The sequence below is a fragment of the Castanea sativa genome, chromosome 4 (assembly GCF_040712315.1).
Source record: "Castanea sativa cultivar Marrone di Chiusa Pesio chromosome 4, ASM4071231v1".
NCBI lineage: Eukaryota > Viridiplantae > Streptophyta > Magnoliopsida > Fagales > Fagaceae > Castanea > Castanea sativa.
The window spans coordinates 23,310,230-23,381,905 of NC_134016.1; the positions used below are offsets into that span (position 1 = coordinate 23,310,230).

At 35.5% G+C, this 71,676-nt stretch overlaps 6 protein-coding genes across 13 annotated transcripts; 3 read left to right on the forward strand and 3 right to left on the reverse strand.

Moving 5' to 3' along the window:
- The first annotated feature begins 6,025 nt into the window (after positions 1 to 6,025).
- Positions 6,026 to 11,503, forward strand: LOC142630316 (uncharacterized). Of its 5 annotated transcripts, none has more exons than XM_075804295.1 (4): positions 6,026 to 6,312; positions 6,622 to 7,219; positions 8,435 to 8,548; positions 8,613 to 9,223. In XM_075804295.1, exons 2-4 carry the CDS (start codon positions 6,628 to 6,630, stop codon positions 8,738 to 8,740), a joined length of 834 nt encoding a protein of 277 aa, XP_075660410.1. In that variant the 5' UTR covers positions 6,026 to 6,312; positions 6,622 to 6,627; the 3' UTR covers positions 8,741 to 9,223. The 5 variants fall into 5 exon arrangements, with proteins under 5 accessions (XP_075660410.1, XP_075660409.1, XP_075660412.1 ...); XM_075804294.1 differs by having other exon boundaries at positions 6,026 to 6,281; XM_075804296.1 differs by lacking the exon at positions 6,026 to 6,312 and adding an exon at positions 10,461 to 11,503 and having other exon boundaries at positions 6,532 to 7,219; positions 8,613 to 8,777.
- Positions 11,504 to 14,316: 2,813 nt separating this feature from the next.
- LOC142633119 (NDR1/HIN1-like protein 6) lies at positions 14,317 to 15,190 on the forward strand. The gene has a single exon (XM_075807388.1). It carries the CDS (start codon positions 14,321 to 14,323, stop codon positions 15,086 to 15,088), a length of 768 nt encoding a protein of 255 aa, XP_075663503.1. The 5' UTR covers positions 14,317 to 14,320; the 3' UTR covers positions 15,089 to 15,190.
- A 2,050-nt stretch (positions 15,191 to 17,240) lies between these two features.
- Positions 17,241 to 19,735, forward strand: LOC142632606 (CRM-domain containing factor CFM3, chloroplastic/mitochondrial-like). Its single transcript, XM_075806981.1, has 3 exons — positions 17,241 to 17,279; positions 19,016 to 19,508; positions 19,587 to 19,735. The coding sequence occupies exons 1-3, from the start codon at positions 17,241 to 17,243 to the stop codon at positions 19,733 to 19,735; spliced, it is 681 nt and encodes a 226-aa protein (XP_075663096.1).
- Positions 19,736 to 20,372: 637 nt separating this feature from the next.
- On the reverse strand, positions 20,373 to 23,562 carry LOC142632607 (uncharacterized). The gene is made up of 3 exons (XM_075806982.1): positions 23,383 to 23,562; positions 20,785 to 23,139; positions 20,373 to 20,675 (listed from the first exon to the last, which is right to left on the reverse strand). The coding sequence occupies exons 1-2, from the start codon at positions 23,560 to 23,562 to the stop codon at positions 22,321 to 22,323; spliced, it is 999 nt and encodes a 332-aa protein (XP_075663097.1). The 3' UTR covers positions 20,373 to 20,675; positions 20,785 to 22,320.
- Positions 23,563 to 24,989: 1,427 nt separating this feature from the next.
- Positions 24,990 to 33,120, reverse strand: LOC142631313 (uncharacterized). The gene is made up of 3 exons (XM_075805460.1): positions 32,055 to 33,120; positions 30,199 to 30,365; positions 24,990 to 25,426 (listed from the first exon to the last, which is right to left on the reverse strand). Exons 1-3 carry the CDS (start codon positions 33,066 to 33,068, stop codon positions 25,219 to 25,221), a joined length of 1,389 nt encoding a protein of 462 aa, XP_075661575.1. The 5' UTR covers positions 33,069 to 33,120; the 3' UTR covers positions 24,990 to 25,218.
- A 6,277-nt stretch (positions 33,121 to 39,397) lies between these two features.
- On the reverse strand, positions 39,398 to 46,983 carry LOC142631312 (plastid division protein CDP1, chloroplastic). 4 transcript variants are annotated; one of them, XR_012843578.1, is made up of 13 exons: positions 46,530 to 46,983; positions 46,336 to 46,449; positions 46,098 to 46,259; positions 45,460 to 45,564; positions 45,242 to 45,364; positions 44,398 to 44,766; positions 44,078 to 44,173; positions 43,795 to 43,914; positions 42,834 to 42,899; positions 42,003 to 42,764; positions 41,133 to 41,323; positions 40,467 to 40,709; positions 39,398 to 39,846 (listed from the first exon to the last, which is right to left on the reverse strand). XR_012843578.1 is itself a non-coding variant. In XM_075805457.1 (12 exons), the coding sequence occupies exons 1-12, from the start codon at positions 46,860 to 46,862 to the stop codon at positions 40,625 to 40,627; spliced, it is 2,526 nt and encodes an 841-aa protein (XP_075661572.1). In that variant the 5' UTR covers positions 46,863 to 46,983; the 3' UTR covers positions 40,157 to 40,624. The 4 variants fall into 4 exon arrangements, 3 of the variants coding, with proteins under 3 accessions (XP_075661572.1, XP_075661573.1, XP_075661574.1); XM_075805457.1 differs by lacking the exon at positions 39,398 to 39,846 and having other exon boundaries at positions 40,157 to 40,709; XM_075805458.1 differs by lacking the exon at positions 39,398 to 39,846 and having other exon boundaries at positions 40,157 to 40,709; positions 46,098 to 46,235; positions 46,530 to 46,982.
- Positions 46,984 to 71,676: the final 24,693 nt, after the last annotated feature.

The window sequence follows — 71,676 nt, forward strand, 5'->3', positions numbered from 1 at the left end:
TATGATATGCAATGAATGAATTAATGCATGTAATGCAACTATGATTTTTTTTAGGTATATGAATGGTCATTTTATCCATCTTCCAAGATTAAATTATGGGTGCAAAATCTAGTGTCTACATTAACGTTTCAAAAATGTGAAAAAAATTGAAGTTCAAAGTCAAATTTTGCAAACTCACAGCACTCAAAATCAAAGAAGACTGCACCAATTTTGAAATGAAAAAGGACATTTAGCAAATAAAAGAGACAGAAAACTGTAGCTCACCACCTACCTCCTAACCCTCAAGTCTAAGCACAGGTGCTGCCTTGTTAGAGTCATCACTACAAAAAGAACTAAAAAGCCATCATACACAAATTGCCACCCATGGCCTTCTCTTTCAGATTTGTGAAAATCCAAACATCATTTCACAAAACTGACCCTATAGGGATCTTAAACGGACTTCGATCTCCAGAACCCTAAAATATCAATCTCAACAGAGCTATGATGCGCCTCCATGCGTAGCCACAAATTCATAATGACCAGTGGCTTAGCCCTTCAAATATGTTAAGATCTGCTCACAATTTTAGAAAAAAAAAAGGCCGTACCAAGAGATTCTATGGCATTTTCTCTAAAAAACCTGAAATTTTCAAGTCCAAAACATCAGTCATGCATTGCCACGCGCCTCCAAAAGTTCCGAGAAACGCTGCCTTAATGAACACACACTCCCACGCGCCACCTCATTTCTCACACGCATTGGCAGTACTCTTACGCGTTGGCACGTGCCCTTTAGGGCTATGACGTCATGGATGACATCATCCTTTACTATCTGGTTTAACCCGTTTGTTCAGCCCGACCTGAATCTAAACCGCCTGGAAAAAAAAAAAGTTTTAACCAAATTGGACCTTTGACTTTGATCAAAAAGTCAAAATTTTCAAAACAGACCTCTCCCACTCAATTTCTTGAGTACATTTTGATTTTGGGATCTATTTCTTTATGCGAAACTTGAAAATCGCATAAATGTCCGATTTCTAGAAAGTTAACTTTTGCATAGATCTTGACCAAAAGTCAAAATTTTCAAGAAGGTCCTATCTTACTTAATTTTTTACGTACATTTTGATTTTGGAGTCCATTCCTTCATTTGAGACACTAAAATTGTGCAAATGGCTTGATTCCAAGATTGTTGACTTTTGTGTTGAAGTTGACCAAAAGTCAAAATTTTCAAGCCTGACTTGTCTTGCTCAGTTTTTCGCGTATATTTTGATTTCGAAGTCCATTCCTTCATTTGAGAATCCAAAATTTCTCAAATAGTGTGATTCTGCAACTGTTGGCTTTGATGTGAACATTGATGAAGAATCAAGATGTCCGAGTAGAGCTTGTCCCACTCGGTTTTTAGTGAAGATTTTGACTTTGATATCCGTCTATTTGTTTAGGACTTGGAAACCACCCATCTGACCCACTTCTCCGAAGTACTAGCAGTGTCTAAAACTCAAGCTCTCGAAATCAAAATTTGGGATTCATCCATTTAGTCTGGATTCCCTCAGTGTTATCCTCCAGTTTTCATCAAGGCTTCCTTTTAAAAGGATAGATGAACTCTCATAGGAGTATCCAAAACTTAAAGTTACATTGGGTCACCAATTCAACCTACCATTCCCATTCGGTGCCTATCAGTCTCCCACCTACCATTCTCATTCGGTGCCTACCATTCTCATCTATCATTCCCACCTTAAATTCCCATCCATCATTCTCATCTAACATACCCATCTACCATTCTTCGTCTCTCCGCTATATATTGAAGGTTTGGGTTCATTGAAGCTCATCAAGAAAAACACACTGAATCATGAAATGAAGATTTGCTTCTTTCAAATTTTCAGATCCTCCTTCTCACAACCATTTCTCGCTATAGCTTCACCATTCTCAACACTTAGCTACTACTATTGCTTCATAATCATCTTGAACCCAATCTTCTCATTGTTTAGTAGAAACCCTTCTCACAACATCATTGCAGTTTTGAGATCTTAACAAATTTCGTTTCTTCACTTAATAACCCCATTTGACCATAAAATTTCACATAACATAGGCCATATCATAATCTCGCATAACCTCAGATCTACCTAGCTAGAAGATCTAAGTCCAGTAGACACACCTATTTCTAAGCTTAGGAGACTTCCTAACTGCTTTGAGAACTCCATAATCCTTCTCAAGTTGTTTGGTCTTCCAGCAGAAGTAGAGGTTCAGAACAAACAGCAACTTGGCTAGTTTCTAAAACCAGGATCATAAGTTAGCTCTATCTTTCATTTTCTGGGCTTTTCCAACATACTGCAAAATTATTATCTCATCTATCTTAACCAATCTGCCTACTGTGTTCACATCTTTCAACAAGTGTCATTCTATAGGGGTTGTAAAAGTGTTGTGGTATCCTACAAATTTTCTCCCATCCAATACTCAGAGCAATTTCCAAGGCCCCAGCTCGTCAGAAATAAACCTCCAGCATCGGTCGATCAAGGATGTGTTTCCACCAAAGCCTTATTCCGTGTCGCCATCAGCTCAGGACACAAAGATCATCGCTACTAGTACTTCAAAACACATTTTTTCTAGAATTACTCCAACTTAAATTTTGCTTGAAGTATTTTAGAAAGTACACTTCTGAAATTACTGCAACTTAACATTCGTCAGCATGGTCCCATCACACAGGCACATTCTACGACTTGCCACTGGACCCCTCTCAGCATGCAATCAGTCTTGTATTCCAAAATATGCTCCCTAGAAACATCTACACCAAAAATTCCCTAGCGTAGAAGGCCATCTCCATGGTGTTCTATGTTTCACACATTCACCATCTCTGCTTCATCTCTGTCTTCTTCACAACCACCATCAACAGACCCAAAATTCATATGCTTCTAAAATGACCTCAACTTAACTTAAGCGATACAATAACATATGCACACTCAACCACTTTCTCGCATGTCCTCTCCATAATCTGAAGTATATTCTTTTGAATTACTTCACCTGGACTTCTTAAAAACGAGAGGCTGGCCCTATAACTCTGCATGCTGTACCCAGCCAACATCCTTGCCTCATCACCATCTTCTACACCCTAGGATCGCCACTAATGATCCAAAATATTCTTTAGAAATTACCTTAGCTTAACCCCTGCTGATATGATTTGATCACGCATGTACATCTAGCTACTTACAAATGAATTTTTGCCTCACTAACCCATTCTAAATACCATGGGTCTACTCTTCTAAAATTACCTCATCCTGTTGAAAGCTTCACCACCTTCAACTACTTCACTTGAAGAGCCAAGTGTAAAAATCCGTTTTCGAAACTCATTCCCTCACCACACTCCAAAATTGTGTGCATGAACGAGTCTCGAGGGGGCATTTGTAGAGAGTGAAAATTCCCGACCTATCACAAGCTAACACATATTTCTAATTACAAAGTGCCACGTATTGCTACTAGGTTTTTCTATCACTATTCAGAAACCAATAGAAATTTTCCAAGTGTTTTTAAAATAGAGACACAAAAAGCATGCAAAAACCAATCACACTTCAGCTAGTGTAAGCAATGACACAAGCAGTCCAATCAGGGTGTTAACATGTGTCACCTTGAAAATCAAAGCATTTTTGGCCAATCAAAATATGCCAAGTGTCTTGGAGAAAAAAATTCTTAGAGCTTCTCCAATTAGACTATGACACATGTCACCAATTAGACTTGGCCATGTGTTGCTCACCCACCCCCAAACTCTTATAAATAGAAGTCTTCTTAAGGCATTTGGACACATCAAGAGACCAAGACATCTTGGAAGGGACCAAGACATCTAGAGCATAAGCAGCATCAAAGAAGATTTAGAAGTACAGAAGCTCTGCAGGAATCAAGCCCTAAAGCCTCCAAGAACTTCGACCTCAAATACAAGGAACATTCAAAGTGAAACCATCCAAACTATCTGGGTAGATCTTAAAGTTTGCTGGAATCAAGCTCAAAAACCTTTAGAAACCTCAATAAATGACAAAATCAATGAAGCTCTACAGATTCAGGCCTCCAAAGCTCCGAAGAACTTCCACCACAAACCTTCAAAGACGGAGAACGCATGAAGAACACGAAGAACAAAAAAATCTAACAAGCGTTAGAGATTCAATGTAAATCTGTTTCAAGGATATTCAATCCATCCTTCAGCCAAATTGAAGGATATTTGGTGTTTAAGTTAAAATCACATTATTACAATTCCAATCAATAAGTCTTTCAAGGTGATCAAATCAGAGGATCACTCTTTTGTAATCACAGATAATTGTACCACATATTCATCAATACAAATTCACACTTGTGAAACCACTATTTCAAACTCAAAATTTAGTCGTCCACAACATCTATAGAAATTTTTATCGACTCTAGTAAATGACCAAAAGAAGTTAAAGATTCGTCTTTCGTTAATTAGCAATGTTTCCAAATTATTTAGCAAACTAACACCTCGAGTCTCTTAAACTCGAGTTCATTGTAGCAACTCGAGTCCTAGAGACTCAAGTTTCATGTGCTAGTAGGTAGAAAATTATCCACTTGGAACTCAATCCTTAAAGACACTCACTGAAGCACAACATTTATCAACAAACCCAAAGAGAAACAATGAAATCAACAAACCCTAGCAAACCCAGAGATCCACAACGAACAACAAACTCATTTCAACTTCAACTTCAACAACAGAATAAATGCACAAGCAGAGTGATAGAGAGCCACAATGTACTTGATCAATGTCGTGATTATGACTCGAATGCTGATTGGAACCAATGGTGTGGTGGCTCATCTACGCCAGGATCTTTTGCTTCCTTGTCCTCTTCACGGGAGGGTTTTTTTTTTTTTTTTGGTTTAGGTTTTCGATTTGATCAATTTTTGTTTTGGGTTTTGTTCTTGGGTTTTTGGAGCTTGGAAGTTTGGGAAATGAGAGTGGGAGAAGAATAGTGGGACAACAAGAAGGTAGGGAAAGAAAAAAAAAACAGAAGGAAGATGGGGAAAGAAAAAGAACGAAGGAAGAAGGAAAGCACATGGAACTCGAGTCTCTAAGACTTGAGTTGCTACAGCGAACTTGAGTCTAAAAGACTTGAGATGTTAGTTCGCAAAATAGTTTAGAAATGTTGCTAGGCCAAAATGTCACAATAGCACTATTTACTGAAATATATATCAATCTACCACTATTTCGAAAATATGTAGGGATCTACCACTTTTTTGAGTACTCGAATTTGGGGAACTTGAGTTTTTCATGGTACTCGAGTTTCATGAACTCAAGTTCTATGGAAAAATTTTCCGGCAATTTTGAAAGCAAAGAATTCGAGTTTACGGAACTCGAGGTACACAGTAAACTCGAGTTTCACAAACTCGAGTTTCAAAAAGATGGTAGATCCCTACGTATTTCCAAAACAGTGGTAAATTGATATATATATATATATATATATATATATATATATATATATATATATTGGTAACATTGGCCATTTTTGGCCAACGTTGCTAACTAACGAAATTGTTAGTAAAATGGGGGTCAAAATGGCCAAATACCACTATTTACCGAAATATATATATTAATTTACCATTGTTTTGGAAATATGTAGGGATCCACCACCTTTTTGAAACTCTTCTTTGAAAAAATTGTCTTCAAAATTGCTAGAAAATTTTTAATGGAACCCAAGTTCATAGAACTCAAGTACCATAAAAAAATTTCAAAACTTTTCCATGGAATTTGAGTTCATTGAACTCGAGTTCCCCTACATATTTCCGAAATAGTAGTAGATTAATATGTATTTCGGTTAACAGTGCTATTGTGACATTTGACCGTAAAATGGTGTTATTTAGCAAAAAAATCCCGACAACAAGTAGTTAGTTTGTGTGATTGGATTTTTTTTCAAAATAACACTAAAACTCAAACAATTTTGTTAATTAGTACGTTTTCAAAACTATTTAGCAATATAACGTCTCGAGTGTAAGGAACTCAATTTTGTTGCGCTAAATTAAGCATAATAAACTTGAGTTCCATGGAACTCGAGCTTCAAAGACTCAACTTCCAGGAAACTCAAATAGCAACACCAAGAAGATGAACAAACCCGAAGACGAAGAAGAAACCAAACCAAAAAATACGAAGAAGAAACCCAAACAAAAACACATAGAAACAACAAATAGGAAAGATCAAACCCAGACATAAACCACAAAGAAGGCGCCCACGAACCCAGATGTCCTTAACCCAAATCATTCGGCTTAGACTTCAGGCAGCGACAACGAAGGTTCCAAAGGTGATGGCAGCGAAGCTCAAAGTGAAGGTTTGTCAAATTCCTTCATTTTCTTACCTAGGTAAAAGGGTTTGACGATGATTTGTTGTTTTTCTTATTTGAATCTTTAGATTGATGATGTTTTTCTTTTTGGGTTTATTGGACATCGAGTTTTATTAGACTCAATTTAGAACCACAAAATTGATTGTCCCGCATTCGAGATGTTAGTTTGCAAAATAGTTTTGAAATAGTGCTAATTAACGAAATTTTTTGAGTTTTAATGTTATACTGGGAAAAAAAAAAAAAAAAATCCCTCTGCAATCTCAATCTTAATAAATTTCTAAAAATAATCCCTAATCCTAATTCCATTTTGAACAAGAAAAAACCCCAGTGAGTGATGGCGGCCACCGAAGATAAATCATCATCATCAGAAGAAGAGGTAATGGTGAGGAAAATAGGATGTTACGGAGAGAAGGTGAGAGTGTTAATGGTTGGGGAAGACTCAGCTGCGGAGGAAACGATGTTGCTTTGGGGAATCCAACAGCCCACACTCTCAAAACAAAACGCATTCGTCTCCCAAACCTCTCTCCAACTTCGCCTCGACGCTTGTGGCCACACTCTCTCCATTCTCCAGTCTCCATCTTCTCTAACCAAGCCTGGTGTCACTGGAGCCGTCATGTGGGACAGTGGCGTCGTACTTGCTAAGTTTCTTGAGCATGCTGTGGACTCCGGATTGCTTATTTTTCAAGCCAAGAAGGTTGTTGAATTGGGTTCTGGTTGTGGCTTAGTTGGCTGTGTTGCTGCTCTTTTAGGTGCTCATCAAGTTTTTCTTACTGATTTGTTTGATAGACTTAAGTTATTGAGGAAGAATGTTGAGGTCAATTTGGGACAGGGACAAGCCCATCTCAGGGGTTCTGCCACTGTTATGGAACTTGAATGGGGTGATCATCATCCTCACAAGGATCTACTTCACCCTCTACCTGATTATGGTAGGTAGTTATTCTTTGATTTTTCATTTCTTTTTCTTCCATAGTTGTAAATTAACATGAAATTTTCCTATAATATAAGTAGATGAAATCTAGCTAACCAAATATATTTATTTATTTATTCATTCATTTTTTGTTATATCTCAATTGGGTTGTGTCCTATTTTTCCAAAAATTACTGTTTCATCTCTTCTTAGGTTATAAACAAAAGATATTTTCATTACTTTAGTTGGCTGGTTTTTGGGCATATGTAGGAGTAGGAGACTCAAATAGTACTTATGATTTTAGAGATAAGATATTGCCTAGATTTAGTGTTATGAAATAAATAGTTAGGCGTCTTCAGCCAAGGTTTTATTTTGAGATTACACAGTTACTGTAAGCATCAGTATGAAAAATCATATATCTGTCTGAAGCATCTGTTTTAGGTGCTGCACTGAAAATTTCATTAGTGGGATGGGCAGCTTTAAGAATATATAAGCTATAATGACTTTTTTTGGTTGTCTTACTCTTCATTGTAGTGAAATCTTTTCTGTGGACCAACCTAATTGTTTCTTGATGTTGATCATTACATGATTCTACCCGCTTTCTTATAATTTGATACTCATACATATTTTGTTTTAGGGGTAATTACACTCCCTGACACTTCACCCCCAACTTAAAGGGAAAAAACACTTTCCCCCTTGACATTAAATTGACCAAATTTTGTTAAATTAATATTAAAAATATTGTGTACTAACTTGTCATTTGCTTAGGGGCAGGTTTTCAAAATTATCTTATTTCATAATTCAAATTCAATGTTTAAAATTTTTAAATTAAAGTGTATTTTAAAATATTAAGTGTGAATTTTGCTTTCCCCCCTTTTTTCAACGGGTTATAGAGAGATTTTTCATTGCAAGTGTTTTGGTGTTTGATAAATTTAGCATTTTTATTCTAAACTTATCAATTTTTTTTTTACTCACAATGGTTAAATTTTTGTAAAGAGATTTTTATAAAAATTTAGAATATGTTATTACTAATATAAACAAAAGGGGGGGGGGGGTGTTAATTTTTTCAAATCTTAACGAAGGGGAGTGTTTTTTCCCTTCAGATTTGGGGTGGAGTGTCATTTTTCCAAACCTCAAGGGAGGGGAGGGTAATTACCCCTTTGTTTTATTTGACCTTTTCAATTCTTATATTTTTAAAACTGTCCTTTTTTGTGACAAGATTCTATTTTTTTCAGTGCTTGGTTCTGATGTAATTTATAATGAAGAAGCAGTGATGGATTTGGTGGCTACTTTACTGCAACTCTCTGGATCTGAAACAACGATCTTTTTGGCTGGTGAACTTCGAAATGGTAAGAATTTTTTTGTTTCTTCTTTCTGTTATGATTATTGTCTCAATACTTCTTCCTGTTGCAGATACTATCCTCGAATACTTCCTAGAAGTTGCAATGAAGTATTTCATAGTTGGGCGTGTGGATCAGCCACAGTGGCATCCAGATTACTGCAGCAGCCGTGTTGTTTTATACATTCTAGTGAAGAAGTGATAGAGAGAATTAAGATCAGTTCTTTGCCTATTCTTTTGTAAGTTGGCAATAATATCTGCATTTTGCTTGGGCTTTGTCTCAAATGAATGAAATGATAAAGGGTAGGGTTAGGTTGGGGTAACTTGGTTCAAATATAAGTTACTAATCACCAAGAGATATGAAAAAAGGATTGTTAAGCAACCTTTGGGCCAAATTATCGGTTGAAGCAGCAAAGTGCCTCGCTTTGACCCCTGGTCATTAGAGTGTGAAGGGCATTTATCTTATGGTATAAACATAAGTGTGTAGGCTTATTGAAAAGAAGAATATATGTATTCTTGGTCATTAGAGTGTGAAGGGGGTTTATCTTATGGTATAAAAAAAAAGGTGAGTAGGCTTATCAGAAAGAAAAATATGTGTTCTTTTAAAATAGTTGCTTTAGGTACTCGATGGAAATTCTTAACTATGTGATTTAATAATAGCCAAACTGTTAACATTTATTTCACATATTATTCGTGGCAAAAGAATTTCTTAATTGCAGTTATCAACCTTGAAAGAAATTAGCACATCTTTCCTTAATCTTCTAGTGCTTTTCATGTACATGTTTTTATTCCAAAACATGTATAAACTGAACCTTATTCTAGTCAATTTTTTAGCTCATATGAGACCTTAGTCATATAAATGAACCATCAAAGACATGATGTAGCAAGTTGTTGTGGCATTTTAATTGATAAATGCATTATCAAAGATTTCTAGATCTATGGTAAGATTATCCAAAGTCTTAGCTACCGAATTATTGTTCCAAATGTTAGTTAATCGAAGCTAATAGCTTAACAAATTTTGTCATCAAACCGAAATTCTATGTTTAATAGAGTGTAAAAAAATTGGGGAGATGTGGCAAAGGTCATTGTGCTTCACTGTCTTTTCTCTGCATATTTGTCAGGTCAGCCTTTAATAACTGTTAGAGAAACAAAATGTACCAAGCCTTCTATAGATTGGAGCTTTTGATTGTCAATGATCTTTGGTCTTTGGAGCTTTTGGTAGAAATATCATCCGCGTAGGATCCCTTGATGTGATTGTATGTAACAATGGCAGGGCCAGAATCAGCATCATTGTATACTTTTTACCGTTTTTGGCTCCAAATTAAGAAAAAAGAACTATTTATTCACAAGTAATAATGATCATTAGTTATTACGATCATTAGTTATTACTTATTAGAGAAGTGAAAATGATTACTAGTAAAATCAAGTACGCTATGTCTTTGAAGAGCAGGCTTGTTTGTCTTGATATTGGGAAATTGCAAACTTAGCATTTGTGATGCCCCTCTGGAACATCTTGCTGAAATTCTCACCATCCCTGTAATAGGGGTTGACTGTATACTTCCCCCCACTCCCCCCTCCCCACATCCCACCCCTGCCCCCCCCCCCCCACCCCAAAAAAAAAAAGGGATGAAACTCTGCCTATCATTTCTGTTTTGTTATATTTTAAAGAAGAAATAATTCAGTCTGCTTGTGATGGTGATTATTACACCTGAGATCAATGTCTCTAAATGATTAATTTCATGCGATTAATGCCTCTCAAACTACCAACAGTTAGGCTGCAGGTAATTTGTTACAAGTTACAACTATTAGAAAATTGTTTTACCTAATTCAGTTTTGCCTAACTGTTTTAGTTTAATTGCTTCTTCACTTGATGGTTTTGTAACTGCACCAGTATCTTGATTCTTGAGTTGCCATTGCACCAGTATCCTCAACATGCCTCCTCAAACTGATGGGCAGGGAGATGAGCATCAGTTTGTCTTGAAGAGAATTAGGGCTTGGAAAAAAAATCAGCTCACTACTCATTGCTCGATATGAACTTGACTTCTAAATCCTTTCGTACTGCATGTTTGTGGACAAAATGGAAATCTACTAATATATGTCTTGTTTGAGTGCGGAACATGGGGTTAGAAGCAAAGGCAAGGATTGATTTATTATCACACTTAATACGAGGTGAAGTAAGAGCAAAGACTCGTGAATAATGAAAAATCATACAAATGCCCGGCAGTTCTGCAGTACAAGAGGCTAAGGATCTATACTTACCCTCAGTGGAGGATTGAGATACAGTTGCCTGCTTCTTGGCGATCCAGGTGATTGGCTTAGACCAAGAAAAATACTGTAGCCAGCAGTAGACTGATAGTCTGATGGGTCCAACCCTTTCAGCATCACTGTATGCTGATTGATTCGAGTGATCCTGGTTGAAAGAAGATACAATGATTTAATGAATCCTTGAGATAGCATAAAATATGCTTTGCTGCTGTGTAATGAAGGTCGGTAGTGTTCTGCATAAATTGACAGACAATGTCAACAGTAAAACCAAAATCAAGGCTTGTAAAGTTGAGGTAATGGAGAGAGCCAACAAGACTTCACGGTAGGATCAGCAAGAGAGCTGCAAGCTATTTTACAAAGATGATGGGATGGAGAAGTAGGGGTAGAGCAAGGTTTACAATTGAACACGCACACACACGTGTGTATATTTATGGTGATCATGTAAAATGGTGATCTGGGATCCTTTTGCAGGCTACATTCAGGTCTCGCGTCCTTCATAAAGAATATTCTACCTTCCTTCTAGGTTTAACACAAATCCGAGTTTTCAAAAATGATTTGTTCTCTAATTTACTGTCTTGCACATCATTCAATATTTTTCAATTAGATGTGAATTTTGACAAATTAATTTTTGGATTATATTATCTTCGTATATTCTTTATACGTGAAAATTTTCAAGTTAATCCAAGACCAATAGTCATGTCAGTCATCAATCAATTGTTTAAATTTAAGTTTTGTAGTTTAAAATAATGAACAAAAGATGAGTTTATGGATTAAATGGTAAATTATTGGAAAAATCGGTTTTGCATTTCATACAAAACTCACAGCAAAAGCAACACAAGGATCTTCTTCATTATAGAACAAAGAACAAAATGCGTACCTTGATGCAGTAAATTAAAAACAAGACAACAAGACTTGAGAGTGCCTTCAATCTTCATCCCAATCCCACATGGTGCCCAAGATGAATAGTCTCTCAATCAGTTTTTAAGTATGTTGATTTTTCAAAAGAAAATGTTCTCAAAGATATTGCAGAGAAAAACCGTTTTCTCTTCTTTTAATCATACGCGCATTTTTAACTGCCTTGGTAGTTATTTTATTTAATAACTCTTATTAAATAAATAATTGATTATTTACTTGGGTCAGTCTTTTGGGTCAATCCAATTGGGCTTAAGTGTGTAGCTTGGGATGAGACCAAAAGGACTAATAAAGCTCTAGCTCCAATGAGCTTCATACTTATCTATCAACTCTTGACAAGCCTAAAGTTACCATTAATTATATAACAAGTATCACTATAGAAATATAATTGAACTCTAGGCCTTATTAATAAATTATATCTCAAGACTATAATATAATATCATTTGGCCCTCTAAGAAATATCCATAGTGAACAAAGTCATAATTAAATTGTCACTTTGTAAACAACTATTTTATTCCTTGAGTCTCCGGTTTAATCTTTTAGTAATTTTAATAAATATAAACTTTAGTAACTTCTTACTGAAGTGGCCAGCCTTGAATAACCAATTCCCATTAAACTTATCTCAATAGGATATTTTATATCTCTAAAGAAAGAGATTATGGATCTCATCTTGAGAATATGTATTTTCTCAACACCACGTGTGGTTACCCAATATACTGAGGTTTTGACCGTTAAATTAGATTTTACTCCTAATATATCAAAGTAACCTACATTTCATGATAAGGTTTACTATCCTCTCAAGATTGAGAGTTTATGAAATTAGGAGTAGTGAGATTAATTATCCAAGTGATAATTGTTAATTATATAATTAATTTCACGCAGTCCAGTTCAATATATCTTACATATTTAAGACACATCAACTAGAAGTCTCCACTAATATGATCAAGACAAACTATCTTAGTTGATGTGTTATAGTCTTCGCAGATAAAACGCACAATTTCATCATCGACTACAAACTACATTTTGAATTTACAAGAAATTTGTGATTTATATCTTCTATAATTAAATCACATACAATGCATCTGAAAGACTATGATAATGTTCAATTAGTTCATATACAAATAGTCTTATATAATTAAACAATTTAATCATTTATAACACGCCAATAAATTGAATTTTAGAGCATAAACCCTAACATAAATAACATATTATTTTCATAAAAATTGACATGCATGCTAAGAACGTATAGAATATGTAATCCAACTATGAGGTTTTTATAACATAAATTCAATAACAAGTTATTAAGTAATATAATATTGTTTAGAGAATCAACTTTATATATTATTTATTGTTTAAAAATCATTCTTGTTTTTTGAGACATAAAATTACTATTGGGCTACAGGTTAAATATTTTGGGGGTCTTCTTAGAGATAAATAATAATGCAAATCATTCTTCCATTTTTTTGAAAAATATCAATTATTTTCCTACAATTTTTGGATCCATTTGTAGAATCTTGGGACATATTGTGCAAGTTTTGGTCTTTTAGTCTATGTAATGGAGGGCCTTGAATCCTTATCAAGAATATTTGGGAAAAAGAGGGGTTCTTAGTCTGGGGTCTTAAGACTAAGAACCAGCCTTGTATATACATCCAGTATTTCACAAGTTATAAGGATTGTACATTCATCAAATTCATATGCTGTAAAAGACAAAACGTATAGATGTAATAGTTGTTTACCATGGTCTTAGTGGTATACGTGGTATTACCTTTATCTTTACGTAACAAAGTTAATGAATTCGCATTGAAGACCTCATTTTTTATTCAACAAAAAAAAAAAGATATAATGGTCTAATGAAATAATTTTCCAAGACATATTGACATATAAACAACCCGTAATCACAAACATGACATAAAATATAAAGGAAGAGGGAGAGGGAGAGAGAGAATTCAAATTGAGAAAGAACAGAGGTGAGAGAAAAAATATAAAATAATAATATGCATAACTACAATAACCGTGCATATATGCACGGTTGTAGTAATTATGCATAAATATATAATTTTACACTCACTAATGTAAGTATTTTTTTACACATTTAAAATAAACAGTTTTTTTTTTATAAGAAAATAAACAATTTTTTCTATTTTGTAAAACTTTACATTATCTGATACAATTGTTCTAATACATAAGTTTAAATTCCCCCCCAGTTTAAAGTGATTTGACGTTGTCCGTATGGCCTTCTGAATAATATTTTTACTTCACCCCTCCTCATGTAATTTTTAAGCTTTAAAATTGTGAGTAGTTAAAGACACGTGCCTTTTCCCATACCATTCCACGATATATATATATATATATATACATGTCATCAAAACTCGAAAGGTATCGAACGGTATCTCCTTGCTTAGTTGAACTACCGCTATATACTTTCCATTTTGTATATGTCGTTATTAGGTAAGGAAGGTGAGACTTCCATCCAAAAAAAGCAAACCCAAAACGTCAAGAGATAAAGTCAAATAAGGAACCTCAATTCCTTCTATTATACAGTATTATGCATATATTACAAGGCCTTTTAGTTGAAGAAAGCAAAGGGAAAAAGGTGCAAATTCTAATGTCTATACCAATGGCAAATCACCAAAGAATTCATCCAGCAGTGGATGTGGAAGCTCCACCAACAATTCCTTTGGTGTCTCGTGGTTCACCTCTATCAGAAAAAGGTAGTCCGGCTCGGCCTCGCGCTCCTATACAAATGCATACTATTCCCATTACGGTGAGCCATGCCAAGCCACCAAAAAATGGAACTGGTTGTTGCAAATGCATATGTTGGACAATTAGCCTCCTTGTTCTCCTACTAGTTATAGTTGGAGCCACTGCTGTCATTCTTTACTTCGTCTTCCAACCAAAACTCCCTACATACTCGATTGATAACTTGAACATAAGCCGATTAGGCCTCAACATTGACATGTCCCTATACGCTGAATTCGACGTGAAGATCACAGCCTACAATCCCAACAAGAAAATCGGAATTTACTACGAGAGAGGAAGCCAGTTGAGCGTGTGGTATACAAACAAAAAGCTTTGTGATGGATCACTACCAAAGTTCTACCAAGGTCACCAAAATAAGACTGTGCTTCATGTGCCCTTGACTGGACAAACACAATACGGTAGCACTTTGATGACAGCCCTGCAGCAACAACAACAAACGGGTCAAATTCCCTTGGATCTTAAGGTTGATGCACCTGTGTCAATCAAACTTGGAAAGTTGAAGCTGAAGAAAGTCAGGGTCTTAGCGGAATGCTTGTTGGTTGTAGATAGCTTATCTGCAAATAATGTCATCAGCATTAAAGCTAGTAATTGTAGGTACGGTATGAAGCTTTAGATTTATCTTTCTTGTCCATTATGTCAGGGCTGCTCTCCTCGTCTGGACTTTTTTTTTTTTTTTTTCCTTTCACTTCTGTATCCCATTCCCATGTTTTAGAAGGTTGATTCTTTTTTCCTGCATGTATTGTATCACTTTAGTTACAGTGGCGTTGACTATATATATATATATATATATATATATACTAGTCGCAAACTTGTGCGTTGCACGGAAAAATTTTGCATAGATGTATAATATAATTATGTTTGTCTTGAATTGAAACAAACATAATATTGGCTGTAAAAAATGAAAAAATGAAAAAAATAAAAAAGTCATATTAGGAATTCTCTAGATAACCGATGCAATTAAATTCTTATAGATCTTTATATGGCTACATATGCACTTCATAGATGAAAGTAATAAATAAAGGAGAGATTTTAAGAGGTTATACATAAAAGTTATTAAAAGGTAAAAGTTAATGCTAAAAGCTTGATGTCAAACTCACTCAACAAATGGACTTTATGGCCGATAACTTCTCTACACAAAATGGGGGTGTTTGGGTACTCAAAAGCCTGAGACATTTACGCTCTGTTTGTTTCAATAATGATGTTTTCTAGAAACTGAGTCATTTTTTAAAAAGTATTTTCTATAAAACTATCTCATTTTTCAATGTTTGATAGCAACTTTAAATAAATTGAAAAACAACCTCTTAACTTCCCTTATTTAGCTTGCTGTAAGATAGAGTTGTTTTCCAAAAAAATTTAATGGAAAACAATCTCTAAAAATAAGCCATACTTTTTATATTGACCAAAGATAGTTTTCCTTTGACTTATATTTTTTTATGCTACCAAACATTAGAAAATAAGGAAAATCATCTTTACACAAGGTTTTCTATTGAAACAAACTGAGCGTGCAAGAAAAACAAAATTGATGTGCAACCTCACTCGACACTCACACATCCCATGTGCTGGGGAGTTAAATGTTAGTCACGCTTTTTGAAAAAAATAATAATAATATAATGATAGGTCTATTAGATTATTTATTTCAAGAGTAGACAAAACATGAACACATAAGGGCATAAGACAAATCGACCAAAATTGTCATACACCATAGTTTGAGAAAATATTTTGTAATCTCATTGTTTACGAAATATTTATCAATCTATTACTTTTTTAAAATTCAATTTTGTGAAAATCGAGTTTTTCATGGTACTTGAGTTCATGGAACTCGACTACCATGAAAAAATTTTGAAAATTTTTTATGTAACTGGAATTCATGAAACTCGAGTTTCAAAAAAGTTGTAGATTATTAAATATTTCACAAACAATAATAAATCTATACATATTTTGTCTAACAGTGATTTTTAGTCATTTTGACGAAGCAAACCATTAGGTACTTTTCCTAAAGAAAAAATTGGGCTTTGTGAATTGGAGGGTGAAAAAGGGTCTTTTTTTAGTTTAATGGGAAACTTTGGAAATAGGCCTGGGGTGTTTGCAACAACTTCAAATCCTCCACAAATTCTAACCTCATTACCATTAATGTTGATTTTTACAATCCCATAAATTTAGCGGGTCTTGAGGATTGCATTTCCTTTTAGAGAAACAATCCCAGGTGGGATTAAGTCAACCTAATCAGCATAAACCAAACCAAACCAAACCAGCATGCTTTTTTATGAAATCTTATTGCTTTAGGCTGATGTTTTTGCTATACACCCTGACCAAAGCGGGTTCCCCCTTCAACTAGAGGATCTTCCTGATGCCTCTAAATTGATATGAAGTCCTAAAAAGCTCCAGCCTCTAGAGTTCATCTCACATCTCAAAGAAAAGTCAAAGTCCTCATTAGTTTATGTACGGAAGTACCAGTGTCACACATTCACTAAATTCTAGAATTAGTTTTCTTTGTCTCTGGAAGCACAAAGAAAGAGTTTTTCTTTTTTTCTCCCATATAATTGCTCCAAATATATATTCACTTTTGTGATTGGAAAACAAATTGGTTGGAAATTTCCTCTTTTGTGTGTGTGTGGGGGGGTGTGGGGTGTGTTTGTTGATTCAAGCACAATTACAAAGCGCACTGCTAACCATTTTCACTTTCCGTGTTGATGCGAGTGACTTCCTCAACTTGAACATGGGTCCGAAAGGCAAGCAATAAAAGTTTGATGATGCATGGCAAAGCAATGGAAAAACCCCAACATGATTCCTACAACTTACTAATTGTAAGTGTAATTTTGCCTTCTCCTACCCGATTGTGATTTGCTTACTAAAACCTAGGTGTGAGTGATGTCTACTGTATACTTTCTTTATTTCTGTTCTATTCACAATTTTTTTACCAAACAACCATCAAACACATTCAAGATCCAATCTTTTTTTTTATTATTACTTAAACCTACATTAAGCATCAAACCCTATTCAAGGACCCTTCAAGATCTCATTAAAAGAATATGTTTATATATATATATATATTAGAACTGAATTCTTAAAGATCCTACGTACATCCATTCATTTGATTTTGACCTAAAGTTTAGGTTTTTATAAAAACCCAGAATCTTCATAATTCACAAATCACTATTCCTACAGCTTTAAAAATAATAAAAACAAAAATTTAAAAACCAATACCCATCTCATTTACGTTTTAATATTCTGAAACCAGAACACCCTTTCCAAATAACAATAATATTCTAACAATTTCGTTAGTTGCCCGGGTATGAAAGAATGTGGGAAACTAGCATCTCGAGTTTTAAAAACTCGAGTTTCTAAAGCTCGAGTTCAGTGATTTTTGCTCCCTTAGCTGGACAAAATTGTCACATGGAGCCACGTAGAAATCGAGTTTATAAGACTCGAAATCTGCAACATAAAAAGAATTCCACAGCACTTTCAAACGGCTTATTACAAATTTGAGTTCAAAATCCTCAAACAAATCCACAACACTTTCGCTCTGCCCGCAAACTCACTCACTCACTCACTCACTCACTCACTCATTCGCTCTCAAGCAATCGTTGCCCAGTGCTGAAGCAAAATTGTAGCCCATTGTCATTCACTTATTCACTCTCGAGCAACCATATTCTCAACGCCGTTCGTAGCCCACCGTGCCGAAGGTACTCTCTCTTTCTTCTCAATACTTTGTCGTTTTTTCTTCTTAGATTCCTCTGTCTCTCTCTCTCTCTCTTTCTCCAATTTTAGATTTTGGAATTTCATTATGTGACCTAGGGTTTTTCGTTTTTCAATTTCGGATGTTTTCGGTTTTTTTGTTTGTGTTTTTTTTATTGGTGTTCTGAGAACATGGTTATGTTTTGGCAATGAGAATATGGTTATGTTTTGGCAATGACATTAGTTTTTATGTGATTGTTAGAATTGAAAAAAAACAAATTAAATGTGGGATTTCAAAAGTAGGAAATTGAAGTGCTTATGTTACATTCTGTTGAGAAGAAGATGTACCCTAATTCAAGCTCTATTATAGTTAAATAGTTACTCAACCCCCACCCCCCAAAAAAACATTTACTTAAAATAGACATGCAGTGAAAGAAGGCCATATTGGACAGGACATGACAATTTGATTTAAGAGATTTTTGAGAGGGTCTTGTGCTATGCCCGGCTTTGAAGTTAGTTAAATATTGATTGATGCTACGAAGTTGTTATGGTTTTGTAAATGATAAAGGTATAGGTCCTATACCGGATTTTTTACTTTTTTATTTTTAAGCACTGGTGTTAGAGTAGTTGCATATTCATATATAGTGTAATTCAAATATTTAAATCTTTCCTTTTGTGTGTTCTTTTATTTATGTTCACTCAGCTACCTTGCTAGTATTACAATTATTTTTTATGAATATATCGTACAAAATATTTTAGAAAAATTATTAAGACATACTAGAATTATTCATTGCAAGAATTATCATCATTTGCATATTTCATTAAAAAAAAAATTCCTGGAACAATTTTCTTTTTCGTGTTGCAGAGAAAGACTGGTGGACTGGTGATTTGGAGGTCTGGCACTTCTCTTTCTCTGTATAGAGGAGTGAGCTTTGAGGTTCCTGAGGTGAAATTGAACAAACGAATACTTAAGAAAAAAGAGTTTCCTTCTAATTCCTTACCAACAGCTACTGAAAAAACTACTAGGGGTCCTTCTGAATCTGTTACTGATGGTAACGTGCAAGCACCCCAAGCAAATTCAAATTCAACTGCTGTAGAGAAGAAAGTCAGGGAACCGTTGCCAGAAGTGAAGTATGAGGATGAAGTAGACAAACTTTTAGATGGTCTGGGTCCTAGGTACACAGATTGGCCTGGGTTTGATCCATTACCCGTAGATGCAGATATGCTCCCAGCAGTTGTTTCTGGTTACCAACCTCCATTCAGAGTACTTCCTTATGGAGTTAGATCAACGCTTGGAGCAAAGGATGCAACAAATTTACGAAGGCTTGCCAGGGTTCTTCCTCCACATTTTGCATTAGGTTTGCCTCTTTTCTTGCTTTCCTTAACATCAAATTGAAAATGTTCTTTTAATTGTGCATGAAATATTCTGTCTCCAGGTAGAAACAGGCAGCTCCAAGGTCTAGCTATGGCTATGATTAAATTGTGGGAAAGAAGTTCAATTGCAAAGATTGCACTTAAGCGTGGTGTACAACTGACTACTAGTGAGAGGATGGCTGAAGAGATCAAGGTAATAAAATATACCTAGTCAACCTTTCTGACTTTAGGAAGTACTTCTTCCCTAATATGCACCTGTTAGCTCACTTCTCTTTTTTTCCTCTGATCTTATTTACTAATTACTGAAATGGCATGCTTTCTTTTTGAGAATTTTGGACTCGTATTTTGTATACTAATATGAGAAATCTGACCAATCAGATGTAGATCCTTAACTTATTATTTCCATCTAAGATCAAATGCACACATGGCTTGATTATGTAGACAGTTACTGGTAACTTTCTCAGATTATATGCGTTTATTCCATGTTAGTTATGTAGTCAAGCCTTGTAGAGTGGTAACTTTCTCAGATTATATGCGTTTTTCCCCCCAACAGAAGCATGCTCTATTTTAGGCAGAGAGGCATGCTCTATTGCAGCGTTTATTTCCCAGTGGAACTCAAGTCTCTAAAACTCGAGTTTCACTGGGAATTTTTTTTTTCCCCCAACAGAAGCATGCTCTGTTCCCCCCCCCCCCCCCCAAAACATGCAACAAACCAAAAACTGAAATGTGTGCACACACCTGCTGAGAAACATAGATAGAGAAGCTAAGAATGTAATCCACAAATACTCATTGAGAGGTAGACAAGTTAAGAATGTAAATGCACTTAAATTACATCAAAAGGCGTTGTCATTAGGCACCAAACTATAGAAATTGTTATGCTCTTTGCATAACCATAGTTTTACAATGTAAATGCACTCAAATCACAACAAAAGTCATTCTCAATATATCAACATTCTAAACATGTCCAACCACGCTTAATTTGCAGTTCTAACCATACTACTCAAATCACAATCTTCATAGAGGTACATTGGATAGAGAATTACAAGTACATTCAACAAAAACCAAAAAGTTCACATAGAGCCAATACAACGTAGTCACTTTTCCTAAGATCGACGGTCCGCATGACAAAAACGTCATCCATGGAAGCATGCCTGAAAAACGTAGAGTAATTACGTTAGGAGACAAGATAGTAAACATTAGGTAAACATCGAATGAACAACAATTATTTAACCGATGCATAACTTTTTTCCATCTACCTACCTCGTGTGGAACATGGCCGCTTGTGGAAGCGCCACGGGACTGCGGACATTTTCTGCGGTTATGCCCGGAAGCATGACACAATCCACATGTCTACTTGGGTTGACTCTCTATCAAATTTGCGTCCTCCTTCCGCCATCCCGGTTCTCGATCCTTATTCCTCACTCCATCCATCTCATTCCTTATTCTTGACTTCATCGGTCGACCTTTGGCCCGCAACAATGCCGGATTAGGCAACCACTTTGGCCCCATGGGATCCCTCCACAATGACTGTGACTTAGGAACCACAAATGCATGCTCATAAGTGTTAAGGGCATGGTTCAAACCATAACATGGGTGAATATATGTGGTCGAATCAATATGTAAATAGTCACATACTCTAATTGCATGTGAACACGGAATCCCTATGTTTTGCCATTTCCCACAACTGCATGTTTTTTCCCGTAACCGAACTTCGTAACTGTGGTTTCCCCCTCCTGCGCTACACGTGTTGAGTTGGGTAACTACTTGAAATATCAGCTCTTCATTGCTAAATGGCTTGAGATAGTGTTTCTCAGATTTACGCTTATTTCCATCCCACGTGGATAAGGCATATTCACTCCATTTCTTACCCTCTGACAACTCATAATGGTATTCTTTGTGCCGGTCGTGGAAATATTGAACAAGTTTGTTCCAAGTGAACTTAACCAACGCGGCAATAGGAAGGCCCCGTGCACCTTTCAGTACACCATTGAAACACTCTGATATATTAGTTGTCATTGCCCCAAAACGTCTCCCACCATCGTGTGACTAGGTCCACATATCCACAGACTCGCTCATTAGGTATGTGTATGGTAGATAATCTTGATTCTTTTCCTTACCATCCCTCCCCGTCACCTTCTTCTTCTTCCTAATGGCCTCAATTTCCACCTACTTAATGGACTCCATTATGGTAGCAAATTTAACTACCTGACTAGCATATCCCGCTTTCAACACCGCTGACTTTAGAGTCGAGTTCTAAAAATGGGTGTTGAAGTTGCTAACAACATGTCGAAAGCAATATCTATGAAATACCCATGTTTTTCCATCATCCCTTCTAGGCCAGTTTGCAATGGCGTTTTTGATACCGAGATGTCGGTCAGAAATTATGCAAATGCCTTCGTCAGGTATCAGGTGGTCAATCGTTCCTCTGAGGCATCATAAAAACCACCTCCAACTGGACCCTGACTCACAATCCACAACAGCAAAGGCGAGAGGGAATACCTTGTTGTTAGTATCGGTTGCCATTGCGACCAACAACTTTCCCTGATATTTACCATACAGATAGGTCCCATCAATACTGATAACCGGCTTGCAATATTTGAATCCTGATATGCATGGACCGAAAGACCAAAACACATAATGCAACAACACGGTGTGATCTTCATCGGTGGGTGTGACACGATAGCAAAACTGGGTAGTCGAGTCCTGATCAATATATGCCATTAGCAACTTTTGCAGCCTTTGGTAAGACTCTTCCCAATCTCCAAACAAAAACGCAATCGCCTTTTGTTTCGCATCTCATACCTTGTAGTAAGAAGGCTTATGGCCATTATATTTCGACTCTATCAGAGATCTGAGATGCTTACTTTGAGTAGTGTGATCCTCACGTAACTTGTTATAGATTTCTACTGCAATAAAATTACAACTCATCATTCTACCATCATTTCGCACCCCAGTCGGTATACACGTGTGAGGACCCACATACACGATGACCATCCATAGTCCGTGGAGATCGGGCTTCATAACTGCGTAGACATACCACTTGCATGACTCATGCACACATTTCGCACAAAGATTTTTCGTCGTCGACCTAGTGATCTTAAAATGTTTGTTTTCCTTGAGGGCACAAATTGTTAATACGCGCTTCACCTCCACTTTATTGGCAAAAGTCAACCCTTTACACAAATTCATCTCCTTTCTCCAAGTAGACACAAATGACATCTCAATATGTGAAGAATCAACCATATTTTTCCAAGTATTTGCAGAGAATAACAACGCAGAAGGTGCGTAGGAAGGGATTGTGTTCGTAATGTTTTGGACACTAATAACATTGTCTGCATCAGGTTCACTACCGTCCAATGTCTCATCGTCATCAATGTCCCTCTCAAAGTCCTCAAAGTCCCGAAAGTCCCCTCTGTCAATCATGTCTTCATACTCATCTTTATCAGCAAAATCTTCACTGTTAATGGCAAGATTCTCATCAACATAGTCGTCATCATCATCGTCATCATCATTGTTAACGGCAGTAGTCTCATCAACATAGTCGTCGTCGTCATCATCATCATCATCATCATCACCATCGGCATGAACAGCATCATCCTCTACATGTGTAGAATACTCATATTAAGCATCCGGAATCGTAACCTGTAAGCTTGTGGTTGTTTGTTGAATATCCTCTTGCCATACTGCACGCGGCTCCAACTGTATGTACAACTCAATGTTAGTTACTTCAACTATACTCTCCAACTTGTCAAACATGATCTTTACATGTTTGTCTGTTTCTATCACCATATACTTGTAATTAATCTGTTGCTTCAAGATTTCATTTGGCATACGATAAGTAATTTGTATGTTGTGCACATCAAGATTCTCACACAACTCTTCCATGACAAACATCTTCAATTCGTCAAGGGTCTTCAACCTACGATCAATTTGGGTATAATAGGTCTTTATACCTGGCCCCTCAAATGGCAATCCATTGTTTGCATTGGCATTCTTAGGCGGACCACCGTTGTATATGATTATAACAATATCAGGCATTGTGAACCTGTTCAAGTCAAGTACTATGTTAGTTAAATCACATAGTCGTAAAGTGGAGAAAAAAAGTAATGCGATCTTAAGGCTGAACATATCCAAGCCAGATTATAGAGTGCCCCATTGCCCATTAATATCTAAAGGCCAAGACATAAACCTTCTAATCCTAGTGGATGGAGAGACGGAAATATCTATTACTCCATTGTGTGGTGACCTATAGTGCCTAAAAGGGTTCTGAAAGAACTAGGTGGGTAGAGGAGCATGATTACATACCCATTCATTACATTCATTCACTACCCATTTCATACCCAAACCAATAATAAATAAAGTCAAAAAAACTTGTAAGATCATGATAAAAATAAAAGCCTAGAAATGATAAATAAAATTTTGATAACAAAAACTATGCAAATAAATACTCAAAAAATTAACACTAACAAAACAAAGTTCTATAATTCACAATATTGATAAATTATCTAAGTTATGTTAACTATCTACAAAATAAATGGTCAAACTCTTTAACCCACACCCATAGACAACATACCCAACTACAATGACAATCAAATTATGCAAACCCTTACCTGAGATATGAATTTGCTGAGAGGAAAGAGCAGTGAGAGTGGACAATGTGGTTTTGTGAGAGTGAGAGGCAATGTGGTGTGAGAGTTAGTGAGGCTGAGAGGAGGATGCTCTGTTTTTTAGTTTTCTCTGTCAGAGTTAATATGAGTGTGAGAGTTAATATGGGCTGAGTGTTGTGTTTTTAATATATTGTCCAGTGGAACTCGAGTCTATAAGACTCGAGTTCTATGAGTTATTATTTTGTCCAGTGGAACTCGAGTCTATAAGACTCGAGTTCTATGCGTTTGATAAAATATTTTTGCCTATGAAAATCGAGTCTTAAAGACTCGATTTTTATTTCACTCAAAACGAGTTTATAAGACTCAAGATCCATGTGGCATTTTTGTCCACCTCAGCGAGCGCAAAGCGAGTACAAAGCAAGTCTTGGAGACTCGAGTTTTAATGTGAATCTCGAGTTTCAAAAACTCGAGATGTTAGTTTCCTTTATTCTTTCAAATGTTGTCTAACTTACTACATTGATGCCCTCCACACCGCTAATCTGCACATTCTCCCCTGAAACCAGTCTATTAGGGTATATTCGGATTGGGAACCCTCCCAAACCAAATCTATTACCATCCCTGTAGTAAGAGAATAAACAGGTCATGACAGTTTGAACCGCAACATACAAAATGTTGTGGATTTGGCTGTTGGATGTCTGCAATAAACACTCTTTATCACGTAATATAAAACTTTGAAAAAAGATCCCTGATGATGATATTTTTTATTAGACAGATTGACTTTGCAAGAAAAAAAGAGATGATTTCAATAAAATTAATGTAGCAAAACGGCCATTACTTGGTCCCCCAGACATGCAATTATTTTAGTAGCAATAACAAGTCGTTCTTCATTGACATGTGTGAAAATATTAATTGAAGCAGTTAACTGTTAGCGCGGATCAACTCTATACAAATGTTCAACTAGGTATTAGTTAATGTACATATATGATATATCAATTCTGTCCAACTAACCGTGAGATGCTGTTACCTACAAGCTGTTTATTTGGCAAGTCTCAAGACTCTCAACACTTAGTTACAAGACCATGGATGACTAATCACCAGTTAAAGCCCGTGGTCTATGCTCAATAGTAAACAGGGACATTCCAGTCTGTGAAATTGCTCTGACAAATGCCATATTCGCTGTTACAGTTGGAGCATGCCAGTAATCACCAGTGCCAAAAACAACCTTGTTCTTCAATGCCAACCTTCTGGTAGTTGGGAGGCCCATCACACGTTGGGAAGGACTATCAGCCACAACCCTGTTCAAATCCTCAAGCTTATCAGCACACAATGTCATGAAAATTATTTAATTGGTATGAACTGTAGAGTAAAAGAAGGAGGTGCAAAAAATTACAATATGTATTATTTAATTTCCATATAAATAAATAAATATTGGTAAGTTATGCATGCATCCAATAGGTTTTGAGTCAATAACCTCACCCTCCTCCTACACTTGTGAGTTGTGAAAGGAGGAATTTCCATTTGAGAGGGCTCATTGATTATATAACTACAATTTGCAGTGCAAATATCAGAAAGAAGACATACAAGTATGAGTGGAACTAAATTTGATTTGATAGGGTTTGTCCTAGTTATATCCAATCAACCTAGATTTGTTCTCATTTACATACGGGTATGACCCAGGTGTTGGATAAATTATTTGAATTTAGTTTAGTGATAGAATAAATCTTCCTAGATAGATTTGTATTGTTATTTATTTGTATTCAATTTAATTCCTATGTTTTAGGATTTTTTGATGAGGTTATCTCATCCTTGGCTATTTATGTACATTAAATGCATTAATGATAATTAAGTAGAAAATCAACCAAAAATGTCTATTTCCTCTCTCAAGTTCAGGAGATTGGTCATCACGAATTGACTACACTATCTTTTATTTCTCAGATCACAACATTTGGTATCAAAGCATTTCGATCCACATCTCCATTAGAGAAAGGCAAAATATATATATATATATATATATATATATATATATATAAATCTGTCAAGCCCCAAACAACCCATTCCATCAAGAGTCCAACTGGTCAACCACTAAGCATACCTCCGACTTGCTTTTTATTAGCCCCCGCCTTAAACCCCAAATAGTTCCAGACCCAGAAAAAAAAGAGAACCCCACACACTAGTCCCCACAACCCACACCCAAAAAAAAAAAAATGTATGTATATATTTTGAAAGTTCAGTTTTTACATCAGGCTCAAAGTAAATCATGTCTAGCTCATATCAAAGCTTCAATCCTGAAGAACAACGAACAATGTCAGAGCATGTTAACCAAATGTTAGAGATTGTCAAGGACATATCCAAAAGCATAGCAAGGATGCAAGATTCATGGGATCAAATGATAGAGGTTTTAGATAAACAATCCAATGTAATTTTGGAATTAAAAGAACAATCAATAGTTCAAGGATCCCATGAAATTTCAGAGAATCAAAGTGATGCACTCGAACATCACCAATAATTCTAGAGAGTACTATGTTGGAGGATGCACCTACTATACAAATCGCCTTTGAAGATCAAAGGATTAATGCAGTGGAAAAGATAGATCAAAGGGATCTTGTGAATTCAAATAAGCCTAATCTAATTTCACATGTTGAATTTGTCATCCTCGATCAATTCAAGGAAGTGAAAATCAAAGTTATTCTATTCACAAAAATGGTTAAAGAATTGGTGCAGGTATCCATGGTCCAAATTCTTATCCTTCAACTCTTTAGAATTTAAGGTCGAGTTCTTTCCAGTCGGAAAGAAGGATATGGTGTGAGCAAGTATCAATTTCCATGTTTCGGAATCTTGAGGACAAGATTCATCTTGGAGGGGAAGGGAATGTTATGACCTAGGTGTTAGATATATTATTTGAATTTAGTTTAGTGATAGAATAAATCTTCCTAGATAGGTTAGTATTGTTAAATGCATTAATGAGAATTAAGTAGAAAATTAACCAAAAAAATCTATTTCCTCTATAAAGTTTAAGTGAATGATCATCTCGAATTGACTACACTATTTTTTATTTCTCAAAAACAAACCCATGGACTATTAGACCAAAAGAAAACTCCCTTGAGTTTGATTTTGGAGTAAGTCATTGCTTTATGAGATTTTTTATCATTGACAACGTAGTATGAAAACAAGAAAGGCCCTTACCGAAATCTTGTTGCTTCATGAAAACAATAAATTGAATTCAGAAATCAACATTCCAACTGCAAAAAATGTTGGAAGATACCAAGTCCAAGCCTAATAAACATCCGACACTCGTATACTTGGAGACATGGTACCTTACTTTACTCAAGAAATATTTTAGTCTATCATTGGGTGCTATGTTATAGTAATATCAATTTGAGATGTAATTATTTAGAAGATGGAAGGAAAATTGGCTGGTTGGAAAAGGCTCTATATCCAAGGAAGAAGAATTACAGTGATAAAAAGTACCATTTCTAACTGGCCAACTTTCTTATCTTTTTCCTATCCCAGTTAGTGTAGCTAAATGCGTTGAGAAGTTGCAACAGTATTTCTCATGGGGTGGAATAATAGATGAGTTGAAATTGAATCTTGTTAATTGGTCTCATATTTGCGCAGCAATTCAGTTGGGTGGCTTGGGAATCAAAAACTTGTTAATATTTAATAAGGCACTATCGGGGAGGAGGGTGATTGCGGTGGCAGGGAGGGGATTTTGTTCCAAACAGTTAATGGTTCGTATGGGTAGGCTTACAGGAAAATATAAGGAATGGATGGAGAACTTAACTTTTTCTGGATCTTTTAGATTCATGATGGGAGATGGAACACATTTACTTTTGGCAGAATGTATGGTGCAGTGACGAGGAGGCCTTTCCAAAAATTATTTCATACAGCTTGACGCAAGTATGTTTTGGCAGTAGCTCAAATTTTTTTTCCAAATAGTAACTTTAATCCCTATCAATTTTATTAGATCTGTGTAAGATTGGAAGTTTTTTTTTTTTTTTTATTAAATAAGTAACGAAAATTTTATTAAAATAAAAATAAAACAGCCAACCCGAGTACATTAGGAATGTACTATAGGGGCACAAATGAAGAACCAAAATTACAATGATCAAGTAAAACAGTAAGGGAAGAACAAAAAAGATGACAAAAGGCCACACTCCAATTAAGGAGAGTGTATAAAAAAAAAAAAGATTTAATCTCTAGCATAGAGCGTTCACATCCCTCAAAACTTCTAGCATTTCTTTCATGCCAAATACACCATATCAAGCAATGAGGCAAAAGTCTCCACAAATCTATGTTTTGATGTCATCCAAACATACCCTGCCAAGACTCAAACAACTCAATAACCTTGTGAGGCATAACCCAGTGGATTCCAAACAAACAAAACACCAACAACCACAACACACAAGCTATGGAGCAGTTAAGAATAAGATGATCCACTAACTCCCCACAACTCTTACACATATAGCACCAATCAAGAACTAGCACACACATTTTGCGAAGGTTATCTGTTGTTAAGATCTTACCTAAGGAAGCAAACCTTGAAAAGAAAGGTACCCTTGGAGGAACCTTCGATTGCCATATCATTTTCCAAGAGAAGGATAAGAGAGTAAGAGGGTAGAAAGAAATATAGAATCCTCTAACCTCAAAACCTTTACTCCTTGCTGGCTTTCAACAAACCCTATCTAGACCCAACCCCGTACCGTCGAAGAGTAGACCATATCCATAAACAGATCAAAGGATTCTTTTTCCCAATCTTGTGGTGGACGACAAAATTTAGCATCTCAATGAAACCTCCCACCAAACCAACACATAACCTCCGCTACTGAAGAATCCTTAAGCCTGTTGGAGAGTACGATCTTCACACCACACATGCTTCCAAAACTTCACTCTAGTACCATCCCCCACATCATACAGAAGGAGTTTAGAAAAATTCAGCCAACCACTTCTAATAAATCTCCACAAGCTAACACCATAAGCATTGGTCACCTTTTTTGTGCACCAACCACCCCAATCATTCTCATATTTCACCTCAATAACTCTCCTCCACAGAGCATCGGTCTCCATGCCATACCTCCATAACCATTTTCTTAACAAGGCAGAATTAAAACTCCTCAATCGTCTAATACCTAACCCTCCAACCTACAGCGGCTCACAAACCTTAGCCCAATTAACCAAATGTAGTTTAGATTCACCACTGATACCACTCCACAAAAAGTCTCGCTGTAATTTCTCCATACAATTTGCCACCTTCCCAGGTAAAGACAAAAGGAAAAGAAAGTATGTAGGTAAAGAGGAAAAAGTACTTTTAATAAGAGTTACCTTACCCCCCTAGATAAATACAGCCTCTTCCAACTTGCTAATCTCCTCTCCATCTTCTCCAAATAAGATGTCAGATTGACAACTCCTTAAATTTAGAACCTAATAGTTGGCCCAAATATCCCAAGGGAAGAGAGGATTGCCTACAACCCAACATCCCCACCAGAACATCCATATTGTGCACCACACCAATAGGAACCAACTCAGATTTCCCCATGTTAATCCTTAAGCCTGAGACCTCCTCAAATCTAGGAATAACAAAGGGTCGGGTTCGGGCCTGATTTTTTTTATACCCGGACCTAACCTAACCTGCAAGCCAGGACCCGCGACCCAAACCCGGCCCGATTATTAAACTAGTCAAGAAACTCATGCAGGTGCTTCAGCAATGGTTTGCACTCTTTGGCTCTACCTATGCATTTCCTGATTGGTAAGTTACACATGCACCCAGTGGGTCATGACCCATGACCTCATCCTCTACCTAGCTTTGCACAGGGGAGGAGGTGCCTATTGAACTATAGCTCATTGGCCTTTTGCTCTACCTATGAATTATTTAGTAATCAGTCCTTTTAGCTCTCACATATAAAAATCTACTGAGTATAGAAACGAAAATCATTATCACAAAAAAAAAATCAATGATAATGATCTCAAAACTATTAGATGACAAAGTTGATTTTATAATGTGCCTATTTTCTTCCAAAATTGTTGCAGATCTATGACTTCAAGAAAGATATAAACTAGTCAAGAAACTCACGTCAGGTGCTTCAACAATTGATCAGCTCTGAATTTCTCATTAGGCCCTCCACACATTAGTACTAACTCCTTGAACTCTGAATGGACACTTTCACATATTATGCCTCGCTTTCCAGATATTATACTGCCCAATTCCACATGAATTGGATTTTGGATTTCAGACATCACCTAGCAAAAAGCAATGGCAAAATTATGTACTCTTGAATGTTGATGTTAAAACATGCCATGAGCATTGAATAATTGAAAATTCACACATGGATTAACAAACTTCAACCGTCGGCATCATAAAGGCAGACTAACATTCTGAAAATAACTAAATGCAAGAAAAAGAGGCAGGGGGGGGGGGTGTGGGGTGGGGGATTTGATGTAAATTTTAAGCAGGGAAAATCCTGTCCCACTGCTAAGGGAGAAAGAAACAAAATCAAATGATTGTTTCTTTTGGGTCAGTATTTCTCTCTTTTTATTTTATTCTTTTTGGTGCATGAATGGGATAAATACATTGTCTTGGGCTAATTATCCAAAAGGATGGGGACATTAAAGAGGATGTTACCCATAGGTTTTGAGTAGAGGGGGTGATATGAAGGAATAAAACTAGAGTATGATTTGAAAAACACATAGACAACTAAGGAAACAGGCTAGAGAAGTAAAATACATGTAGTTGTGATTGATTGGTGTTGCATGTGTAAGAGGGATAGGAAGACCATAGATCATTTACTCCTACAATGCACTGTAGCTAGAAAGATAAGGAATACTGTGTTTTCACTATTTAGGTTCATTGGGGTATGCTGAGTGTTCTGGAGCTTCTAGCTAGCTAATCTGGCAAGTTTAACAGGCACAGAACTTCGGTATATGGAGCATGATCCATCATTGCCTCAATTGAATGGAGGAATGCACATACGTTTGAAGGGAAAAGAATGCACAAACATTTGAAGGGAATGAGAGATAGATTCATGACTTGAAACTTTCTTTCTTCCAGACTTTGTTTGAATGGAGGAATGCTTCGGGGGGTTTTTTTTTTCCTTTAAATTCTTTGCCTAATTTGCTTGATTGTTGTACTTTCCATGCAATTTAGTTTTTGACACTTCGCTGATTCCATAGTCTACTTCTTGTGTGATTTGGTTCATTGTATTACATCATTTTTTTTTTCAATGAAGTTCTTAACTTATCCATAATAATAATAAGAAGAAGAAGAAGAAAATAATAAAAATAAATAAAATAAAACAGGCTACAGAAGCTGCAAAGGGATTTTTTTTTTTTTTTGAACATAGGAAGGACTGCCAAAAAATAAGTAGCTGACTGATGCCTGTTGATTTTCTCAGTAGCCAGTAGCCACATCATTGGGCGTGCTGAGTTGTGCATGGTGGGATGCTATATCAGACCATGTTTTAAGCAGTATAGCTATAATTCATACATGAACATATCAATCTTTATTTTACACACATAATTACCAAATATCGATACTGCTTAAACTTAAAAACAAATGTTTCACTTTATATTAGTATTTTATTGTCATTATTACACTACTAAAATTAAGTTCAAGTCTGGCTCAGATTGGGATAGGTACTCCACACAACCTACATAGCACAGGTTTTTTACACTTTCAGTCAAGCCTTTATTCTTATATAAAATAAAAATCATACAGCCGCCATAGTTCCCAACATCACATTAATGGTTTATGCCTTAAAAATTATGTTCCTACATCCTAATAATCCCAATCTTTTCATTGGGCACTAAATCGGCAGAGATAATGTGACATATGCTAGATGCTACCAATACAACAACACAAGAAGATGCTAAAGATTATTGATTGACTAAGTATCATGAAGCACAGAACTTAAAATAAATAGGATAATATACCTGTCCAATCACAAACGCATAGTTTCCCTTAAACCGCTGCCTCAATTCACTCTCTGGAGTAGCCAGAAGTTTCTGAGTACAACCATTACTGATCCCTGATACAAGAGCAATCAAAGCTGTCGTGTCATAGTTAACAAGATCACCTTCGGCTAACAAACCCTTCATTTCCAGCTTTTTTTTAACATGTGAAGGGAAGATTCTGAGGCCCGAAATGAGTGAACAGAAAGTATCAGCCGCAAGTTCCGAAAGCTTTGGCACAACTGAAGCAACAGTTGTTGAGCCTTTGACAGCACTTAAAACAGTAATATCATCATCATCATCATCATCACCATCATCATTATCTTCACCAACAACCTTTATTTCAAGCACACATGCCCCTCTATACGATCTTCCAAGTACATTTACATTTACCCACTCACCATCGGAATCATCAGAGGAATAGAAATCAAAATCAAAAACAGAAAAGTCCAATTCAATCTCAGACGCCCCAAATTCTTCCCGAAGTTTTTCTCTAATAAAGGTGTTACAGTAAAGTCCATTGGAGAAGAAAAGAATGATAGAGGAAGGTTTCAAAGTTGTTGAAGAGCGGGCTAAAGTAAGGAGTTGTTGAAGTCGAGATTTCAAGCCCTTAGTTTTTTTCTTAGGGGATGAATCCCAAGATATGTAGGTAGGGTTTCTATCGGATACAATAATCCAAACAGGGTTCCTGTTGAGAGTACAAACAATATCAAGATGATGATGATGGACAGGTGAGGAAATGGGTTTGCAAACTCGAGAAACTCCAGTTATAAAAGGCTGTTGGAGAATGTGAACAATTGCCTCGAGGTGCCCAATATTCAAACTGGAAGTGGATGATGAACGGGTGAGAAAATTGAGGTCAGAATGGGCGAGTCTGAGGAGAGTGCGCCTGCATGACTGGCTAACGCTCAATCTCTCTATCCTATCTATCACGCCCTTGCATCTCTCTTTTGCCAATCCCAGTTCTTCTTCTATACCTTTCTGCTTCATCATCATCTCTCTCTCTCTCTCACTCTAATTCTATTCCACAATTGTAATTTATACCGATCCAGAAAAATAATACTAAGAGCAACCACACCAGATCAGCTAAAAATTTCATCTATTTTACACAAAAAACCTTCTTTTAAAATTTTACACATTCATTTTTACAAATCAATCTATCCTACCACATTTATTAATTAAATAATAATTTTTTTTTTAATTATATCTCTCAACTACCATGCCTACTGTTTATTTTTTGGTAACTTCTCTCTCTCTCTCTCTCTCTCTCTCTCTCTTCTCTTCATTTCTGATTCATGTCTCTCTCTCTCTCTCTCTCTCTACCCATTTTCCAGCTCCGATCTCCGATCTCGCACCGCCGAGCCCAGCGCGATCTCCGATCCACGCCGAGCCCAGCGCGATCTCCAATCCTCGCACCGCCGAGCCCAGCGCGATCTCCGATCCACGCCGAGCCCAGCCCGATCTTCGATCGGCGGTGCATCTCCGATCCTCGCACCGCCGAGCCCAGCCGCGATCTCCGATCCACGCACCACCGATCCTAGCTCCGATCTCCGATCCCCAGCACCACCGATCCGCAGCTCCGCCGACCAAAGTTTGTGTATCTGTGTGTTTTTTTTTTTGGAGCAAGTGTATGTCTGAGTTTGTTACTGAGGATCTGTTCTGTGTTAATTTCTCTGTGGATGGTATTGAGTTGGTTGAGTTCGTTGAGAACGGAGTAGAGAGAGGAAAAATGGAGCGAACGGAAGGATTAAAATAATCCATACACAAGCTACAGTACTCGTGTATATTTACACGGTACTGTAGCTCGTTTAAGGATTTCCACGTTTTTGCACCTTTATCCACCCACTGATGTGGGTGATTTTTTGCATAAAATATGTAAAAGTTGTACTTTTTTTCATTTTACACAATTTTAGCTGAAGAGATGTGGTTGCTCTAAGATAAGCGTTAGTGATAACTGATAGGGTTTTTTTTTTTTTTTTTTAACAAAATTTTTCATTGTCTCGTCTCAATTTACTTTTCTTTTCTTTTATTTGTTATGAAATTTTAGGATACGGTTGGTAACTGTTTTTTCCTTTTATTTTTTATTTTCAAAAATAATAGGTGCAAAATCGAGTGTCTACAACGGGATTTGGCAATCATATCATCTACGTTGACTTTAATCTCTTTGTGCATCATATCATGGGACAAGGTTACCATGGCTCGCTAATAAGTAGCAACGGCGTTCTTTAAGCCAAATGGCATGATGTCGTATGCATAGGTTCCTCGATGAGTGGTGAATGCTATCTTAGCTTTTTCTTCTTCGGCCATCTTGATCTGGTTATAGCTTGAGAATCCATCCATAAAGAAGAAGAACCTGTTGTTGACAGTATTATCGATCAATGTATCGATATATGGCAATGGGAAGTTGTCCTTGGTGCTGGCCCGATTCAAATCTCTATAATCAACGCACATGCGTACTTTCTCATCTTTCTTAGGCACGAGAACAATGTTGGCGACCTAATCTGAGTAGGCTATCGCAGTAAGGAAACCGGCTTTCAACTGTTTTTCTACTTCCTCTTTGATCTTCAAAATGATCTCAGATTTCATCCTTCGAAGGGATTGTCGCACTGGCAGGCATTCGGGCTTAACTGGAATTTTGTGGACAATAATCTCAGTATCTAACCCTGGCATATCTTGGTAGGATCAAGCAAATATCTCTTTGAATTCCTTAAGTAGCGCTATGAGCTCAAGCTTCATGTCTCCAGGAAAGTTCACGCCAATCCTAACGGGCTTTTCATATTCGCCTTCGTTGGCAAGGTTGATGACCTTTGTCTCTTCTATGTTGGGCTTAGACCCCTCATTTTCTCTATTTAGAGCTTCCAAAATGTCATGAGGTAAGTTCAAAATTTCCTCTAATCCTTCAATATCATGATCCAACTCTATTGTCTCATTCATGTCATCAATATCTTCATTATGGCAACAGGACGATGTACCCGCTTGGGAATTAGAATAAATCCTATAGAACGGAACATATACAATGAAACATAAGACAATTTGCACACACATATTCATAGGAAAGTTGATAAAGAAATAAATGCAAGAATTTCCTGAATAATACACTGGATAATTTCATTAATGGATTATAGATAGGGGGATAACAAAGTTCATGCCTGATAATGATAAAAGGGAAATTTTTTTCTTTCTTCTTTTTTTTTTTTTTGGAAATTAGTTCGGCAGATGCAAGCAAGAAATGCAAAAAGCAGGAAATAAACATGCAAAACAAACTAAATATGCTATTTCTACTCTTTCGGGCAATTGGAGGACCCAACCACATGATGATGGAATACTCCTTACTTAGCCGGTGCAACCACAAAGTAAGACTCGATGGTCCAATGGCCTACTGTCTCGCCTAGCACATAGGGCCTAATAGTAGAAGTCAGAATATCCTCCGAGGATATAATGGCATTCACTAAGAATTCCTCGAGACATAAGCAGATGAGACAAGCCAAATCTGATTCCTCCTCGCCTGATTCCTGTGCTAACTCTGATTTGATGATCTCAGCTGGAGCTGAAAAAGTTACTCTGATGTGGGGAATAGGCATCCCTTAGCCAATGCACTTCCTTTTCTTTCCCCTAGAAGCTTGGAAAAGTTTTTCATCGGAGGGGTCATAGCCTAGACCGAACCGTCTTTTGTTGTCAGGGAGCTCAATCAAAGAAGCCTTCCCATGTCCTACAGTACGAAGGCCTTGGCCTAACTAATAGCCAAATTTGCGCATCTCTTTGGCAGCCATTAGAGTAGCGGAGGGCCATGCGAACTCGAGTTCTAGAGCTCTGGAGATCACAGAGACTACCTCGAAACTGTGGAAATTTGCCTCTGGAAAGGCTTTAGCATCAATGTAAGGGATAGAAGCCTCCTTAAAGATGGACCAGGGCCACTTAGCCATAACAGTGATCATCTGATCCTCGGAGGGGTACTTGAGCCTCAAGTGAAGCATAGAAGCAACCGTGCTTGCGGCATGTAACCAAGGCCTTCCTAGGAGCATGTTAGACGAGGAATCCACCTTGATAACTTGGAAGATGACTCCGAAAAATCTGGGGCCAACCCCGATTATTAATTCTATCTCGCCTTGCACCTCGTAAAGAGTGCCATCAAAGGCTCTAATGATCATGGTGGTAGGGCGGATAAGAAAGGCATCCACATTCAACTGCTCTGTAGTAGACATCGGGCAAACGTTCAAGGCTAATCCATTGTTAGTCAATACTCTGGAGACGATCATATCCTCACATCTCACTATAGTGTGCATAGGCAAAGTATGCTCTCTACCTTCCGGAGGTAGCTCATCGTCTGTAAAGGAGATCTGGTTAGTGGCTAACACCATTGAGACCATACCCTCGAAGGCAGATTCTGTGGCATTCAAAGGAACACTCATCTTTTTCAAGACTTTTCAAGAGAGCCTCATGGTAAAGCTCGAAAGATAGCAATAACGCCAAGATAGAAATCTGAGCTGACGACTTGTTTAGCTGCTGAATCACGCTGTATTCTGAGTGTTTGATAATTTTCAAGAATTCCTCTGTTTCCTCGGTTGTGACCCTATTTCTGATGAGCTCGGCTGTACCCTTACCAACCTCTTTCCTTCCTTTTTCTAGCTCCTCGAGAATATAGCAGCAACCACTCCTAGTAAGCCCAGATAGACCTGAAGAGATGTTGGAGCAAACCTCCTCTTTTTCGGTTCATATGGAGATCAAAGACACCTCGTACTTCCATGAGACATGATGGTGATCCTCGTAAGGGAAAGGCTTCAGCATACGAATGATAACACCTTCCTAAGTTTGCAAATTGGGCGCTATGGAGAACATCTTCGAATTAATGACCGCCAAATTTGGCCGAATGGCTTCGAGAGCTTTTGAGCCAAATACCTTAGATATTTCTGAGGCGGGCTTTGGTAGAATAAGAGGGTTAAAACCTTGGATAGCGGGAACAATGGTGGTTCCCTCCTATACTGATGATGAAGCTAGCTCTGCGATTGCAAGTAACGCAAGAACTAGAGGAGTGAATCCCTCGATGGCTGGCAAGGTCTGCCCCTTCTCTGAATCGGATGGCCCTGGATCCACAAGTAACTCTATGATCTCCTCAATGACGATTGAAGAGGGAGGCACTAAAGTAGTCTTACCAAGGCATTTTTCTAGATATTCGTCCCAATCTTTCTGGGAGCCCACTGATATAGCATTGCAACTAGTTGGAGGACATAGGCTAGCTGCCATGCAATTGCCTCTTCGCATGATTTCCCTTTCGATCCAGATGATACCGCGACTGGCCAGACTCTAAACTTGCGCTTGGAGCGCTTTACAATCAAATATGGCATGTCTGTCTCCACTGTCACAGAATGAGCAAATTCCCCGAGCAAATTCTAGAGTCCTTATACCCTTAATATCCAGGTGGCTCTCTTTGACCAAGGCCCGAAGCAGGGCCTTCCATGAGAATGATGGTGAGGAGAAATCTGGAACCCTTTCTTCCACTGTGATGATGGTGTTCACATTCCCTTCCTGATAAGGAGGTAAAGGGTTGGAGATAATGTTTGGAGCAGTTGCATTATCGTAGCATTCTTCCAGAGTATGCCCCTCGGCCCCAAAATGGTGTTCACACTTCTTGGACGGATCATATCCCAGTGGAGGAGGGCCTTCTCTGGGCCTCTGAAACAGTGGCGTCACTAGCTTCAGTTCCAGTACGTAAGCATAAAGTTCTACCATGGGCATGGGTAACGAAGTGTAATTCCGGTTTTCTTTCCTAGGGGGACAAGGTAGGTCTGGTCTTCCTCTTTGATTAAAGGCTTGGTTAGGCCACTTAAGTGGGCTGAACCTGTTGCAAATAGGGTCTAGCAGTTGGGGTAGCATAGGCGAAAGCAACCTCAAAACCCCTTAGTAGCTTCCAAATGAGCAGTAGGAAATTTAATTAAAACCACAATCACTATGTTATCACAAGCCTCAATGCCTACCATTTACTGGTCTTATGCTATTCTTACTACAATCACACTCATCAATTTACTACCTACACCTGTCTTGCATTTTGTTTCACCTTGGGTCAAACTTTATTCATACAATCCTAATATGTCCCAATTAATGGCCTGTTTGGGAGTTTAGAGAGGGAGGAGAGTAGAGGGGAGTAGAGGGGAGGGGAGTAGTGGGGAGGAGAGTAGAGGAGAATGATTACCCTCCACCTTGTTTGGATGTTTTTATAATTAGTAAGGGGGAAGGGAGTAATTAGCCCTTCCCCTTGTTTTTAACATTGTAATTTTATAAATATAATAAGGGTAAATTAGGTAATTTACTTTATAAATAATTTTATGTGCTCTACTCTCCCTCCAAATCTTTCCAATTTGGGGGAATTAAAAATGAGGGGGTTGGAGGTAGTTGAAACCCCTCCAAACCCCTCCAAATCCCTCCCCCTCCTTCCTTAAAAAACTCTCAAACAAGGTAATTGAATTACTCCCCTTCCCTCTACTCTACTCTCCCTCCTTTTTTAAACATCCAAACATGCCATAAGAGTCTTTGGCTGTGCTTGTTACCCTCACATTAGAGTTTATTCCCCTCATAAACTTGAGCCAAGAACCAAAGAATGTCTCTTTTTAGGTTATTCTACTTTTTCTAAGGGTTATCTCTGTCTTGATATTAAGTCTCAATCTCGATACACTTCCAGACATGTATTGTTCAATGAGACTAAATTTTCCTTTTCGCATTTATCTCCTGCTGTCACTGCTCCTCATTCCTCATCTTCGGATCTGTCCACTTCTCTTTGGTTATCAAATATGTTGTTTCTTCATTCTACCAACCAACATTCCCTTCTAGGTCCTTACACTTCTCATTCCCATAATTCTGTTCCTACACCTAACTCATTGCCTCAGTCACCTATTCTTTCTTCTGCTCCTACTGTAGACAATTCTTCCACTTCCACCCTGCCATAGTCCACAAAGTCTCTTATTCCTGCTGCATGTTTACCTGCCTTATCTTCTCATAATACTGATCCTACTCCTTCCATACCTACACCTATCACTACTGTCTCTAATGTGTCTAATCATCATCCTATGCAGACCAAGTCCAAAAGTGGTATTACCAAACCTAATCCTAAACTTTGTTATAAGGCAGTCATGGACTACACCTATACAGAATTCTATATCCTAAATGGTGATACCATGAAGAATTCTATATCAAATGCAATCAATTATTGAAGCAAGAATCTAACTGCAAACAACTGTGAGTATAACAGAGAAATTGAGAGAGAGTAAGATTGAAACGAGGAAGAGTGAGAGAAAGAGAGACAAAATTGAAACTGAATAATTCTTGCTTAATTAATTTTAGAAGTATACAAGTGTATTTATAGTACAAAGCTCAAGCTAAACTGTATAACAGCTAATCCACATCACATGGATCTAATCCGTGATTTTAGGAGAGAGAGGCAAGCCAAGGTCAATAGAATTTCGCGCCATATTAAACTACCTTCTGGGCTCACAGAACGACACCATTTCAAGGCTTAATCACTAGTACATATAACATGAACAAAACTGTGCGTTCTGATAAATACACTTTAATGAGAAACTGTGCGTTTTGCTCTTCATTCAAACTCTAACGGTAACTCTCAAAATCCATCTTCAACCTCAAGCACTACAATCAAACCCCAAGACAAGAATCTTTGTGCTTTGCTCTAGAGCTTGCTCTGGGACGTTATCACCATTGTCATCAACATTAACCACTTGAGCTTTGCTCAAAGTATTTTCTGGTACAATTTCCACACATCGGGTAGCTGAAATCCAAAGCACTTGATTTAGATCGAAATAAATTAATAGTAGCTGAAATCCAAAGCTCTCTAGATGCTATTCGACTTATCTCTCTCTATTATCGGATGCAAATTGTCTTTCAATTTGAATACTAGACTCAATGGTCAAAATTAATGAAATTAGCCAGTTATTTCCTAATAATAATAATAATAATAATCTAATTATAAAATGGTAAAACTTATCACACATTAGTGTGTATACGCGAGTGTGTAATAAACACTGCTCTTTAGAAAAAGTTGGGTGAAGCCATTGCTGCATATATGGTACAAAAGTCTGCTTGGAGATACATATTCACCCTAGTTTCTCAAATAATGCATATTACACACAACTTGAAATCAAATGTATTATCACAAGAGAAAGTTTACACGTACTCATCCCTTTCTATAAATGACTTCGTTATGCCCATAATTACACATTTAGCACTCACATTAATTCCTCTAAAAGAATTGATGTAGATTCTAAACGAGGTCAATTACACTCTTTACACTACTTGGTTAGTACTCACCACGTTCAATTTTCAATTTCCTTTGGATACACTATCTTCTAACAACAAATCATTCAGAAGCAACAAGCTTGGCTGATATACCTTTCACCAGTTGTAACTAGTTATCACCACCCTTCTCAGTTAAGATCTACTTTCATTTTTACAAGCCTCCTCTGCAAAAGAAAAGTGGAGGATGGGTGGAACAAATTTAGCAGAACATCAGATGTCATGACTGCCTCATTTCCAAACAAGGAAGAATATTATGATGGTGTTTGAGTATCGCCTTCACAGAACCTCCAAGATCCATCATCTTGCCTCTTTAGAACATAACGAACTTTATAAGTGCTGCAACCAATCAATGAGACAAAAGAAAAGAAAAATGTCATAAAAAATAAATAAAATGTTCCAAATTCAGGTCTTTAGGAGACAAAGAAAAGTTTGAATGCTGCAGGACAGCAAATAAATAACAAATCAGACCAAGGAATAAAAGATAGTTAGGGAATATTACTAAAGATATTGTACTATTATCTTGGCAATCTTGACTAATTATCCAGCAATCTTTCTTTGAAGTAGTGAGTGTTTACAAATTAGTGAACCATATGGTGGGAATTAATATCCAAATCCAATGCACACACAATATTGAAAAGCAGACTTCAGATCTACAATTTTTTTTTTTTTTTTCATTGGACTCGTATGACCAATGCACAATATGATTTTAGGAATCAGTAAAAAAAAAACCAAATCAACACATTTTATGAGCCCAATTACCTGTAATAATTTGGATTCTTTTGCTGAGATTCATCAACAAGCTCTGCAGCTTCTTCCAATAAAGCCTCAATTTCTGCCATTTCTGCTCCGATCTCGTCAGATATAATTTCAGCTTGCAGAACAGACAGTTGTAGTAAAACGAATCGCCAATGACAACACTTGGCTTTTGCCGCATCAGCCAAAGCTTGCCACTGTGAGCCATTAAGGGAAGAAAAAAGAAAAACAAACAAACATGCAGTGATAAAGCATTAATTGTGTGCCACCAGGAAAGAAAACTTAGATATTAAATGCATCAATATATTTTCTCCCATATATGTGTTAAACAAGCTTTACCATGACTTGGCTTTCTACGTTACTAAGTTCAGCCTTTCATTTAACCAATTTAAAATCTGCAGGGACTAGAATTACGACTCTTTCCTATATAATATTTCTATTATCCAAATCAATTTTTCAATTGATTTTGGTGCAGGTTAGCCAACCATAGGTTTTACTGGCTACAGATGAGTCCAAAGCACTCTTCTTTAGAAAAGTTCCCTACATTATCCGTTAATTTCTTTGATATTTCAATCTCTCAAGATTACTTTTTTTTTTCCTTTGAAACAAGACCCAGCTTTGCATTGGGAGTATGCAATACATTCTCTACACAATGCAAGCATCCCATTTATCACATCACTAGGTGATTCACCAGATATGATAGCTGTATATATGTCATAAGTTGATAACTTCCTTCCAGCTATTTGGGATACCCAGCTTCGATTTATTGCTCACTATAATCAGAGTACTCAAAAATTCAGATTATCTGACCATATAATTATATACTTTTTTCTATAAATCTATGACATGATGTGAAGACCAATCCATGCATTTTACCTGAACAAGCATAGATTCATCAAGGACTTCAGAGAGGGTATGAACTTGATGGCTAGGCCCCAAAGCCTTAGCTTTAATTGCTTGCCATTGCCTAACAAGGGCTTCAGCTTCTTCCATAGGCATTAGCCTCCTAAACACAGCCGTCATAGAGGATGATATACTAGCAGCAGGGGATAAAACATGTGGATTTCCAGCATCTGAGTGGTTCCTGACCAGGATATTAGCCATTGCTAGAAGCTTCTTGAGTCTGCTAGCAACACCACTTTCCTTAATATGAGCTGGCCCTATGTTGTAATCCAAAGAAGAATCTAGTGTCTGAGAAAGCAAACTTGTCGTCACATTTGTTTTACTAAAATCATATTTAGAAGTTCTTCTCATATTACTATCACTAATGCCTGATAACTTCAAGGCAGCAAACACAATGCAACCCAGTACAGTAACAAAAGTAATCCTTCCAACTGACCAACTTTCCCAAATTTTACTATGGTGTGTACCTATATTCCTACCAGATGATGCACTACTACCATTGCTACTTTTGCCCAATGTTAATGGACTCTGAAAATCTGGAGCCAACTGCTTAACAGCAGACCCAGACCCAGGAAGTCGAGAAGAGCTCACATATGGAAGAGATTCCTCAAAAAATTTCCGCTCTGACAGAGGAGCAGTGGCCAGTGGTCTCTGGCATATAGCAGGCACGGTATGTGCAGCTCCTTTACTTTTTTTGCTCCCAGGAGATTTCTTTTCACCACTGAAAAAATTGACCTGCAGAGCCATACATCCGTAATGACTTCCTATTAAAAATTAAAACTACATCCACATTATGAACCTTACCAAAGAAGGAGAACAATCTCGCGTGTCTGGAAAGACAGCAAGGACAACATCCTTCAGCCAAATTTCCTAGTCAAGAGCAGAAGGCAGTCTAACATGAGAAAGCATCAAACTCAATGACAAGCATGTAATTGGTAATGAAAATAAAGTGTAAGATGGCATCATATGTAACTTAATCCATGATGTAGTAAAACAACATATCTATCTGGCACAAACCACTTCACTTTACTGAGCACAAAATAAGAAAACCAACACGAAAAATGAGAATAAGCGTTACCGCAGGCTCTGATCTACTGGAGTACATCCCTAAATTGCTGATGGATTCAATAAGAAAAATCATAGTTTACGAAAGGCAATATACAAGATCCTATCATCCAAGAAGCATTTTTTTATAAGTAATAACATTTTATTAAAAAGGGCAAAGCCCAAGTACATGGGAAGTATACAAGAGCTATACAACAAATAAAGACTTAAAATTACCTAGATCCAAGAACTCTAAAAGAGAAGAACAACAAACATGAGTCAACCAATCAATCAAAGATCTAAGAAAGCAGAGTTTCAAATGAAGCAAAGATATCTCAATCTCATCAAATGATCTGGCATTGGATAACATCCAAATACACCACATTAGACAGAGGGATAGCATTCCAAAAGTCAAAGCTTTGATTGCCTCTAAAGCTACCTCTCCAACAGGTCGGGAGGTCTTTCACCAAGAAAGGAAACTAATGGAGACCATTACATCGCCAAGAAGAATCATATGCCAGTAATGCATATAAATTGCAAATAGATATTGATAAATCAGTATAGAAGTTAACCACAATATATCAACATGCATCACTTGAACTCCCCATAATGAAAGGACCCCCCCCCCCCCAAAAAAAAGCAGTTTCAGTAGCATGTTCTTAAGGGCAACAAAAATCAGAATTCCAAGCATGAGAGAGAGAGAGAGAGAGAGAAGACAAACCAATGATGGTTTCACACCAGAAACATGTTTTATATCCTTCCCCAAGATTGAATTTCGGGTAGTGGAATTTGAATTCAATTCAAGATGTTGGAGCTTATCAGCAACTTCAGCCTCAGTACCCTAGAGAGCAATGTATAAATCAAAGTATTTTAGTAAACATACTGGGCAAAAATGGAAAATGGAATGAAAATTATATCCTATCAGATGAAACCAAGAAAAAATTCCCACAGTATTTTATTTGAGTCCGTGCTAAAAATAGTATGGACCAAAATGAATACTGTACCTGTCCAAGAAGGAACAAGCAAAAAGCGTCTTCAAGTTTCAGATCAAGTCCTTCTGATGCTACTAAACATTCACACATAGTTTTTGCCTTGTTTATCTTCACAAAAGTTACATGAATAGTGAGATTAGTATATGGAGCACAACCTTCCCTCTCCATCTATCTCCTAAAGAAATCAAATCTGAATAGTAATGTTGATGATAAAAGAAACATACAAAATATACTAAATTATCAATAACTTTTTTTCTAAGAAATTATAGTATAGCAAGGAGGGAAGTGGGAATAGGAATATTTAGTAAACAAGCCACGCAGAAAGAACTTACCAAATCTGTCTGCTTGCTTGAAAATCCAAGTGCTACATGAGCTATTAACACCATGTAGAAACAATTGAAATCAATTACAACCCTTTGATTCTGTGATTCAAGTGATTTCTTATTCTTTCGTGTAATGGCTAAACTATCCCATGGAAGAAGATCAACTATCTCTGTTGCCATTAGCCTATTAAGTGCTTGGCTCAAGAAGCATGGCCAGTCTTCGACTTGGCATGAAGTTTCAACCTCGAGGCCCTGTCTGAGCAGTTCACGCAAGGCTGCAATTGCTCCTCGTCTCCGTTCAGCATTTTCAGGTAAATGAGGCATGCCTAATATTTCCAATGTGCAAGCAGGTGCAAGCTCCTCCAAAGATTCTTCTATCTAGAAACCAAGGCACACAAATTTACCACAAACAGTAGGAAGTCAAGTTTAACTATGGCAAGCAACATATATATATATATACACACACACATATTTCATGATCTGATTTAATTATACTTTCACTAATTATTTGGAATTTTTTCTAATGCATGACTGAAAAGATTGAGAAAAATCGGATTGTTTTATTTTCAACTATTGATTCGTCAAATATTTATTCTTTGCCAACATGGGTGTCCAAAACTCTTCGAGCACTTGAATATTCCCCTAACATGTGTAGGCCCTCCCCATCCCACACACCTGATCATTAAAGGGAGGAATTCCTTGGGGTGGCCTCAATATGCTTGCTAGGAGTTTTGTACCCAAGACCTCATAAATCTCATGAGACCTTGGAAACCACTAGACCAACCCCAAAAGCAATTGAAAGATGCATATTGCAGACTGAACTAAGCAAATGCTTTCTTGAAATGAGCATTACCTGAGATAACAATGTCATTTTTCCAAGAGATATTTTACTCCTTAGAAGACACTGAGCACGAGCAAGTGCTTCAAATCCATGGGACACCTTGTTCTTCTCGAAACCAATCTTTGCAATAGCACACTTCAAGAAAGCACCTATGATAAGAAAAGGAGGCATAACAAGGCTGCTACAAAAAGAGGGTTCAACTTCCTGACCTTCTTGCTAATATGTCTTACCTCAGCCAGTGCCATAGACAGAAGCAAATCATGAACATATGGCTTAGCATCTGGACGTTGAAGAGCTGCCCGACCAATATCCAATACAAGCTTCACCTCTCCAACCTAAATAGGAGAAATCCACATAATATCATATCTATATTCCAAACGAAAAGCCTTATTTTGTTTTATTCTAACAAGTACATGACATTACAAATGGAAGAAAATATTCCACGGGTCTAACAAAGTAGTAAGAGGGTAATGATATGGTAGAATATAGAAAGAACAAAGATTCACAAGCAGGACATGATATACGTTTCACCACTAACCCTACAACAAATGAACCATGACCCTACAAAAAGGATATAATTCTTGTGCACATGGAACCTAAAACAAAATCCTAAAGCTGGCAGAAAATAACTTGTTTTCTTGTGTTTGGATGCTACCCTAAAAATGTACACACCAACACTTTTCCTACCATTTGACTCACACTGAAAATCACTAATATTCCATTTAGGCGTGGTGGTGAAAGCAGAATGAATGGAGTTGAGAAGAGAAAAAAAAAAAAAGTTTTCATTTCTTTGGGCTATTTTTCCATTGACCAAGATTTTTCTGCAGTGCCGAAACAAAATGGTAATAAGTAAAGAGGCGTAGTGTACCTCTTGAAGGAGGCAAAGAGCAGCAGGCAACCAAGGCCAAGGAATTCTAAGGGGAGTTTTAGGTGGGATGTTTTCCCTAATATTACCAGCATATTCTGGTTCAAAAAGAAGCTTATCCCTCACATCCATTACAAGATCCTGCAAACCCAAAATAAAAATATACTTAAAAAAAAAAAGTCAAGCAAGGCATATGAATATGAATATAAGTTATAACAAAATTCGTCAAGTGTGTGTGTACCTGGCGAGATGTAACAACATCCATGGTGTAACCTTCTTCAATCTCTGCACTTTTCAAATTCATAACGGACTTAACTATCTCATCTTTCTCAGCTCGATCATTAACACCAATAAGCTGCAATTTGCAATGCAATTTATTATTACTATATATTAATTCCATAAGAAAGTTACATAAAAAGAAAAACAAAATCTGACCTGGTAACAGGTAACGGGGATATCAACGGTAACATGAATATGATTATTAATAATGTGGGTATCAATGGCGTTGAGTCTGGAGCGGCGGCGAGTGAGAATGTCACAGTACCTCAAATGTGATACCCTAAAACAAGAAGAAGAAGAAGAAGAAGAAGAAGACACCTTGAATTTGGAGAAATTGGAGCTTCTGATTCTTAGCATTACTACTGCTGATGCTAATGATGCTGATGCTGATGCTGATACTGATGATACTCTGTCCAAACCCACCACATCTTGATTCCAACAACGATTGCATAAATCTTGCGACACACCCATTTCACAATTCACCACCATAAACAAATTTGCTGGCCGCCTGAGCCTGAGCCTGAGGGAACGGGGAACTACTGTTTGTCTGAGAAACAAAACTAGTACTATTTTATATTTCTCTCTCTTATTTATTTTTTATTTTCTCTAATTAATTTCATTTTCAATATATTAATAATTAATGGCTGGTAAAGTAATACTTTTTTTTTTTTTTTTGATGCATTGGTAAAGCACTACTAATGTAAAGAAAAGTGTTTGTCTTAATAAAAATAACATAGCTCCGTCGGGTCGGGTTGACTCGCCCCGATGGACCCATTATCAGAATCGCCAATGCTTTTAAACAGTATCATTCTGATAGAGTAAACACATGACAGAATATAAACCTTGCTTAAACCCAAAGGAATACAGCTACAAGTAACAAAACATTCAGTCTTTTGTAAAACATTTTACCACCAAAAAAAAAAAAAAGTTGTCAAATATTTTTCTAACTCTTTCTCTAACACGACCCTTCTCCTTTCCCTTCTCTCTTTCTAAGACAAACACAACCCCCCCCCCCCCCCTCCCTCTCTTCTTCTCTCTTTTCGTACCACCCTATTTGAAATCTCGAATTATTGTCAATTTGCCAATTTGTCAAATATCCTCTTTTTGAGGGTTGCTTTTTTCACATTTTAGCACCTTAGATACGTGTCTTGATGCTATTAGACACCATCTAGTCTGGACATTTTTCTAAGAAGGAAATTGGGTCTGATACTTTCGCCAAACGAGCTTTGGGTTCTCATCCTACTGCTAACAATTTGTGCACAAATATTAAGTCCGATCCAAGGAGTGCTACTACAAAATGGACTTATTCTCCTCTTCTATTGCCCTCTAAAGGGTTGTTCTCCTCTTTTTGCAGAAGGAACATTTATTCTGTTATGTAATGAGACTTTCTCCGCAGAATGGGTTTTTCTCCGCAGAATGGGTTGTTCACTTTTTGCAAATTAATCATTACTCTGCTATATGATTATAAGTCTACATAAAAAATACTAAAACCCAAACAAGTATTCATTAATCAAATGTAGTTTACAACATGTTAGCACACATATTCTCAAATATATGTATATATTTACTAATATATATTTGTATATTTACTTATATGTATTCACACGTACATATATGTATAAAATACACTCTGCAAAATAAATCGGGATAAAAAAAATTTCAACTCCAACTCACACAATCTTATTACTTAACATTGACACAAAATTGTTAGGTCTAGAATGTGAGTTAGATTGGCTATATTAAGATGAATATTGAGAAACTCGAGAGAGATGGGTCTCATGGGAGAGATGAAGTTTTCCTAGTGGTGCATGTCAATACTACTATTATGCGGTAATCTCTTTCTCTCTAGGTGTTTTCTATGGAAGGGTTTAAGTACACTACTATGCACAAATTTTCAACATTTTCTCCACTAATTTTCTCTTATTTATTTCTCATTATATTCTCTCATTCTTTTTGTTTCTTTTTGTTTTCTCTTTTTCTCTCTTCCCCTTGTGTTACCTCCTCCCTTAACCAGGTGATATCTACTCCTTTTATACTTGAAATTGAGTGGGCCTTTTACCCTTTTTACTTTTCTTATGATTTCTTGAGCTCCATGTTTGTCTATCTCTAATGACTAATTTTCCTCTCTTTTTTGGCTTACAACCACGAAAGAGTTCTTTGGTTTTTTTGGTGGGTTTAAGCTTACAACTTGGTTTCTATTTAGCACAAATGGTGGAAGACCATTAATGCTATTTGTGTATTTATGGTTCTTGAAATTGAGTGGGTCTTTTACCCTTTTTACTTTTAATATGATTTCTTGAGCTCCATGTTTGTCTATCTCTAATGACTAATTTTCCTCTCTTTTTTGGCTTACAACCACGAAAGAGTTCTTTGGTTTTTTTGGTGGGTTTAAGGTTACAACTTGGTTTCTATTTAGCAAAAATGGTGGAAGACCATTAATGCTATTTGTATATTTATGGTTCTTAGACCTAATCTAGGTGGCGACTCCATATTTTTCTGCAATGGTCACCTTTGGCCAAGGTGTACACACCCAATGTGAGGATGACACTATTAGGGTTTGTGCCCTAAAATTCAATGAATTGGCATGTTATAAATAATTAAATTGTTTAATTATATGAGACTATCTATAAATGAACTAATGGGACATTATCATAATCTTTGAAATATATTGTATGTAATTTATATAATATAGTTACAGGAGATATAAATCACAAGTTCTTTATAAACTCAAAATATAGTTCGTAGTCGGTGATAAAATTTGGCGTTTCATCTTTGAAGACTATAACACATCAGTTAAGATGGTTTGTCTTGATCATGGAAATAGAGACTTCGAGTTAATGTGTTTATATGTCTTAAGTGTGTAAGACATATTGAACTAAACTGCTGTGAGATTAACTATTCAATTAACAACTTTCAAATGAATAAATAATTTCACAACTTCTAATTTCGTATACTTTCAATCCTGAGAGAAAAGTAAACCCAATCATGAAATGTATGTTATTTTGATATATTAGGAGTGAGATATAGTTTAACGGTCAAAACCTCAGTATATTGGGTAATCACACGTAGTGCTGAAGGAACACATATTCTCAATATGGAATCCATAATCTCTTTTTATAGAGACACGAAATATCCTCTTGAGATTAGTTTAATGAAACTGGTTATTTAGGACCGGCCACTTTAGTAAAGAGTTACTAAAATTCATATTTTATGAAATTAGATTTCAAAAATATGAACAACTAAAAGATTAAATTTGGTACTTAAAGAATAAAATAGTTGTTTACAAAGTGACAGTTTATTATGACTTTGTTCACTATGGATAGTTCATGGAGGGGTCAAATGATATCATATTAGAGTTTTGGAAAATAATTTAATAATAAGGCCTAGAGTGTAATTATATTTCCATAGTGGTACTTGTAATATAATTAATGGTAATTTTGGACTTGTCAAGAGTTGACAGATTAGTTTAAAGCCCATTGGAGCTAGTGCCTTATTAGTCCATTTGGTCTCATCACAAGCCACACACTTAAGCCCAATTGGACTAGCCTAAAGGCTAACCCAATTAGACAATCAGTTCTTATTTAATAAAAGCTATTAAATGAAGTAACTGTCGAGACAGTTAAAAATGTACGTATGATTAAAAGAAGAGAAAATATATTTTCTCTACAGAATCTTAGAAATACATTTTTCCAAAGGAAAATCAATGTACATAGAAACTGATTAAGAGACCACTCATCTTGGACACCATGTGGAATTGTGATGAAAATTGAAGGTATTCTCAAGTTTTGTTTTTGAATTTCACTGCATCAAAGTACGCTTTCTCTTTTTTGTTCTAAAATTCAAGGTATCTCTCATGAATGAAGTAGATCCTTGTGTTGCTTCCGTTATGAAGTAGATGCAAAACCAGTTTTTCCAACAATTTATATTAGAGCCAAGTTTTCAATATCATGCTTGAATAATACGTGATTGAGTTTTAGAATTAAAGAGAACCGTTTTCTTGGTATTTCAAATTTCTGCAGTAATTTTTCTGCATAATTTTGTTTTAAAACTATTGTTTAATAAACCTATGTGCTGTGATTCAAATATGTGATATATTCATTGAAATTACGGATACTATGGCTTCAGCCTCGCATATATATAATTTTATATGGGTACAAACTTGATTCGCGAAAGCCATGGTTACAGATGCACACCGCTAATAAGATTCTAGGTTTATTGAGATATGATATAACGACTTTGTTTTATCATATAATAGTTGAAGCACTAGAATCCTTGTTGTGATTCTAATATACCTATGGAATTATGTGCTTGGATATCATCCGTATGCTTTTATATATTTAGATTATATGAATATGTATAGATTCATGTGCCGATATGTAAACTATTGTTTTCTAACTACTTGTTTTTCATATCAGTTCATGATTATACATATTAATATAGGCGTGATGTAACTTTGAGATTAGGATTTTATGATTTATAGTGTTCCTAGCATTTTAGGGTTCTTGATCTTGATCTTGAAAGCCTTAGTATTTGATCTATAAATATTCTTTTATAAAATTAAAAAGTGTTTTTGATGGAAAATAGTAAAAATGTAAAAAAGGTTACTTGAAAATTTTTGAAAAATTAAGTTTCACAAGTCTCAATCGATTGAGAATTCCTATCGATCGATCGAATGTTGTTTTCAATCGATCGAATAGGAATTGAGAATCGATCAAACAAGGCAGTGGCTTTCTGATGAATTTCTTCACGTTTTCGATTGAATGAGAAAAAGGTTCGACCAATCGAAGGTACTGAATTTTGAATCTTCACTTGTTTTTTACTAAGTGTTAAAACTTTGATAAAAAGCAAGGCTATGTGTGATGAGATCACACATAATTCTATATAAAGTGATTAATTTTATAGTCTTTAAAAGTTAAGACATATATTAATCATTTTCTAATTAAAAGGCCTAATGAGATTAAAATATATTAATTAAATAGAACTCTTATTCCTAAATTGTTTAGGACTTGTCTTTTAAGAAACATTCTAATGATATTGGAATTGTTGTATGATTTAAAGTCCTTAATTTATTTTAATTAAAAAATTTTAATGAGATTAAAGCTCTAATTAAAAGTTATATAGTTTTTAATGAGATTAGAATTATTAATCAAGTAAGTCCAGAATAGAGTTCTATATAACTAATTTTTTATCCATTAGTGTATATGAAATTCTAAATAGTTTAGGACTTCCATTTTAGTTAGTGATTCTAATGAGACTAGAGTCTTTAACAAGTGCAAGGTTATAAATTGTGATAAGATCACAAGTCTAAAGAAAACCCAAATAACAAGTGGGAGTGTTGGATTCAAAATAACCATTTTGTTAAGTTTATTGTAATGTGAGTAGGTACCTTGTCTTGGCCTTGAGCATTGCATTCGTGCGAAGGGTATTTACTTCACGGATTGCATGATTAAACTTCTTTATGATTACGCGAATGTTCGTTACGCTATTGTGACGTGACTTAGTCAAATCACATCGAATTTAAACAATTAAACACATTTGATGTGTAGGGTTAAAATTGTGATGAGATCACAATGATTTAAAAACAATCCACTTGTTTTAAATTTCTAGTGGGAGAGAGATTCAAGGGTTAAGTCTCACGACCTCTATTGTCGGTTTATGGTAGTGTGATTAGGCACCTCACCTTGGTGTACATGCCTTGCTCCCTACGGAGGGTGTTTAATTCATGGTACTACAGATTAAACTTCTTAATGATGGACAAAGTGTGTTTTTACATTGAGAACGACCACGCTACCGTAGAGTTACTTGGTGACTCACATAGAGTCTAGGCAATGGAGTACACTAGACTAAATAATGTTAACCTCCCAACAAAGCTATGTCACTTAGAGGCTAAAGGAAGAGCGGCAAATTATTTTTGTTTGGTAAAAGTTACTATGATAACATTAATAATGAGAATAATTCTCGCCTAATCATAGTGATTGGTATGACCTCACTACCGAGGAATATTGATTACGGGATTGGGTTGTTGTTGCACCTAATATAATATAGTTTTAGGATTTCATATTATATGGTTGGGGATGCAAAATTATATTGTCCTTGTAATTATGCTCATAGTCTCAAATTAAAGTTGTCATAAATTTTTTGCTCTCTAGCTACTATTTTAATTGAATCACATTGACTAAGAAACAATTTTGGACATTATGCTTAAAGGAGCTGAAGTACATAAATATGTTTCGATTTAACATTGTCATAATTTTCTATACATGATGCATTTTTGGAAATTAGCTTATGATGTGATCATAATTGAGATGCTAACATGTTACATTGGCTTCTATCTCAATTATGCTACAACATGAGATGCAAGAGTTAGCACTAGGTTTAGACTTTATATTAACTAGTGTTTAACCCACACAATGCCGGGATTATTTTATGTATGAGAGGACAATGAACTTAAGATAAGACACTCATTTATGTTTTTTGTAGGTATACTATCTATCAAATACAATGAAAGAGATAGCAAAGCAAAAAAACCAATTCTAGAGAACCAAACAACATTGATTATTAAGCATATAACATGGGGAAAAAATTAATTATGGCAAAATATGTAAAATCCTTTAATTATAGGTATAGAATCTAAGAATTATAAACATTTTCTATTAGTATGGTACTACAATTTTCACTTATTGCTTAAACCCACTACTATCATAATCTAATAATATAAACATGATATGATAAAACTTCTAAGATAACTCTATAAAATAGACTAAACAAAATCATAATATCATAAAAATTTTAGTAATAAGTTAGTCTCATTCCTCTTCAATGATTTTTCTTATTCAATGTTGGGATTCTAATCACACCATTCAATCCATTATATAATTCAGTCTTCAATATATGTTGGTTAGACCTCACCCACATAAATCGATTTCCTTCTATACATGTGTACGCACCAACATGTAATTGTTGAAATAGTCAACTACCATAAACCAAAGTATGTCTCTCATCTTCACATTCGCTAGAACCTTTTCTATCATCCATATTTAACTAAAGAGAAAAATTACATTAAATGTCAATTTATAAATTAAAAACATACGTATAGTATGAAAATCTATTGAAACATGGTTTAGTCAAACTTAAAACTATACATATGTATTTGTTTTGTAGGAAAAAATGCTAGAGACCACAAACCATATATATAAAACTCGGTTTGAACTTAAAATTAGTAGTTATAAAATCATGACTAATAGGAACTCAAATTTCGCAAAACTAAGACTATATGTAATCTTAGAGGCAAACTGAATTATAAAACCATACAAACACAAAGAAGCCAAATTTGCTACAAAGCATAGCCTAAAAAGAAAAAGAAAAAAAAGAACTCTAACAATCTGTTTGGCTGCTGGGAAAATGTGGGAAAAAATTAATGAAATCATAACAATTTTACAAGTCAATTTGCTTTGAGAACAAAACAGCACTAATGGGTTAATTGTGTTTTAGAATGAAAGAAAAGATATTTTCTTCATATTAAAAATTTTGTAGTAATTTTTTCTACATAAGTATTACATTTATTCATGTATGCCGTGATTAATACATGTGATATATTGTTTTTTATTGAATAAGAACTTGATTCATAAAAGGCCAAAATTATCTTATCTTTGTCATGGTGCTGCATGTCCATATCATTGACTTGGATAAACATATAAAAGTTGATGTGCTCATAGCATAAAAGCATCTACATCAGTAATCTTTATCAATGCCAAAAAACAGAGAAATCCTTAAAATTTACATGGTAACCTTTCCCAAAGGAACAACATGCCCATATTAACATATATACCCATGAATTATTAAAAACATGAACTGATATATCTTCAAAAGCAATAGTTAATAGCTTATGTATAGGTATCACGAATCAAAACAAATCCAAACTACTAATCAACCAAAACTAAGTCATATTCTACAAGTTATTTGTCTGCTAGTGATTTCAATCAACTTTCCTATTTAATTGTTTCTATTCCCAGAACAAACAAAAGTAAATTATAAATTTTATTGCAAAAAAGAATGAGAATAAAAGGAATTAAAAATATAGGAAATACCTTGACTTGAAAAAGAAAGAAAAACAACTTATTCAGACCTTTGAAATTGATTGGATATATGTTGTCAGCAAAGAAATGGTACAGACCGAAGAGAAGTTGGAAACTGAAAATGGCAGTTTAGTGCATATCAGAAAGAGTTTTATGGTTTTTGTTTTGATCGTATAGGTATCACGAATGGTTTTAAGTTAGGTTTTTAAACATGCATTTGATTTTAAAGGATCCTCAAATGATGTAAAGATCGAGTTTTTAGATGTGCAGTGTTTTAGCGAAACACTGTGACTTTTGGCATTTTAATTGTAAACATGGCAGAATTTTAAGGAGATTTTTTTCGTACGTGGCAGCACCTCCTTAATTGCAGGAAAAGGCTTCCGCTATTATATATAGTATATGATTCTAAATGAGATGTTTGGTATGAATCATATTGAATGCTAAGAAAGGCTTAAGGAGTTCTAATTCTATATCATTTTATGAAAATATTTTCATCTTTAAATGAATTGGAATTCTTGGATGTAGAGATTAATTGTTAATCTCATATGGATATGTTCCACAAGTCCGTGTTAGGATCATTTGATTGATTCAGATTGTTTTGAAAATAAATAAATTCTTTTTATTTTATCTGGGTTGATAAGTGAATTTTGTGCAACAAAAGACATCCTAAAAGCTAAGACTAGAATCAATATAACTTAATTCAAATTCTAAGCCTTAACCAAAAGTTAAGGGTAAGAAGAAGAATAATAATACCAAACAATTAGGCAAGCTAGTTGTCCTAGTAGTTGCTAAAAAGGAAATTAGACTCAAAAGCATGACCAAAAGGAAAGTTTTTCCATTATGGTACCTAAGCATTGTCCATAATTGTAATCTAGATGAAAATTTACATGTTTTACTTTTAAAGAGAAAGTTTACATCCTTCAGTAATGTATGTTTTGGCACTTAATTCTAGGTCTTATTAATCTAAATGATATTCTAGACTGGTGAAAAATAAGTTTTTAGAACCATTAGTTTTTGTTATATTCCTAGTATACGAATTCGATTTAGAGGATAATATGTCCTAGAGCTCCTTTATTGTACAGGAATATAGTCCCAATGACTTCTTTAAGTTAATGCATACATGAAGGAGGAATATAACTCTTTAAGAAATGGTAAAGTACATGATAAGTATTTCCATTTACTTATTTCTTTTGAAGATATACTCTAATTATTACTATATATTTTTCAAAATTAATTCAAAAGTTTGTTCCTAGGATATTTGTCAAATTGTGGATTGGGTGTAAACCTAGTATATGATACTTCCACTTTTGGAGATGTCCAGTACTTGTGCTAGGAAGGAAGTCTGACAAATTGGAATCAAAAGGTAGAAAAATATGTGTTTATTTTAGGTATCCAAAAAGGAATTGCGGAAGATTATTTAGTAGTCAAAGAAAACAAGGTGTTTGTAAAGTACAAATACAAAGTTTCTAGATAATGACTATGTGAATAATCTTAAGATACATTTAGAAATGAGATGGTTGTATTAGATACACCACAAGACATTATTCTATAGATGGCTAGTACACTAGTACAATATCATAGTGGGAGGATTATCAAATTACATAATAAATTCATACTTTTGGGATAACTTGTGAAGTCATCCCATAAGGATATGAATTTGATCCTCTGTCCTATGTAGAGGCAATAGATAATATGAATATAAATTACTGGATCAAAGTTATATAAATAGAATTAGATTCTATTTAAAGTCTAGATTATACAATATCATCTTTGATCAAATAATCAAATTGTTTGATTTGATCAAGTAGTGAAATGCCTTGTGTGTGTAAAAACTTTATAGAGTAATAAATCTCTTAATATATGTTGATGGCATTCTAATCATTTAGAATGATGTATAGATATCGTCATCAATAGAATATTTGTTGTCAAGACTAGTTTGATATAAAGTACTTGGGTTAGATTGGTCACATCCTAAGAGTTAAATTTTGATAAACTCAGAAATTAGGATGTTGGATCTATCTCAAACTACTTAAATAGATTAGATTCTAGCTAAGTATAGCATGTGATACTTCGAGAAAGGATCCCTTCCTTTTAAGTTTGAAGTTCTTTTGTAAAGGACTATAGTCCTAAGACTTAACAAAAAAGAGCATATGAAGATGGTTCCTTATATTATATGCTAGGCCAAGTATCTATTTTGTAGTGGGCATGATAAGCAAGTATCAATTAAAATCCAGGATTACTTAACTTAGTGGGAGTATAGCATATGCTCAAATATCTTAAGAGAATGGAAGATTATATGCTTGTCCACCAAAGTGGAGGTTTGATAGCAACTGGTTGCACAAACACTGACTTTTAGTTTGATTGTGATTCAAGAAGTTTGACTTTAGGATATGTGTTCACTCTAGGTGGTGAAGATACACATTAAGCGTAAGTATCATCTCATTAGAGAGATACTAAATCATGGGATGTAGTGGTAGAAAAGATAATTTATGCAATAAATCTGGCTGAAACTTTTTTCTAGACCTTGCCTTAAAGTGACTATGAGTTACTTTAAAGGGAAATAAGTGTTAGATATATGCGAAATTGTCTTTGACAGCAAGTGGGAGATTGTTAGGGTTTGTGCTCTAAAATCCATTTTAGTTCATAATCGGTGATGAAATTGAGCGTTTCATCTGCGAAGACTATAACACATCAGCTAAGATGGTTTGTCTTAATCATGGAAATAGAGACTTCTAGTTGATGTGTTGATATATCTTAAGTGTGTAAGATATATTGAACTGGACCACTGTGCGATTAACTATTCAATTAACAACTGTCACATGAATTGTTAATCTCACGACTTCTAATTTCATAGACTCTCAATCCTGAAAGGATAGTGAACCCAATCATGAAATGTAGGTTACTTTGATATATCAGGAGTAAGATCTAGTTTAACGGTCAAAACTTCAGTATGTTGGGTAACCACACATAGTATTGAGGGAAAATATATTCTCAAGATGGAATTCATAATCTCTTTCTATAGAGACACGAAATATCCCCTTGAGATAAGTTTAATAAAATTGGTTATTCAGAACTGGCCACTTTAGTAAAGAGTTACTAAAGTTCATATTTTATGAAATTAGATTTTATAAATATAAATAACTAAAAGATTAAAGTAGGTACTCAAGGAATAAAGTAGTTATTTACAAAGTGACAGTTTATTATGACTTTGTTCACTATGGATATTTCATGGAGGGGTCAAATGATATCATATTAGAGTTTTAGGAAATAATTTATTAATAATGCCTAGAGTACAATTATATTTCCATAGTGGTACTTGTTATATAATTAATGGTAACTTTAGGCTTGTCAAAAGTTGACAGATCTGAAGCCCATTGGAGCTAGACCCTTATTAGTCCCTTTGGTCTCATCCCAAGCCACACACTTAAACCCAATTGGATTGGCCCAAAAGGCTAACCCAATTAGATAATCAATTTTTATTTAATAAGAGTTATTAAATAAAGTAACTGTTAAGGCAATTAAAATATACGTATGATTAAAAGAAGAGAAAATAGTTTTTCTCTATAGAATCTTGGAACACTTTTCCAAAGGAAAATCTATGTACACAGAAACTGATTGAGAGACCACTCATCTTGGGCATCATGTGAAATTGGGATGAAGATTGAAGGTATTCTCAAGTTTTATTTTTGAATTTCACTGCATCAAAGTACGCTTTCTCTTCTTTGTTCTAGAATTCAAGGTTATATGTTATTTCTCATTAATAAAGTAGATCCTTATGTTGCTTCCGCTGTGGGTTTTGTATGAAATGCAAAACCAGTTTTTTCAACAGACACCAAGCCGCATTTGTGCGCACAGGCGCTTGCGCCCACAGTGGCGATTCCACTGAGGATAGAGTGTTTGATTCCAATGTGTCTTATTTCTTAATCTTAATAAATGCTTATTAAATATTTGTTTCCACACACTTCAATTAGTTCTTTTTGTCCCTTTCACCCCAGTTGATGATGAGTGGGAAGGTGGAGGCTCCATTCGGCCAATATCTTTTGGAGTTCATCCCATCAACTGACAATCTATTGTATTGCCTATAATAAGCTTGAGTACGTTAACAGTTTGCCACCAATCCACTATGGTCTATTTTGGCCCAAGGTTGGAATCATGGCCCACCTAGTTGTGAGTGACCTACTAATCTATCCCTTTAACTCTATGGAGCCTACCCACACTTAAAGAGATCCTAGATCCTATCAATAAGAGGGTTCTCTTTATATTTCTTGTTTGTCAAACTGTATATCTTGTGTTCATCTAATGCTAAAGGACATATAAAAGATGTAAATTTTTTTGAGAATGATCCAAAAGTTATGGCATACACTAAGATAGTTGGATAAAAGAAAAGAAATCCTCACATATAAGAGGCTTGTTCCAAAGTCCAAAGGTATATCTTAACTTGAAAGATTCATAAGATCATAGCCTAATTGCTATTATAAGCCCAAATCAAAAGGTCTCTTGAAAATGAGAACCTTAGGCCTAAGGTAATTATGGTGGCTAAGCCCAATTGTATGAGGACTTTGGGCTTGGACCTCCAATTTACTTGTATTTTAGGTGTTGGAAAAACTAGTTTTGCATCTCATACAAAATACACAGCAGAAGCAACAAATATGGATCTACTTCATTCATGAGAGATAACATGTAACCTTGAATTCTAGAATAAAGAATAGAAAGCGTACCTTGGTGCGGTAAAATTCAAAACCAAAGATTAGAAAAACTAGTTTTGCATCTCATACAAAATACACAGCAGAAGCAACAAATATGGATCTACTTCATTCATGAGAGATAACATTTAACCTTGAATTCTAGAACAAAAAATAGAAAGCGTACCTTGGTGAGGTGAAATTCAAAACCAAAGATCAGAAGTACTTAGGAACACTTTTAATCTTCACTCCAATTCCACTTCCGCCTAAGAAATGTGGTCTCTCAATCAATTTACACGTATGTGTTAAAGGGAGAATAAAAGAGCGGCTTACACTCACATACACACCATTTCATGAATTACCATTCATTCATCACAAAATTCTGTATGTTTTTCTCCTATATATAACTGATTATCTAATTAGGCTAACCTTTTGGGTCATTCTAACTAGGCTTTAGTATGTGGCTTGAAGTGGGACCAAAAGAGAACAAATAAAACTCTAACTCCAATGGGCCTTGGGCTTATCTATCAACTTTTGATAAGTCCAAAATTACCATTAACTATATAAATATAATTTCACTCTATGCCTTATTAATAAATTATATCCCAATACTCTAATGATATCATTTGACCCCTCCATGAAATATCCATAGTGAAAAAAGTTATACTGAACTGTCACTTTGTAAACAACTATTTTATTATTGAGTACTCGGTTTAATCTTTTAGTTATTCATATTTATTGAAATCTGATTTAAATAAATACAAATTTTAGTAACTCCTTACTAAAGTGGGAACCCTGAATAACCAGTTCCCACTAAACTGATCTCAATGAGATATTTCGTGTCTCTATAAAAAGAGATTATGAATTTCATCTTGAGAATATGTGTTCCCTCAACATTATGTGTGGTTACCCAACATACTGAAGTTTTGACCGTCAATATTATATCTCACTTTTGATATATCAAAGTAACCTACATTTCATGATCGGGTTCACTATCCTCTTAGGATTGAAAGTCTATGAAATTAGAAATCGTGAAATTAATCATTCAGGTAACAGTTGTTGATTGAATAATTAATCTTACAGCGGTCTAGCTCAATATATCTTAACACTTAAGACACATCAACATATCAACTAGAAGTCTCCACTTCTATGATTAAGACAAACCATCTTAGTTGATGTATTATAGTTTTTGTAGATGTAATGCCAAATTTCATCACCGACTATGAACTACGTTTTAAGTTTACAAGAAACTTGTAATTTACATATTCTGTGACTAAATCACATAAATCACATACTATGCATCTTAAGGACTATGATAATATCTCATTAGTTTATTTGCAAATAGTCACATATAATTAACAATTTAATTACTTATGACATGCCAATAGATTGGATTTTAGGGCACAAACCCTAACAATCTCCCACTTGCCCTCAAAGACAATTTATCATATATCTGACACTTATTTCCCTTTAGAGTAATTTATAAGTACTCTAAGGCAAAGTTTAGAAACAAGTTTTAGCCAGATTTATTGCATAAATTATCTTTTCTACTACTACATCTCACGTGCTCATGTACCTAGGATGAATACATATCTTGAAGTCCAATTTCTTGAATCACAATTAAACTACAAGTCAGTATTTGTACAACCAGTAACTATCAAAACCTCACTTTAGTGGACAAGCATATAATCTCTCATTCTCCTAAGATATTTGAGTATATGCTTTACTCACACTAAATTAAATGATCTTAGATTCAATTGATATTTGCTTACCATGCCTACCGCAAAAATAGATATTTAGCTTAATATATAGCATAGCATAAAGACTTCATGTTGATATGGTATAAGAAACCATCTTAATATACTCTTCCTTTTATATGTCTTAGGACTAAAGTCTTTTATAAAGGAACTTTAAACTTAAAAGGAAAGAATCTTTTCTTGAAGTATTACATGTTACACTTAGCTAGAATCTAATCTATTTAAGCAATTTGAGATAGACCCAACATCCTAATTTCTGAATTTTAACAAAGTTTAATTCTTAGGATATAACTAGTCTTTCTCAAGTATTTTATATCAAACTGGACTAGACAACAAAGAAACTCTATTGATGACAATAATTCTACATCATTCTAAATTATTAGAATGTTATCAACATACATTAAGAGATTTGTTATTCTATATAGCTTTTACACACATAAGACCTTTTTATTCTTGATCAAAATCAAACAATTTGATTACTTGATTAAAGATGATATTTTATGATTCAGATGCTTGCTTTAGTCCATAAATAGACTTTTAAGCAATTTGCATACTAAACACTACTAGTTCTTTGCTATGAACAAGTCTAGTTACATCATATAAATGTCTTCCTCAAGATTGTTACTAAAAGAAACTTTCTTGATATTTATTGTCATATTTTATCCAAATGAAATATAATGAATAAGAGAATTTAGATGGAGTCAAACTTGACTATTTGGTGAAAAAATCTTTTCATAGTCAAACTATTTTTTTCTGAATAAATCTTTTTACCATTAGTCTTGATTTTGAAGGTTTGCATATTCTAATCTATCAATCTCATTTTCTTATAGACCTATTTGAAAACAATAGGTTTAATGCCACTAGGAACCTATACAAGTTCTAGACTTCAAATAGAATCTAATTCTATTCATATAACCTTGATCCAGTTTTCCATATTTATATCATCTATTGCTTTTACGTTGGACCAAGAATCAAATTTATATCCTTGTGGAATGACTTCAAAAGTTTATCCCAAAAGTATGAATTTATTTGGTAATTAATAATCCTCCCACTACGATATTGTATTAGTGTAATCGTTATATACAGAATAATGTCTTGTGGTGTATCTAATACTACCATTTCATCTCTAAATGTATTTTATAATTGTCTTACAACAAATTCTGACATTTTTCTTCTATAACAATCTACCTTTAAAAGAGCCCTATTCCTCCATTATGTATGCATTGATTTAAAGAAGTCATTGGAACTTCATTCCTTTACAAAAAGAAGCTCTAGATCATATTATCCTCTAAATAGAATTCATAGACTAGGAATATAACAAAATAATGGTTCTAAAAGTCCAAAACATGCCAAAACATGCAATACCAAAGGATGAAAACTTTCTCTTTAAAAAGTAAAACATGTAAATTTTCATCTAGAAAACTATCATGGACAATGCTTAGCTTTACCAAAACGGAAACACTTTCCTTTTGGTCATACTTTTGAGTCTAATTTTCTTTTGGCAACTACTAAGGCAACTAACTTGTCTATTTGGTATTATAATTCATTTTCTTACCACCCTTACCTTTCAGTTTAGGCTAAGAATTTGAATTAAATCATATTGTTCATAGCCTTAGCTTTTAGGATGTCTTCCGTTGTGTAGAACTCACTCATCAATTTAGATAATATAAAAAGAATTTATTTATTTTTAAAACAATCTAAATTGATCAAATGATTCTTACAAGGACTTGTGGATCATATCCAAATGAGATTAACATTTAATCTCTACATCCAAGAATTTCAATTCATTTACAAATAAAATATTTTCATAAAATGATATAGAATTAGAACTCCTTAAGCCTTTCTTAGCACTCAATATGATTCATACCAGACATCTCATTTAGACTTAATATAAAGTCTAAGTCTAGTACTAACTCTTGCATCTCATGCTGTAGTACAATTGAGATATAAGCCAATATAACATTTTAGCATTTCAATGGAGACTATGATCACATCATAAGCTATCTTCCATAAATGCATCATGTATAGGAAATTATGACAATGCTGAATCAAAATATATTTATGTATTTCAGCTCCTTTAAGTACATGTTCAAAATTATTTCTTAGTTAGTGTGATTCAATTAAAATAGTTGTTAGAGAACAAAAATTTATGACAATTTTATTTTGAGACTACGAACATAAATACAAGGACATTATAATTTTGCATCCATAACGATATAATATGGAACCCGAAAACTATACTATACTAGGTGTAACGACAACCTAATCTTGCAATTAATATTCCTTAGCATAGAGTAAATACCAACCACTATGAAAAGGAGAGGGAAGAAGCAGTCCTTTCGCAAGCATGGCTCCAAAGCTAGGAAACACCAAGAGGTAGGAAACACCACCGGCTCTAGACACTGTTACAATTTGCACACCCAATAATATGTGTAGAGTGCCAAAGACATTCACTACCCAAAAGTAAGTATTGTTATACCGTAATAACGCACCCAATCAAACTCACAAACGCACTCCATCTCATTTTTCTTCTTCTTCACACAGTCCTATCTCTCATCTTAGTACCTAAGCCATCATATCGCCAGTTGCCTTGCCGCGAATCTGTGGACTCTAGGCTACATCACAGTACCAGACTCTCTCTCTCTCTCTCTCTCTCTCTCTCGATTTAACTTGTGAACACTTAAGAGTAATACCAATACTAAACTATGAACTTTGTTTACTGCTTTTGTTAAACTATGTGTTGTATAATTGTATTGCTGATTTGCTATACTTTAGTAATTTAAACAAGGTTGAGTTTTATTTGTGGGTCTGCTGATTTTCAATAAAAGAAAAAGTAAATCTTGTGGCTGTAATTCCTTTACCGTGTAGTGTTGTGTTGTTAAGTAATGGGTGAATCAATTATCTATGTGTCATGCAAAGTAAATATTATATAAGATTATAAAAACAAAAGTAAATATTATATAATATAATATCTATAATAGTGTTCCGTGTTATATGTTAATATATTTATATTTGGTTTTGAAATTTGCTTAATTGTTTGGCTGTTCATACTTGACTATTCATACTAGATTTTAATATTATTATTTTAAGGTGTGAATAATTTATAGAAAAACCATTCACAATTCAGGCATATTTTAAAGGAAGAAATGTTCTAGATTCAAAAGATACGCTTTAACCCTCTATTCTAAAGGTTAGTTTTATTACTTTTATAGTTTTCCTTAAATGAAGTGATATTTGAATGGCAGTGAAATTTTCATAGTAAGGTTGTGTTTGAAATTGTAACTTTTAAATTAGTATGCTAGATTATGATACCCTTTCGGTTACTAATATTGTTTGGTTCCTTATCATAATAGTTAGAACTTAGAAGATATATAGGCGTGGTTATAAGAATATATTTGTTCTAATCTTTGCCCTATACAACAATTCAATATATAGCATTGGTTACACATTTTTGGATTGAATATTCACTTTAGGTTGTTGATTATAATGGGAAGAATTTTGTGTAACAGGTCGTCATCTTTGTGCTCTACCATTGAGCCCAAATATTGGGAAGCATGTTTCTTAAAGGACCTTTAATTCTTCCTTAACAATTGTAGCTACTCTTACCTATACTAAAATTTCGGACTTTTTAAATCATATTGTTTTCTTCTGAAGGCCCGTGCTATTACCCAATCCATTAAATTTCGTTTCTATGTTTCCATACTAAAAGCTTGTGTTTTGGTAAATTTATATTGTCTCTGTGGTGGGGAGTTTAATGAAAGGTTTTCAATATTTCATATATCTGTACATATATATATATATATATATATATATATATTTCTCTCGTAGGATTCATCAATATTTCTCTCTTTCATCCACTCAATTGTTTACCAAAAAAAAAATTCTCCCGAGTTGTTATTGGTATAAAGAGCCAAATGTGGAAATACTTTATGATGAGCGATTGAAATATTTACATCAAGTGAACCAAACGCACGTTGCGTCACTTTTGACAAGTTTAATTGGGCCAAAATTGGAAATTAACATTGATTTCCAAACAATATAATTAGTAGGCACTGTTAGGAAAGTATATTCATTATTAACATCTCGAGTCTAAAAGACTTGATTTTGGTTTTATAAATCGAGTCTCAAAGACTCGGTTTCCATGTTCTAATCGCGTTTGAGTTGGCGTTTTGTCCATGTGGCGTTCACCTGGAAATCGAGTTTTATAGACTCGATTTATAAGCCGACTCTTTAAGCATCGATTTGTGTGTGATGTGGCAATTTGTATGTGATGTGGTTGATCCACGTGGAAGCCACCTGGAAACCGAGTCTCTAAGGCTCGATTTCTAATAGGGCTTTTTCAAAATTAAACGCACTGTCTCTAACGCCTCTCCACTCTCACTCACCCTCTCACTCTCACACAGACCAGAGCAGTCTCTCACACCTCTCTCACTCATCGACCCACTCTCACACCTCTCTCACTCACCCTCTTCACCCTCACACATACACCCTGTTATGCTCACGCCTCTCCACCCTCACACAGACACCCTTTCACGCTCGCGCCTTTCTCTCTCTCTCACTCACCCTCTCCACTCTCAAACACCCTCTCCACTCTGACTCAGTTCTCTCAAGTATGATTTTCTTATTGTGTGAATTTTTCATGTGGGTTTGTGGTTTGTGATTTTTTCGTGTGTTACTTTGTTTGGTGATAATGGATGAGAAAATTTTGTGAACCACGTTGTTGTCTATTTGGTTGAAATAGACTCCCAAATTCCAAACTAGTTTGTACTTTTATATAGTAGTTGCTTCGAAAATAAAACTTCTAGGACATTTTAGCCAAGACTTGATATGGGCGGAACTTTGATATCATATTGGTGAATCATAGATAACCATTTTACAAGGGCATAGGTTCTTATTTACAATATTTCTTATAGGACAGCTTTAACTTTAACGGAAATGACTTGAATCAATTACGAGGAGCTTTGACAGTTAGTAGTAGAGCTAGTGATGAAATTTTATGGGTCTAGAACTCTAGATAACAAACTAGAAGCATAAAATAGGAAGAAGTACATCAAATTGCTTAGATTGAGAAGAACTCATCTCACTTCAATGACAGCGAGTCACCAAACATTGGACTTATGGTTGCTTAAATTCTTTTTGAAAGGTTAATTTAAGGACTGAATGGACTTTACTTGAGGGTGAAATGCAAAAATAAGTCAGGATTTTCCTTACAGATAAAGTATCCTTGGCCTTAGTAACCTAATCAAGAATTATGCTTTTGAGTAAGCAGCTGTTTCTTGAAGTACAAAACTACAAAAGGTCTCATGTTTCACATAGTTACAAAATGTTCAAAACGACTTCATTTCATTTTGTGGGAGGAACATCAAGCTTTGAAGTGGGGCTTCCATAAGAATTAAGCATATTTTGGAGGCCTCTTTGTCTTTGGTTTTGCATTAGAATCATGCGGTTTTGATTAGAGACTCAGTCTGCCCATCATTAATTAGTCTGTTTATATGTGTTGAAATCTTTTTGGTTGTTTTACCACCAAAAAATAAAAGATTTTTTTTTTTGGTTGTGTTGCTTAATTGCTATCAAAACAAGAGTAACTTACCATCTTGTCATTCACCTTCACTTACCTTATTTTAAGTATTACTTACCAGTAATACTTAAAATCTCATTATATGATGCAATTTTGCAAACTTTCTTTACCTTTTACTTTTTTGATTAAGCAAATAGGAGAGGAGCTGTCCCATCCTCTACCATTCTAATAAAAAATTTAGCTTTGAATGAGAAAAACTTATTTCTTCATTCGTTCTGTTTCGGCCAAAGGACTATTTTTATCCTTTGAACTACAATTTAAGGTTAAATTGTGTTCATAAACAATCAAGTCCTTAAATTTTTTGAAAATATTTCATTGTTTGTTTACTTAGAATGTGTTTGGATCCAGATTATTTGCGTCTACGTTTTGGCTGTTCACGTTTCAGCTCTTTTTTTTTTTTTTTCTTCGGGGCAGCTTTTCAGCTTTTAAGGGACAAAAAACACTGTTCACCACTGACGAGTACTGTTCATGACATTGTTTACGACACTATTCATGTACTTTTTCATTAAAAATGGGTCTCGCAATACTATTCACCCATTTAAAAAATTATTTTGCTACAGTGTTTTCAGTTTCAGCAAAATAAGTTATATCCAAAGAGACCCTTATTATAAAAAAATAGCCACAATTATACAAGTTGTGTTACCTTCAAACTATTTAGTTTTGTTAGTAGGAATCAAAGTTAACTATAGATTGACTCATGTCTATAAGCTAATCTCATAGGCATCACTTCATTTCCAAAAGGAGAGGACGGGCAAGGGTAACATTGAACCATTTTTAAAAATTTATGGGTCTAAATTTTAGTTGATAGTTCGAGTATGAAATTGAACATTGATGCATAATTTAGGGTTCAAAATTTACCTTATATAAACTTTTTTTAGCTTTTACCATAGAGCCACTCTTTCTCCCCCAAATTTTTCGTTTCTCCTGGGTTGAATCATAGTCATTATTCTCAAAACTGGAGTGGCAGTATTTGGCTGCATTGGCTGACGATGACAGATTGTCTTGTAGGTGCAAAATATTAAGCAAACTTCTTCTAGTTTCGAATTATTTTGATTTCCTAATTTATCAAATAAAAATGAATTTTATTTTGTGTTCATTTTGATGTTAAACTAATGAGGCATTTGGTATGGGATGGTGTTTTAGGATTTTTGGAAATGTTAAAAGATTCCATAATTTTTATCTTTGGTTGCAAATCATATGTCTATGGATATTTGGATCTTTGTAATTCTCAAGATATATACAATATTGCTAATGAGCTTTGGCCAAATAGCACTTCCTCTCCCAAAAGAATGGAGTGGAAGGTGAGGCCATATGTTCTAGAACCATTTGGTGCGTAACTTACCCATAATAATAAAAATTTATATAGAATTTTTCCTAGTTGTGTTTAATTGGAATGCATGAAAAGCTGAGAAAAATATGCAACCTGGTCTAAATGTTAACTAACAGAAAATATTGTTTTTAATTTATAGGTTAAAGCTTGATTGATTTAGATTAAGACATGATTTAAATGTAAACATAGTTTCAATTTGTTGTATACTGCGGGACTGCCAGATTGTTTTTGTTTTTGTTTTTGTTTTTTGAGAATCTTTCTTAGATTGTTTTTGTTTTTGTTTTCAATAATGTCTATTACGTGCTAATTGCTTATCATTCTTGTGCTGTATGGCTGCTGCAAATGCTGGACAGATTAACCATGCGCAGCCTGGCCCCATTGACCACGGGTAGAGAGATTGACCACGGCCTGATAACGGTTTTAGTGGAGTGATGGCGGCAGGAGACTCACACCTTCCACATGCCACATAGTGAGGTCACCATCACATTGCAAGATGTGGAAGTTCTTCTCGGGCTTCCGTTGATGGCGAGGCCATAATAGGGAGCACGCAAAAAGAATGGGAGAATGTGTGCGAGGAATTCCTTGGCTTCCAACCTGTAAATGATCAGAGAAAGCAACTTCATGGCCAAAGGATTCTCATCCAACAGCTTTTGGAGGAAGTTGTCAATCCATTACCGCCTAATGCTAAAGAGGATCAGCTGCATAAGTATGCACGATGCTACATCCTAGCGCTACTAGGGGACACAATCTTCATGGACAAATCTGGCGATAGGGTGCATCTAATGTGGGTGCAGCAGTTAGAAGACCTTTGCAACCCACGAAAGTACAGTTGGGGAAGTGCTTGCCTTGCATGGTTGTACTGAGAATTATGCAGGGCAAGCGATAAGAAAGCTAATCAGATTGGCGGGTGCTTGTTGTTGGTCCAGTATTGGGCATGGGCCAGGTTCCCATATTTGTGCCCGACAGTTAAGCATGGCCCGCCAGTGGGTGCTTATGGTCCTCCAGTGCGTGGTCCACTGTCCCTAAAGTAAGTCTCTACCTTAAACACGTCATGTAACTTGAATTTATTTATTTATTTTAAAAGCTTCTAGGAATTATTTAAGTCAATATTAAACAATTTTAAATAGAGGTTCAATATATACCATTAGGTTTATATACTCTAATTTTGTGTCAAATTTCCTAAATTATATTATTAGGTTAATCTATATGCTACTTATTCTTAATTTTTAGTTTTTTATTATTTTATAAGTATAGCTGCTTAGTTAACCAAGCTTCAGTTTACTAGATTAACTATCTTATTAGAAAACATAATCTAAATGCAGCATAACAAAGTATGTTTGTAATGATTAGTTGAAAAGCTAGTGGGTGGGCTAAGGTTATAAATACTTGACCATCTATAGAGAGTCTATATGCAAATTGTTTCCTACAACTTCATTACATTAACTTGACCATCCATAGATTGATTACATTATAGTTTTAATCATATGATTTTCTTAGTGGGAAAGTTGTACAAAGTTAATGATCTCTTGTTCTTGATTGTAGGTGGTTGTGGGTCCCAAACAAGAAAAACAAGCCTGCCCACGTCTTCATGAACAGGTATCGCAAGCAAATAGCTTCAATGTTACCAAGTCAGGTATGAAATGCCTTGTTTAACATGTTTAGGAACAAGATATAGGTTTGGTGAACTTTGAAATATAAACATTGTTGCCTAATATGTTGCGTACTTGTTTTTTGGCTGTTGTAGGTGGTGTGGCAGCCTTATGAAGCTGAATTAGAGGACCTTCCGCCGTGGTGCGTTGCAGGGAGGATCATGTGGATGGCAACGGTGCCGCTTGTATGTTTCCACCTAGTAGAGAAACATACACCGAATCATGTCGTTCGTCAATTCGGGATGATCCAAGAAATTCCCCGTAATGTTGACACCAATACAATGCTTTATGGCATTGATTTGAGGGGGAAGGTTGGTATTGATTGGATGCGGAAACATGCTGGGCATATTACGGAGTGGGGTAATCATCTTCAACGACGTTGTGAAGCAGTGCTTAGTGATATGCTTCCACAACATGAGTACTTCGATTGGTTCAAAAGGGTAACTCGGAGGTTCATCGATATCCCCGATGCTAGATTGATTCTAATGGTAACTTCTCCATGTGCTCTAAGCTCATATTTCCTATTTCCTATTAGAGTTATGGTATACATTCTTCTGTCCATTCTCCATTCATTTTTTTTTTTATGTTGATTTGAATTTTTAATTAGCATTTCTGTCTACTCTATCCGCTAGCTACATCTTTAATAGAAAAGATAATTTAAATTTAGTCAAAGGTAACACTTGGGATCCCTATAATTACAATTGTTGCTAGCATAACCAATTCAGAACCAACAGTTATTTTATTATCGATTGGCATTGTTGATTTGGTATTGCATTACTAATATACCTAATTTTTCCATGTGCAGATTAAAGGTTACGTCCATTTGTTGACACGCCACCCAATGGGCACGGAGGACCACAGGGACATTACTGATGTGCTGAACGCAGTGCAAGAGATTGGTCGTGTACAACCTCCTATCCCTGAGGCCCTAATTGAGGAGGCAGCTACTCCTGCGGCAGCGGCTACTCAGAGCCTAAGCACTAGTGAGAGGCCAAGCACGAGCAGAGCTCTTGCCGGACGTGGCTCTCATCCGCTTGTTGCTACCTTGAGAGTTGTCCCTACCCTCAATCCCTCTCCATCCACCCCAGATCCATCCCCTAGCCCCACCATCCCTTCACCCAGCCCACATCTATCCCCTAGCCCCACCATCCCTTCACCCACCCCACATCCATGTCTTGGGTCTGACATCCATCCACCCACCCCACGGTCATTACCTGAGCTGTCACCCATTCCATCCTTTGACCTGGGTATTGATCCAACCCCTCCTAACAGCCAGCAGCAGGAGCCACCCTCCCACAATAGATCTATTGGCCCTTCTTCAGGCATCGACCCACCCCATGTTCAGGCTGAGCAGGCTGTTGGGTTACCTGCAGTGACAGAAGGTCGGCCGAAACGCATATCAAAGGCACCTCCTTATGGGATAGGGGGCACAAACATGGACACAAAGCTGGGCCCGAGGCATCTGACGAAGGACATGCAAGACCTCCTTCTCATTATACGAGACAGCGTAAGGTTCAAAAAGGTAACTCAAATGATACCTTATTCCTTTCTAAGAGTGAAGTGGAGGGTGAGGTTGTGGGTTTAACATCCACTGGTTGCATAGGCTAGACAATTAATTTCCCTAATTAATGCTTGCCTTCATGCCAAAGAACTCGTTAATGATGACTAGAAGCATTTGGTTAATATACCAAAACTGTTCTTCTGTAAGTCTATAAGGTCTATGAAATTGAACTGTTTTGGGTTTCTATAAAAAAATGAAAATTGTATTTAGTGTTTAGTGTTAACAACTACTTCATTGGATGGAAAGTTATGGAATAAGTCAGTGAGTAAGGCTTTGTTTGATGGTTTTAAAAAGTTTATAATTTATTTTATTATCAAAATATAGGCTTTGCACAAGGTCTTATAATTACAATGTCTTAAAGGTGAAGGGAGGAACGCGTGGAGCAATTAATGCCATGCTGCCAAATGGAAAGGTTGATTTCTCTGCAAATTATCAAGAAAAATTTGGTCTGGAGTTACATGTTCTCTTGCTGCTGCAATGATTCAAGAGGCACACAAAGGAAATGGCATTTCAGACTGCTGTTGGTGTCTATGAAACAGCCTGTTCCGTTTGAGCTCTGGGAGGTACTCTCTTTTTTGGCTTAAATCAGCTATTGAATTATCAATTGACATTATCTATACCAAACTTATAAATTCTTTAAATTCCTCAATAATTAGCGTAATGGAATATTG

Excerpts from the sequence above, each read along its gene's own strand:
- LOC142630316 (XM_075804295.1), top strand. The coding sequence starts at position 6,628 with ATGGCGGCCACCGAAGATAAATCATCATCATCAGAAGAAGAGGTAATG. Across the intron at positions 7,220-8,434 it reads TCACCCTCTACCTGATTATG|TGCTTGGTTCTGATGTAATT; the intron begins GTAGGTAGTTAT and ends TATTTTTTTCAG. Across the intron at positions 8,549-8,612 it reads GGCTGGTGAACTTCGAAATG|ATACTATCCTCGAATACTTC; the intron begins GTAAGAATTTTT and ends TTCCTGTTGCAG.
- LOC142633119 (XM_075807388.1), top strand. The coding sequence starts at position 14,321 with ATGTCTATACCAATGGCAAATCACCAAAGAATTCATCCAGCAGTGGAT.
- LOC142632606 (XM_075806981.1), top strand. The coding sequence starts at position 17,241 with ATGGAAAAACCCCAACATGATTCCTACAACTTACTAATT. Across the intron at positions 17,280-19,015 it reads ATTCCTACAACTTACTAATT|AGAAAGACTGGTGGACTGGT; the intron begins GTAAGTGTAATT and ends TTCGTGTTGCAG. Across the intron at positions 19,509-19,586 it reads TCCTCCACATTTTGCATTAG|GTAGAAACAGGCAGCTCCAA; the intron begins GTTTGCCTCTTT and ends TTCTGTCTCCAG.
- LOC142632607 (XM_075806982.1), bottom strand. The coding sequence starts at position 23,562 with ATGCCTGATATTGTTATAATCATATACAACGGTGGTCCGCCTAAGAAT. Across the intron at positions 23,140-23,382 it reads AGTTGTGTGAGAATCTTGAT|TATTCTACACATGTAGAGGA; the intron begins GTGCACAACATA and ends GCTTAATATGAG.
- LOC142631313 (XM_075805460.1), bottom strand. The coding sequence starts at position 33,068 with ATGATGATGAAGCAGAAAGGTATAGAAGAAGAACTGGGATTGGCAAAA. Across the intron at positions 30,366-32,054 it reads ATGCGTTTGTGATTGGACAG|GTGATGTCTGAAATCCAAAA; the intron begins GTATATTATCCT and ends GCTTTTTGCTAG. Across the intron at positions 25,427-30,198 it reads CAATTGTTGAAGCACCTGAC|GGTTGTGGCTGATAGTCCTT; the intron begins GTGAGTTTCTTG and ends GGATTTGAACAG.
- LOC142631312 (XM_075805457.1), bottom strand. The coding sequence starts at position 46,862 with ATGGTGGTGAATTGTGAAATGGGTGTGTCGCAAGATTTATGCAATCGT. Across the intron at positions 45,565-46,097 it reads CTCTTTGCCTCCTTCAAGAG|GTTGGAGAGGTGAAGCTTGT; the intron begins GTACACTACGCC and ends TCTCCTATTTAG. Across the intron at positions 42,900-43,794 it reads CTGGTGTGAAACCATCATTG|GAAATTTGGCTGAAGGATGT; the intron begins GTTTGTCTTCTC and ends GCTCTTGACTAG.